The 72,089-nt window shown below is 42.4% G+C and overlaps 2 protein-coding genes across 9 annotated transcripts; one reads left to right on the plus strand and one right to left on the minus strand.

Moving 5' to 3' along the window:
* The first annotated feature begins 23,506 nt into the window (after window positions 1-23,506).
* Window positions 23,507-25,552, plus strand: LOC133889393 (triacylglycerol lipase 2-like). Its single transcript, XM_062329926.1, has 8 exons — window positions 23,507-23,683; window positions 23,825-23,941; window positions 24,012-24,266; window positions 24,356-24,499; window positions 24,591-24,631; window positions 24,754-24,833; window positions 24,919-25,014; window positions 25,108-25,552. Exons 1-8 carry the CDS (start codon window positions 23,507-23,509, stop codon window positions 25,431-25,433), a joined length of 1,236 nt encoding a protein of 411 aa, XP_062185910.1. The 3' UTR covers window positions 25,434-25,552.
* A 703-nt stretch (window positions 25,553-26,255) lies between these two features.
* LOC133887642 (inorganic pyrophosphatase TTM2) lies at window positions 26,256-51,972 on the minus strand. Of its 8 annotated transcripts, none has more exons than XR_009903630.1 (28): window positions 51,662-51,969; window positions 51,463-51,578; window positions 51,245-51,380; window positions 47,811-47,909; window positions 47,647-47,715; window positions 47,406-47,540; window positions 47,239-47,307; window positions 45,665-45,720; window positions 44,681-44,840; window positions 43,601-43,765; window positions 42,762-42,846; window positions 42,487-42,690; window positions 42,259-42,350; window positions 42,121-42,163; window positions 38,448-38,605; window positions 37,063-37,173; window positions 36,500-36,568; window positions 36,248-36,391; window positions 36,040-36,114; window positions 35,639-35,815; window positions 35,460-35,545; window positions 34,640-34,694; window positions 33,806-33,931; window positions 33,593-33,706; window positions 27,108-27,227; window positions 26,838-26,930; window positions 26,592-26,718; window positions 26,256-26,501 (listed from the first exon to the last, which is right to left on the minus strand). XR_009903630.1 is itself a non-coding variant. In XM_062327591.1 (27 exons), the coding sequence occupies exons 1-26, from the start codon at window positions 51,803-51,805 to the stop codon at window positions 26,865-26,867; spliced, it is 2,874 nt and encodes a 957-aa protein (XP_062183575.1). In that variant the 5' UTR covers window positions 51,806-51,969; the 3' UTR covers window positions 26,314-26,718; window positions 26,838-26,864. The 8 variants fall into 8 exon arrangements, 2 of the variants coding, with proteins under 2 accessions (XP_062183575.1, XP_062183577.1); XR_009903629.1 differs by having other exon boundaries at window positions 26,798-26,930; window positions 51,662-51,968; XR_009903631.1 differs by having other exon boundaries at window positions 26,314-26,718; window positions 26,798-26,930; window positions 44,681-44,819.
* Between the last annotated feature and the right edge of the window lie 20,117 nt (window positions 51,973-72,089).

Raw genomic sequence — 72,089 nt, forward strand, 5'->3', positions numbered from 1 at the left:
GAGACCTTGAGCACTTGGGGGTATCGCGTAGAAAAGTCCGGCAAGGGAAGGTGGTTCAAGTGTCTCGGTATGATTTGCTCCTCCGCTTGCAATGGCTGAAGGCTGAGTATATTGCGTAGGTACAGTGTAAAACCTCTACAAAGTGTAAATCTATTCGAATAGTTGCGTTTACGGTCATGGACATGCAAAAGCAATGACTGCAGCAATTAGACTTAGGGTATGTGTGTGTAACTTTGATGAGCGAGTGTGTAGACTAAATGTTTGTGTGATAAGGTTGCCAGCTCAATCTGTCAGAAGCTGTGTGATACTAGAGGTACACCAAACATAATGATATGGACTGTAGAGCAAGGTGTAGCCCCTCTCAGGACCAAAAAATTCCCATATATAACCTTTTTCGATCTATTTCAAAGTTGACAATAGAGAATACAATTGAACTGCATAAAACTGGTTTACACTTAAATTAAATCGTGAAGCCTTGTCCATGAGATATCCTTTATACATCTATCAATACCTTGAAGTAGTATAGGACTTGCTGAGTAACTTCTATACTCACTCTTACTATCATTCTGATCAGGAAGCAAATGCCAACTTTGCTGGAGACGAAGGCATGAATGAGGAGTAGATTTAGTAGTCACGTTCACACCCTAACTGCCTTTGGCTTTAGGTAGTCGTTCCGCTGTACTTTCAGCTTGCCGTTAGGCCAAAATTGTAATATACAGTATGGATTGAAGATCTTTTGTACTCTATAATCATAATAGTTTTATGTATGATGTATGACTGTGATGTCACAATTATTGTACTATACATATCAACTATTTGATCTAGGCACTGGTATAAGAGATATATGAGATCCCAGGTTAGGAGGTCTTAAAAAATTATAATGAAAGGGTAGTTTCATGATATTTATTATTAAAAGTGTGGTTCTGTGATACGTAAGGACTAAAAAAGGTGTAGTGGTGTGAAATAACTTTGTAAATGTGTAGTTTTGTGAAAGTTTTTACAATTGTAGTGTAGTTTTGTAAAATTTATTCAATTTACTATCATAATATATAATTATTTTCTTTTAAATAATGTATTTTTATAGATATTATTAGTCAAAGTGTCATATTGAAAATATTGTCGATATCCTAATGGACTTATAATTAGGATCAGAGGATAGTACTTTCATTTCGATGGTGTAATAAGTGTTTCGAACAAGGATTAAGTTTTTGAATGGTTCGATTATTTTTGTTAATAACTTATCAATTTGTGTTTCGCTTCCTAATTTAATTTGCCAGGATCATCAATTCATTCCCACTTTTTCTTTACAATTTTAAGATTCAATGGCATATAGCAAATTTCTCTAATTTTTATGCCCATTGCAAAACAAACACGACACTCTGTTATGATTAGTGCTTGTTGGTTTTATCGGAATTATTCCACTTAACCTAAATAACTAAGACCGCACCCAATGCAGATGTCTATAGCTATTTCCTAGAAGAGATAAGAAATAATATTCTAATACATAATGTCTATAGCTTGTATCTAAAGAGGTTTCTATGATCAATAGATAAATGCAAGTAACCATGAAATTTCTTCCGAAAGACACTAGTTTGTTCTCTTTCCTCATTTAATTACTTGCTATATTAGATTTTATCCTACGTAAATGTGCATTTAATGTATAAGACATAAGCCTAGATGAAGCATTGGGAGTGACCCAATGTCCTCTCATCAAAAAATAAAAAGGTCTGTTTAACCAGCACCCGAGTATTTTCTCGGATTCTGGCACCTGATATTTCTCTTCATAGCAGGAAGTCTCTAACTGTTTGATATGCGCTAGCTAGGAATCCCTATACTTCTGATACGGAAAAGCACATCCACTATTCATTCCCTCTTTAAAAAGAAAGAGACCAACCTCTTTGTGTTGACACCTATTTGATTGAAAGGGAGCCCTTCGCATATTCAGAATTGGTACAGTAAAAGCTCATGGGGCTCGCTCCTGCTGCTTGACTCCACCGGAGTCACTAGTAGAAGAGATCCACATGCAGAGACTGTTAGGAAGATGTAGATGGAGGGACATTTAGGTTGTTGCTAGAAGGGCTTATGACGATTAGATTGTTAGAAAGAAAATTAAGTATTTAAAAAGAAAAATATCTTCCTTCCAATTACATATATCAGAAGAGCCAACCAGAAAGCACTTACTTCAATAAAGAACTTGGGGAAAGGCTTCTGTTTAAATAGGACATACTTTCTTTAGGGATTGGATTCTTTTCACCTCAGAACTCTTATGCGACCCCCTCCATCCCTTTCTTCCTCTTCCCCGGCAACCACTCTGGCCAAAAACTGCCCCTCACCCTTCTTCCTCTCCTCGGGCAATCCCTCTCAAAATAGCCTCAACCCACCCTGCCCTCCTTCTTCATCTCCAACGGTTTCTCACCATCGGACCCGCTGTCGCCTTCCACTACCGCGCTCGCAGTGACACATGTGCCCTGGCACTGCCCAACCGATGTTCCTCCACCTCCCATGTTTGATGTCGCCCCACTACCTCACCACCTCGAGTCTGCCACCACCACCCTGACGTCATGGCCTTCCTCTAAGCCTGCTCATCTCTGGTGAAAACCCCACCCCCAAAGCTCCAAAACCCTAACCCTAATAATAATCTCACTGAAGCCTTGTAGGAGTTGAGGAAGACAAGTAGAGCGTGAATTGCAGCACGAATCCAACACTAAAAAGCTCGGGTGATTTTAGCTTTTCTGAAGAAAAAAAGACACCCCTAATGCCCCCACAAAGATTAGAGAGACAAAAAATAAACTCTGCATTGCTCTGGCATGTGAGACCCGCCATAAAGATCTTGCTAGGGAAAACTTGGTGCAAATGCAATTCATTTGCGTTGCGAGCGCCCCTACGTCTCTAGCTTCATCAGTTGCCCTATTCGTTTGCAGGTGCCCACTGGAGTAAATATATAGCACTCCATGCCAGTTAGGTCGTCTCTATCCATCAATAATATAATCTTCATTCCCATGCTGCTTAATGAGGACCCCAGTTAGATGGTTATCACGCTAGATCGAGCAATCAGAAGAAAGCGATGTTCGTAAATGGAATTGCATATGTATAAATTCTAGGCTATAGTTCCTACTAGAAAGCCCTAACAACATTAGCGGCTGATTGATGAGATGTGGTAGCAGTGTCATGCACCTTGGTGCAGTTGATGTACAGGTTTGGCATCTGCATCAGCGTGTAATGGCAGGCTTAAACGATGGAACGGAACGATCGATCCTAACCTATATCAATCAGACTTTGGCACTTGAATTCCCTACCACCTATGTTCTGAGAACGGGACCTTATCGTTGAGTTTCTTGTTTGGCTCCACCATGGGAATTTGATTATATAAATATCAAACAGTGGATCACGGAAAGGCTGTTGTTAGTTCCTTCACGTATTTACTTTTTTTTCAGCTTTCTCGAAAGTCAGGAAACCAAAACAACGAAAATTAAGTTTGCAAAACAAAAAACGACGGTAATTTGCACACCAAATTACCTCGTTTAAAACTGCATTTAGCTTTGGTTGGATGGTTACTACTTACTAGTTGCCTCCTGTACGGTGAGGGGGCCGGACTCGTTCTGGAATTTTTTGTGAATCAGTTCTAATTGAACTAAATCCTAAGGAATTTTATCCAAATCCGATTATCCTTAGGCCCTTTTCGTAGGCGTTCTCGAATTGGACCGGGGGGTGGGGGGTTCTGAATCCAATAAAAGATTAAACTTGTACAGATTTGTATCATCATAAATAATGAAAAAGGTTGGATCACACGGTGCAAAAGTGGAGAAGTTGTCATATGTCACACCATAGCCCCTGGCATCTGAAATTGCTTTCTACCTGTTTTCAGGGAATTCCCTGTGCACACGGCCTCCACCGTGTCCAGCTCCCAAAACCTTGTCTGTTGTTTGCATCAGCGTATCGCTCAAGATGTTCGTCATGAAAGAAGTGCTTGCTCAGACACAAGTACCAGAGGTTCCAATCTATCTTTTCGTCATGATATCAAAAGGCCATAACTGAACCTTTGTCACGTTGTAAACTTTGATAGTCAAGGTGGTTAAGCAGATCGCGTTCCAATGGACAGAATGAAGGAACAACTATATACATGAGGAATACATGAGCTTTAGAATGAACTAGAAAAATAATGCGCCGTTAGCGCGTCGTATGACTCGTCACCAACAACATAAAGTGCTGATAATATCTACCAAGAAATACTTGCTGTGACGGGGGCACGGCAGGAAGCTGACGTGCCTCTATAACGAATCAGCTAATGGAATGTGAATTCTTGGGAAGGATAAGATACAAACAAAACAAAATAAAGTAAAGATCAGTGGAGTTACTGTAAGTCATGATAATTTAACTCAGGAAATATCACTTCTGAGATGGCCGCAACATCCAAACATTGTGCGATACTATGGATCTGAAACGGTATAAACTGCTGCCATAAATTGTAATATGCTTCTAACAGACTACCAGTTTTCATACGCTTGTTATCATTTCTTACACTATTTTACCGTTGTATCCGTGGTTGAACAATTTATGTTTCCTACTCTCTTCCTTTAGGGAAATGCAGCAAAAAGGAAAAGAAATAAAGATCATTAAGGCTGCAGAATTTTACATACTTTTTTCAGCGCCTCTTGCGATTCTTCTAGAAGCAACTCCATATCATCTATAATATCCAAAACAGGTTGATGATAAGCTTTACATATACCTGGTTTTCTGTGGATCTATCCATAAGCTTCTCCAAGAGTATGGGCAGTTTGCTGAACAAGCAATTCGAGGTTGCAGATGAAAAAGCAATATACACCACGATGAACACAAGTTAAGAATCCTTCCCCAAATCCAACGACTTAAGCATACAGATAGGCAAACAGTATCGATCGGTACCTTGTGGGTCTTTTCGTTGAGGGGGGGGGGGGGGGAGGGGGGATGGGGAGCTTGATCTCGGGGGCAACCAAGGGGTAGGCAACAGGGAACTCGTAGCGACGGAGGTTGTGGACATATCAGCAGATTTCTCATGCAAAACATAACCCAATGCAGAAAACAGGAAAAATGCAGTGTTACTTTAAGGTGTATGTAGTTTAGGCTGGTTCAGTTATATGCAGCAGCAAGATAGACAACAGCGGATTGTTCATTTAGCAGTAGTTGATGCCTTGATGGATGCAGGTTTGTTAGTGCATTTTATTGATGTAATGCCGCAATGGTTGATAATGGCATAGGCTATAGATGCTCGGAAATTTCAGGGATATGAAAGGGTGTTAAAAGTGAAAACATTTTGTTGATGTGTTGTTGGCGTGAGCAATCTGAAAATGGATATGACTAAATGCAAGCTACAACAATGTAGAAAGAATAATCTCATCAGCTTGCCATCTACATATGAACAACATCATTAGTGCTGATATTGTCTATGAGTCAACGTATTACACATGACTGCTGGCCTACTTTCTCAATGTTCAAACCATAATCTGAGAAAGGGGAAATGTTCACATCTTAAAACAGATATAATTCATGACGGGATAAATTGACAAGGTAGGTAGTAGGATCCATATTCTTACCGCTGCTGTCTAATCTGTGGCTAAGCTGTTCAGCTAGTCAAACACATGCATACTTGCATCATCCAACAAGCTATCTACAGTGGGCAATAAATCGACTTCTGTCTTATGAAATCAATTGATGTAACATTGAGCTAATCGCTCTCGACTATGACAGCACATTAGCCCAATTCATAACCCCCAATCCCTCACCACCACCGTCATGAATAGCTCAACCTCTGCTAATCACCACATCACAGTCAGTCAGTCGAAAGCACGGCCACGAGGAGGTCTGATCCCAACCACCATCTCCCTGAATCAGACGAATCAGAAGAGATGAGGGAGATATTACCTTTCCACCGGGGATGCAGCAGCGAGGGGAGGAGAGGCATATGAACTGCCGGCTTCCCTCGCCTGTTCGTCCTCGGCGGCTGAGAAGTCCTCTACGTGCGAAAGCCTGGATGTGATCCTTGTCCTCGAGTAGTTGTGGCGGTATGCTGTTGTTTTTTTTGGCCGGTACAGATGGTTTTTAGATGGAGTAGTTTGTGATATTATGAACAAGGCAGACGGTGTATTCAGTTAACCATCTTTGATAGCTGGCATCATAGATGTTTTTACCGCCTTAGGTGACGTCAACGAGAGTCATCATAGACTGTGATATTGCATATCACATATAGTTTTCGAACGGTCAGTGTTTAGAGGAGTTATCACAGACACTTTGAGTGGATCCGTATAAGATTCGGCTTAAAAACCATCTGTCCTGTGTAGTGTGTAGCATTGCTCGTCTTCAGTGGAATAAAAAGAACGAGCTACATGGCTTCAAACGCAAATGCTTATTTAATATGTCATTAACTTCTAAAAAAATTCCACAAAGCATTGGGACGTGGATAGGTCACTTCTTTATAATTACAATACAAGTACCCTACGATCCTTTCACACCGTTTTACTCTGGAAAACAAACACATTTTCAGTTAATCCAAGCAAGCAGATCAGATCACAACAGGAGGCACATTTACGGTGATCGCGAACCAAACAGTCCGGTCTAAAGGAAAGCGACCGAGGCAGCCATGATACGTTCACACGACACTGTTTTGTAGTCCAGTGCGTGCGGCAGACGTCGCCGTGTACGTGTGAACCGCACGTTGCTGTCGTCCAACGTAAACACGGACCGGAGCTACGTACACATCACGACGCCGCAACTGGAGCGGCCGACGAACCAACCTGACCTTCACGTAAAACTACATCCACTCCTATACAAAATGTCACCATTGTTAGTTTAGAATTAATATCATTACTGATTTTTAAATTGATAGTGATAATTCATAATCATTACTGCCAGCTTATGAACTGACATTACCGGTTTATAGCTTGAACCGGCGTTGATAATATTCGACATATTCAAAAATACACTAATGCGAACTCTTCAGCAGGTAGAGTATTTTATACTTAATCTACAAATAGGAATAGATGTTGCAAAGCTGTTGTACAAGAAGTTTTTTAGACGTTCCATGTCTAAGAGCTCCTGATACACCAGCCTTGAGCCATCTATTATACTTCTTACGCTAGCCGAATGATAATACTATCCGAGTGCCAATAGGTAGATCTAAAGGATAGCAAAATCACTCTTTAACACTTAGCTTGAAACAAATATGCTTTTTGCTATTCCATTAGATCTATCTATTACCATAATTATCTTCACACAACATTCACGTGTAGTGGAAACGAAGAGAGGAGATGAGGAGACAGGGGAAGGCGCGCGGCCACGTGTTGGCTCGGGAGACGATGGGCTCGGCTAACACGAGTTGCCTACGGCCTAGGAGATGAGGACACGGCAGGCTCGACGCATGCAAGCTGGCTACAGCCGAGAAGATGACAGGCTTGACTACCGTGAGATGGATACGGCGAATGCGAGGTGATGAGGAGAGGAGGATATGCGTTGAAGCTGGACACAATGGGTAGAGGCGCTCGAAGTAGAGACAATGACAACCTCACCAGTTCGACCGTCTCTACCCCTCGGGAGCGGCCTCGGGAGAGCGAAATGAGATGGGGTGGCTGAGGAAGATGGTTCTATTTATAGAAGAATTATCATTACCGGTTTGATTAATAAGCCGATAGTGATAAATTATCACAGCTGGTTTGGTGTTGAGGTGTGTCTTTTTACGCATGTCCTTTTTGAACCATTAGTGATAATTTAACTATCACTGTCGGTTTATCTTCATCAATTATTATTCCATTAGTTTGAATTATTGAACCTACAATAATAAATATTATCACTACCGGTTTGGTATACGAACCGATTCAGCTAAATACTATCGTTGTTGGTTACTCAGGGTATATCTTTTTATGCACGTCTTTTTATAAATCAGCAATGATAGTTTGAATATCACTACCGATTCGTAATAAGAATCAACAGTGATAAGTACTATCATTATCCGTTCTTGTTGGTTTGGTTTTTAATGTACGTCTAGAGCTTATGAATTGGAAGTGAAAGTGTGGCAGAGATTATACTTTCTGTAGTAGTGCTGCTGCAACTGACCCTGCACGCACATACTAGCCTGGTGCCCGAGCCTGCCTAGCGCACGCCCCACCCCCGCGCACATGGCTGCGCCCAGCTGCGCCTGCCACGTATGTAGGCTGTTTTTTTAGTTAACGCTAATTACGATGGGAAGATTTGGTCTTCGAGGGTCATTGGGGTTGAGATTCTGAAGGCATTGTGGATAGCCATTGTAAGACGGTTTGTTTTGCATTTCTCTTTTTAATAGATCGCAGTGGCTTCTACTCACGATGAAAAACTCGCCACCACAGTTTGATCTATAGTGCTGAAATATAAATCAGATTGATATTTTCATCTGTACTAACAAAGTATTATAGTTATTTTTATTATTCAGATGTTTCAATATGTTAGTAGTTTAGTTTAGTAGTTATGTCAGTAGCTGTTCAGTAGTTTTAAATAATATAAAAAATATTTTAGTAGTATTAGTAGTTTAATATTCAGTAGTTATAAGTTATAGTAAAATTGTTCAGGAGTTCGTATGAGTAGTATTAGTAGTTGATAGTAGCTATAGTAGTTTAGTTTAGTAGCTGTCAGTAGTTTTTTATTAGTTCTAAGTTATAAAAAAATTATTTAATAGTTTATGTTAATAGTGTTACTATTTGTCAGTAATATCAATAGTTGTTCAGTAGTATTAGTAGTTGTTCAGTAATTTTAAGTCATAGTAAATTTATTCAGTAATGTTATTAGTTTTATTTGGTAGTTGTCAGTAATTATTCAGTACTTTTAAGTCATAATAAAATTGTTAAGTAGTTTTGTTTAATAGTATCAGTAGTTAAGTAGTTTTGTTTAATAGTATCAGTAGTTAAGTAGTTTAGTTTATTAGTTGTCAGAAGTTATTCAGTAGTTCTAAGTTATAGTAAAATTATTCAATAGTATCGATAGTCATCAGTATTCAGTGCCATTTCCAACCGCATGCCACAAGAACATCGGTAGCTATATATATTCTAGAACCTAACATCCATGGGATGGCAAAACATGCACAAGAGATGATGGCTAAAGAGTGTTTGATCGTTTGGTGATGCATTGAACCCTATTCACTATGTGAAAAACAGACAAATGAGACACTACATAAGTGATGAGTCGTAATATGACCCGTCACATATGATAAAAGTGATGGGTCGTAGTTGTGACCCATCACTAATACCAGTCATTGGTGACGGGTGAAAACTTGACCCATCACCAATGACGACTCATCACTCACAGGTCATCGTAGTCTAGTCATTGGCAATGGGTCAAGTTTTGACCCATCACCAATAACTAACTCATCGGTGACAGGTCTCATAGGCCTGTCATAAGTGACGCGTCAAATTATGACCCGTCACTAAGGATGTTATTCAGAAATACATAAAATGATCCAAACATTGCCAAAAAAATTATTTTTATTTTATTTTTCTCTTTTTTTCTCACTTCAGAAGCACTAGAATATGAACAATTATACATTTCTGTAAGGATGTAAGGGGTAACGGCTATGGACATAAACGCTCGTTCCGAAAAATGGTGCAAAAACTTTCGGAGACGAGAACTCAATCTTTCAAGCCGTTTTAGGCCTCAAAACATTCACCGAACCCGAAAAAGTGGGGGAGAAACGGATATAACTTTTTCAGTAGATGTCCATAGAGTCAAAAAAATGTCAAAATCGGAGTCCGTATGCAAAAGTTATGGCCATTTAACTGAAGGCACCCCGAGTCAACTGGTTTTTATGTCTATTGTAAAATTAACATTAGTGACGGGTCATAGTTGTGACCCGTCACTTATGACCTTTGGAAAAATAGTTAAAAGGATCTTTTATCCGAGTCCCTTCAGGACACACGCGAGGTTGAGGTGGTTAGGCAGCTACACGCGCGAGGGGCAGTCGCGAGTTCGATTCCCACAAAACGCACATTCTAAAAATAGCTTGAAAATAGGTAGAGACACGTGGCGAGTGGTGATAGGCCTGAGTTGGATTGACTTGGGTGAAAAATATTTTTTTTTGACTTTTTTCGCGTACAAAAAGCACGAAAACCATATATCAGTCATAAGTGACGGGTCACAAACAAGTCATAAGTGACATGTCACAATTGTGACCCGTCACCAATGACCTTAATAAGTGACAGGTCAAGTTTTGACCCGTCACCAATGACTTTATTGGTGACGGATCCTTACCCATCACTTACTAAATGTTATCAGTGACGCGTTCGGGGTAACGGGTGCGGAACCCGTCACCTATAACGGTTATGACCCGTCACCCTTGTCAATTTTTCACGTAGTGATTTTCATTCCTAGATCATTATTTTCTACCCCATGCTGGATTCAGAAACGTCTATCCTATTTTATTTCCTTTCTCATGTTGCCAATGGGTTTGCTTTGGGATAGAGAAACAGACAGGTAGAGAGCATCTCCTGAAAATTTTAGTACTAGGCAGGAACTGCGAATAAGGATGGGATCATGTGAGATACACAAAATAGTGACAACCATACCAAATCACAAATCATTGATGAATGAACTAGATATAGCTCACAAGTTCAATTCACATTGCAGTGACACCTGAAAGCATCTTTAGAAATCAGAAGGAAGACCAGCTTTTTGCTTGCTCAGTCGAAGATCATTGCTCTGACACAAAACACATCTAGTTGAGGTGTATGAACCACACATATGGTTGCCAGCATGATCAGGGGGAGGGACACCGGGTAGGGGGGCGTCGGGGCATGTTAGTGGGGAGGGGGAGGGGCGCTGGGTGGGGGGCGCCAGTGAGGAGGGTGAAGGTGCAGCAGCCAGGGGTGGCGTGAGGTGGCGGCGCGAGGGGGCAGCGATAGGTGGCATGACACGAGGGGTGATAGGAGGAGGCGCGACAGTCGGAGGTGGTGTGGTGGCTGGGGGCGGCACGGGGCAGGATACAGCAAAGGACTTGGGGCGGTGCAAGGAGGGGTCAGGGAGGTCATGCGGGGTGGGGGTGAGATTTAAGGCACACCAGGGTGGGGTTTAACGTATATAGAGGGGCCCTGGGTGTAGAATAACTAGTTATTATACATCCTAGGTGTAGAATAGCGCTCCCGTGTGTATATATATACACTATATATCTATTATGTGTTTAGGCGTAATATAGTTCACCTCTGCGTACACCTCCAGTTACGATCCCAAAAGTAGTATAGCTGTGATCTACAAAATATGTCAGTTACTATAAATATATATAGCCGTAACTCAGATACCTTCTCTAGTCGTAATTATGTCATTTTGGCTGATGATCATAACTTGTTCACCTCTGCGCACACCCCCCTAGTGACGTTCCCAAAAGTAGTATAGTTTCGATCCACAAGATATATCAGTTACTACAAATATATACGGTCATAGCTCGTATATCTTCTCTAGTCGTAATTATATACCTTTCGTCATGTGATCGTAACTCAACTATCTGTGTTGTCATAAAAGACAGTTTTTTGAGTTGTAACTGGAGGTGGTGCAATAGTGAACTACAGTCTATTCTACGTCTAGGCGCACTGTAGTTTACTATTGCGTCACCCCTAGTTACAACTCAAAAAACTGTTAGTTATGACTACAAAAATAATCAGTTACGATAGCACAGATAGTTGAGTTACAATCACATGACAAAAAGTTACGACTAGAGAAGGTATCCGAGTTACGACCACATACATTTGTAGTAACTAACCTATCTTGTAGATCACAACTATGCTGCTTTTGAGATCGTAACTGGGAGTGTGCATAGAGATGAACAAATTATGATCACATGACAAAAAATACATAATTACTACTAGAGAAAGTATCTGAGTTACAACTATATATATTTGTAGTAACTGACATATCTTGTGAATCCATCTATACTGCTTTTGAGATTGTAACTAGAAGTGTAAGCAGAAGTGAACTACGTTGTGTCTAGGAACATAGTAGATATACATTTTATATATAATATATATATAATATTATGTGCCTAGACTCAACTCTAATTACTGTTGCATTGCTCCTAGTTACAATCTAAAATATAGTAGAGTTACAGTCCACAAGATAGGAAGTTATAACTAGATGTAAATAAAAAAAATTGAGTTGCAACTGTGTTATGGATGAACGTAACTTCTAACGAATTCCTTGCCTAATGATGTATAACCTAAGAAATACGATTGTAATCGTAGTACAATCTAAAACGTAGCTCGTTAGCTTCTCGTGTTGCAATCATGTATTTTTAGATGTGCGGTTGTAACTGGTCTATGTAGCGGATTGTAACTGATAGTTGATTGAGTTGTAACTGTAGAGTGGCGTAACAGTGAACTACAATGAGCCTAGGCGCAGAATATATATATATTCTATGCCTAGGAGTCCTACACCCACCACAACAGCCCATCGCGCCTGCCCGCCCAGTCGTGCCTACTGGCCAGTGCCCCTCATGAACATGCCCGCCCCTCGCCAGCCTAACAGCGTGCCTGCCTGTTCTAGGGTGCGCACCCCTGTGCCAGCGCGCATGGCCCCCGCAGCAGAGATGACCAAATGGACCACTCAGGCTGGCCCGGTATGGGCCTGGTACGGCACGACCTGATAGGCCCGGCTACTGTAACAGGTCGTGTTGTGCCGACCCACGTGCTATGCCCTTGGCCCACAGCACGACCCATCTTCTACCGTGCCATGTCGGGCCGGTCCGGGCACGATTCTTGACAAGCATGGTGGCATGGTGCGGCTCGGCCAGCACGGCGTGGCCCAGCAGGCACCGTGGCAGCCCGGCGCCACGGTAGCACACGGTCAGGCCAGCGAGCACGATCTTGGCATGCTCAGCCCGGTAGTACTCCGAAAATAGAAAAAATAAAAATAATAGCTCCAAAATTCCAAAAAAATATAGAAATAAATAAAAAAAGAGCTGTATTGATTGGTTGCCTCGTTAAAAACCTTTCTACTAAAAGTGAAAAAGAGTACAACCTATGACTATGCTCTAAAAATTATATGGTTTCATTAGAAACCCCAGAATTTTGCTTGCATTATTTTATATGCTTCATCAAGTATCTCGTTCCATTTGAAGATTTGGCACCTAATCATAGTTGTATATATTACACTTAGTAAATCTTACTTGTCCCCCATTAATTTCTCTAAAGATCTTTTTAAAATGTTACCACACTCATGACTATGCATGCGAGTTCTCGGGGTCTTTATCCATGAATAGAAATATGGAATTGATTTTTTGAAGTGGACAAGTGCCTACTGGCTAGTAAGTAGAAAAAGAGAGTTGGGTTGTCGATAGGACCACAGAGAGTTTGAGATGGTATTTATAGGCCAAGACAAGATGTGGGTGGTAGGTCATTTTCGAAAAAAAAATAAAGAAAAATCATTAATAAAATAAAAAACTTAGAAATAATAGGCATAATTAATTCTAAAAATGAGATTTGTTGATAGGTTGTCTCATTAAAAACCTTTCTAGCAAAGGAAAAAAGAGTCCAACCTAGCACAGAAAATTAGAAATTACACGTTCTCATCAACATCTATATACAAATTTTGGAATGAATCTTAAGCTCAGTGTTCTCTGTAGTGTGTTGCATTCGTGCTTTATCTTGTTCCCAATATTTTATTATGGTGAGTATTTCAACTATCTCACTTGATAGATTTGTTCTTCTCTCTTTAATTATCCTTCCAGTAAGATTAAAGGTAGCCTCAGAAGAAACAACAGATATGGGAACAATTAATAAATGTCGTGCTAACAGTGAAAACACTGGATAATTCGTCTTATGCTCATTCTACCATTGCAGTACGTTGAAGTTTTCTTATTCATGACTGATAACGTCGTTGTCGATGAAGGTAGTTAGCTCCCCTCTGGATGTTAGAATTCCGGCACTCGTAGATGATCATGACGAAGAGTCTTAACTTCTTGATGAAGAACCTATACCAAATATTTTCCCCTACATTGTCACATTCTTACTTGTTGTGGATGCTAGTGGAGGTCGTTGTAAGCGAACTCCGCCATACTTATTTCATATTTACTATAAACTTCGAATAACTTAGAACGAACATTAGTATAATAATTAGAATTATTATGGCTAAGAGCATCACCTAAAATTGTGAGAACTCTACAGAAAGCTGCAACTTTAGCTCTAGTATCTAAAATAAAGGCAAAGTCGTACAAGAAAGGAAATTATTTATAATACTTTAAGAATTTAGATTTCATAGAAACTACACAATCTTTTAAAAGATTGTCATTTTCATAAATATTTAAATGAGTAGCAATTTCAACAATATAATGCACTACTAAACAAGATATTTGATGAGCCCATGGCTCATTCATTACAATCAATACTATTAATATTTCTCAAATCATACAATATACAATTACAAGAGCACGTGCGTGACAACTAAACCACCAGGTGAACTCGTTTTTTACTGTTCATGCTTTCTTGGATGGATTACTATTAAATGCTTGTGATGTTTTATTGCTTAGGAACGTGAGAAAAGCACAACAACCTTACATGGACGTCACCCCTTGAAGGACAAGTCTACTTGGACTCGAGACTGAGCTATAGTTGTGGTCGTGGTTGGAGTCATAGTCGTGGTCGAGTCGCAGGACAACACGTCAGTAAAACGGGCATAACTCTCTCATACGAAGTCTGTTTTAGGAAATCTTGGACATTCTGGAAAGCTTACGATGAGCCCTTTCCAATGGATATGAGCTCGACCAAATATTCCTTATAGTTTAGTTAGAGTGGAATAAATAAGGTGTTGCACCACCGTTCGGGCCTAGTTGGGTCTTGTAATCGTGTCGGGGTCGGAGTCCAGGTTGTGTACACCTCTTTCCATGGCTGCACAACCCTAGGTCAACCTCATCACATCCCCCTTATGTATACACAGTAGTCATCATAGTTTAGGCTCGGGTTTTACTTATATTATTCTGTTTTATACAGTTTCATCGCTTGTCCGGTTTGTGGAACCCCAACTCGAGCACTTCATTGGTAATTTGTAATATTCATATTGCATCTACATGTTCTTTCTTGTGTTCTCATTCGCTTGCAGAAAAAGCCTTCTTGGCAAGGTCAACCGTGTCTTAGCACGGTTGATAACCACGGAGTAGGGTGTAGTGGTTGCGAGGGTTCTCGATCTGTTTTGGTCAAAGTCTTTGGATCATTAACATTGAAACTCCACCAATCAACTTATCATATTACTTTTGGAAGATCGGGCAAATGTGCATCAATATTGGATAATGAACTCCTGATAAACTCACAGTTGTATCATAAAAAATTCAAGAAACTCTAGTATCCTTTCAGCAGCATACCAATGTGCTTCCACGAGTAAAGTTTGACCCTCATGCTAATGATAATGTGTATGAATAAGCACACCCAGATGTGCTCTTAAATGGTATAATATTTTTGAGCATCAAGAAATTAGAGTTTCATCTTATTGGCATGTTCACAGCAAACTTACGTGGATGTACATTCATTGCAACACAATACTGTTTATATGCTGCAATATATTGGTTAGATGAGTTCACAAAAGATATTGCAGTACGAAAATTGTTTAGGTATTATGACAACCTATTCAAACCAAATTTTGCTATAAGATTGATAATATGACAAGCACATTCATGTAACAAGAAAGATTCAGCATAGGTACTAAACAATGAAGTACGAATATTCATTGCTCTAGAATTTACACCAGTATTATCTAAAGTGATAGAAAATATTTTATTCATGAGACCAAAGTCTTCAACTACTTGAGATATTTTTTTCAGCAATATTTTCACCGGTATGCGCGTTGTCAATCAACCGAAAACCTATTATTCTCTTTTCTAATTCCCAATCATTATTAACAAAATGAGCAACCACACTAAGATAATCCTCTCTACCCCAACCTACCCATATGTCTGAGGTCAAAAAATTGAAAATGTACATGTTTGCAATATTTCTTTAAGCTTGCTACGACATGCATTGTAGTATTTTACCATATCCTACTAGTTGTCTGTCTAGAAACATGCATAAGCCTAGGATTATGAGCTTGCCTAATGTAATCTTCAAATGCAATAGACTCACTGATATTGAGTGGTAGATCCGCTCTTGCAATGAAGTGGCATAACTCTTTTCGAGCATTAGCAGAGTCATACTCCCAATGACGAACATAGCCATTGGGGTTGTACTGCAACACCGTCTGCTTCATGACTACTCTACTCTTTCGCTTACAACTTGTGCCGTGCCTCTTCAAGTGCCTCATTCTACCTGAGGATTTTGTAGATAATTCATGTTTACAAATATAACACCTAGCATACCTGATACTTACCCCATCTTTCTCTTTGTAGAACCTTTCAAAGTCTTGCCAAACTTCAGAAGTACCGACTCTTGATCTTTTAGAGCTGGTGCTTGCTAATGTGTGAGTACTTGTAGAGCCTGACAATGGGTGTGCTACTGCATGTGAACCAACCGGAAGTTCACCTTCGGGTCCTTCACCTGCAGCACTGCTATCAAAGGGAACGTAGTCCCCTGTGATTCCTTGAAGAAAAAAAATCATGACCAATAGACGTATTATCATGACCATTAGAGTCCATAATTAATGTCAAAGGCACTAAAAAATTCAAATATTCCGAGTTAGAAATAATCAAATAATAAAACAGGATAGCGCAATGATGCAAAAATTCAACAAGATTTCTTCAAGATAGCAGGATGACAGTTTTGAATTTTCTCAGATTTTTGGCAATAATTCAAACTAATTTTGCCAAATTATCACAAATTCTAAAGAACTTTGAGACAAGAATGAGAGGAAGAAATAAGAGAACAAATGTTGTTGCTGGTGTGGAATGTAAGGGCAGGACGATCCTCTATATATAGGTGAAAATGGTGATTTTTGCAAAACAAATTCAATTTTTTTGGAGCACAAACGGTAACAAAACGGCGAGAAATTCAAAAATAACAGGTTAAATGGTACCCATCTAACGTATTAACTTGGGCGTGCCCCCGTGTGCCCTCTCGTGCCGCCCGTGCTACATGTGCCTAGCCAGGCCAGCCCCATATGCAATGGCTCTCAGCCGGGCCATGTCGTGTCATGCCTGGATAGGCTGGTCGAGCCATGCCTGGCCAGGCCGAGCCATGCCTAGCTAGGCCGAGGCGTGCCTAGCCGTGCCATGCCTGGCCGTGTCGTGCGCGTGCCGACCCATGTCAGCCAGGCAGTGTTGTGCCGACACGTCATGCCACACGCTTGGCCTCGTGCCATGCCGACTCAGTCTGGCTCGCGTCTGGCTAGGCCACGGGCCGACCCAGTAAGTACAGCCCATTTAGACATCTTTACCCTACAGCTTTAGGAAATGCATGCAGTAAATTAAGGATGTGACGGGTCAACAACGAGTAGAAGCTAGGCTACAAGCTATACCACCAACTGACACCAAACACTCTCCATCTGATTTTTTTTGCATGGTATTTTTTTTGCATGCAAGTCGGTGCACTCTTTGCATGCATACATGCAAGCTGATTTTTGTATGTATGCACTCGATCAAACCATGGGTGGGCTTGGTCATGTGGGCTAGGTGGGTTTGTACTCTATGGCGGCTAGTTTCAATCTATTCGGCTATGTCGAGTTCGGTCGTGATCTAGGTGCAATCTAATAGTGTTTAGTAGTTCAACAACAACCTTGTAGTTGCTCAGCAATGTTCAATAATTCTTCAGTAGTTATGTCAGTAGTTGTTCAGTAGTTTCAAGTCATACAAAATCATTCGGTAGTGTCAGTAGTTGTCTGTAGTTTTGTTCGGCAGTTATGTCAGTAGTTTCAAGTCATAGAAAAATTATTGAATAGTGTTAGTAGTCATCACTATTTCGTAGTTTCAGTAGTTCCAAGTCATAATAAAATTGTTTAGTAGTTTGTGTCAGTAGTTCTAATTCATAGTAAAATAATTCGGTAGTTTGTGCCACCAGCGTTAGTAGTTGACAATAGTTACCAGTAGTATCAGTAGTTTGTTTAGTACTATTGGTAGTTTTTGTTCAGTAGTATCAGCAGTTCTAAGTCATAGTAAAAATTTTTTGTAGTTTTGTTCAGTAGTGTTAGTAGTGTCATTAGTTTAGTTCAGTAGTTGTTCAGTAGTTCCAAGTTATAGTAAAATTATTCAGTAGTGTTAGTAATCATCAGTATTTAGTGTCAGTATTCAGTAGTAGTCAGTAATTTTGTTTTACGTTTTGAGCTCCTAAATAGTTCTCTTGGCCCCAAACCATACTAGAGTTGGATCTCTTTTATTGCCATACTAAGATAACATCCTGTCTCATGTATGCATACGTGCATATAGTTTAGCTAAAGATATTGAGAAGTACTAATCAATGTACTAAGTATGAATACTCAGTATTCAATGTCAATATTTAGGCTGAAAAGAAGCAGCTGGCACTACAGGTGGGGCTGAGCGTGGCAGGTGGGACGTTGGCATCCACGAGGCTCCCCGCTGCAGCGGCGGTGGCAGTGGTCAGCATCATCTACCCTTCCTGTTACGAGGTGGCACACGCTGATGGGAATGGAGCATCAGGAGGGGAGGGGTGCCATTGGGGGTTGGGTCTCACTGACAGGGAGGGGTGGTGCATCGAGCGGGGCGGGGAGGGGGAGATGTGTCGAGTGGGGTGAGGGTCAAAGACGGTGGTAGGGAGAGGGAGGCGTGCTGGGTAGGGTGGGGGTCGGTGCATGCAGGGGGAGGGGGAGGCGTGACGGGCGGGAGAGGGGCACGAGTCGGGGCACGTGCTGGAGGGGTGGGGGATATATAGAGTGTATTCTACACCCTGAGTGTAGAATAGTACTACCATGTGTGTGTGTGTATATTGAACTACTAAACCCAGTAGTTCAGTAGCTCCCTGGTATAGAATAACTAATAATCACAGGGGTCAAGGTCGATGTTGTGACCCGCAACCTCGTATTGAATGACCTTGATCGCGGGTCCATTTTGCCACCGGGACACAGTCGGGACGTGTCCTGTGGGGCTCCACTGCTATAGAGAGAGAGAGAGAGAGAGAGAGAGAGAGGTGGAGAAGGCTTACTGCGAAGTGGACCTTGATAGTGACGATGACTTGTTCCCTCCGCTTCATCATCGCTCACTGTGCCATGCCTACCACACTGCCGCCGTGCCTACAGCACTGCTCGCCCAGCCACCACGCCTCTCGCCAACTGCATCTCCCGCCCTACCGACTGCTCTGTTGAAAGGATTATGAGAGAGAGAGATAGAGCAGCCGGTTGGATAAGGGAGAGAGAGGAAAGTGAGACTGTGAGAGAGATGTGCTGTGTTAAGGAAAAAAGTCATATTATTTATGTTAATAAAAACAAAAAGAGTATATTAGCAAAATGATCTAGGTCATCGATCCAGATGAATTAGGGTCACATTACGCGTCGCTAATTTATCGTCTTAAAAAGGTATACCTCCTTTGAACCATATTTTTGTTAGATAGCGACCTGCGTCTCACGACCCGATCCTCTACCCGAGTTTCTAGTGACTATGTTCTACACCCTAGGTGTAGAATAGCACATGTATTATTCTACACCAGCTCAGCCCAGCCCAGCCCCATGCCACATCGCCACGTGCCCACCTAGCCTTGTGCCCGCCTGTCCAGCCGCAACCCCAACCCCCTGCCCGCCCCCCCAGTCGCGCTCGCCCACACGTTCCCTCTACCACGTGTCCGCTCATCCATATGCTCGCCTGCTCAGTAGTTGTCCAGTAATGTTCAGTAGTCATTTAGTAATTCAAGATTGTACTAAGTGTCAATAATTTACTATGACTTGATTTCTTTAGTAATTCAGTAATTTTGCAATTCTTCAATAGTTTTGTTTAGTAGTCGTCAGTAGTTCAGTATTCAGTAGTTTCAAGTTATAGTAAAATTATTCAGTAGTTTGTGTCAGTAGTGTTAATAGTTGTCAGTAGTACTAGTAGTTTGTTCAGTAGTGTCATTAGTTTTGTTCAATAAGTGTCAATAGTTGTCAATGATTGTTCAATAGTTCTAAGTCATAGTAAAATTATTCAGTAGTTCTTTTCGGTAGTGTTTAGTAGTTGTCAGTAGTTATGTTATAACTTGGAAGCTCCTAACAACTACTGTGTCAGTAATTGATTTCAATGTTTTGTTATGCTTACTCTTAGGCTTTTCAAAGTTGATTTCAAAGTTTGGTACAAATTTTGGAATGACCCTATCATCCTACATACAACATTTTTATATATTCAGTAGTCATTCAGTAGATTTAGAAACTTATATTTATTTGCAATAGCTTCTTCAGTATTTTTAGGGTTCTTCAGTAGTTTTAGTAGTTCAGTTAAAGACCAGTACATTAGTAGCAGTTCAGTAGCTTAGTAGCAATTTAGTATATAAAAACATAAGAGAGGTAAACATAACACATACAATTCATTACCTACTAAAGTCATAAGTATTTTTAGAAGGTATGTAGTTATTCAGTAGTTCTGCAACAATTTATCTAAGGAGTTGTAGTAGTTCTTTTGACTCCCTAGGCAAAGGTAGGCGACGGCGATGGAGGTAGGCTATGGAGGGACGTGGTGAAGGAGGCATCATGAAGGGGGTGAGGGGAGGAGGCATGGCGGCCGAGGGCACGTGGGAGGCACATCGGGGGAGGAGGAGGTATGCCGAGCTAGGGGGATCGGGGCACGCTGGGGGCCGCCGGGGAGGCACGTCAGGCTGGGGGTAGGGGTGTGCCGAGGGATGGTTATATGACACCTAATCCCACTTCTTCTCCATCCTCCATAGTGCCTCCTAGACACTGTATTGACTACCACCACTGTTGTATCCACCATCCTCAAGTTTGTCGTCCTCTCCCTCTCTGCCACTGAACTCACCCTCTTCGACCCCTTCGCCACCTGACCCAAACCTACCTGGTCCATGCTGTGCTCCGCCTCCACGACATCAGAGAGCTCGCGCTCATCGATGGCGAGAACACCTATTGACTTGAAGCTACTAAAGAACAACTATGACTTGAAACTACTAAAGAACTACTTATAACTATTGAACGAAACTACTGACAACTACTCACACTACTAAACAAAACTACTGAATAAAAACTACTAACATTACTGAGCAAACTACTAATACTACAGGCAACTAGTAACACTACTGACACAAAATACTAAACAAATTTACTATGACTTGAAACTACTGAATACTGACTACTACTGAACAATTTTTTTATGACTTGAAACTACTAAACCACTACTGACACTATTGAACAATAACTACTGATAAAACTACTAACACTACTGAACAACTACCGAACAACTATTGAATAACTACTAAACAAACTACTGAATAAGTACTAACACCTACTGGACAACTACCGAAAACATTGCGGAGCAGTGGGTGCATGCGCGAGTGGACGCGTGGCTGGGGCGAGCGTGGCTGGCCACAACCGCGTGACATAGGCACGCACTAGGCGAGTAGCACATGGCTGAGCGGGCACATGCGTGCAGGCTGGGCGATAGGAACGACTAGGCACGATCACGTGGCGTAGGGCGTGCGCTGGGCAGGTAGCACGCGGCTGGGCGAGCTGGTGCGCGGCTAGGTTGGACTGGGCTTGGCTGAGTTGGTATTCTACACCCTAGGTGGAAAGTAGCACATGAATACATACATACATACTCTCTCTCTAAAGACACTTTATAGCGAAAATGACCTTATTAGATCATGATTGTGATTTTGATGATTAATGACAACATAGTCATTTGGACTAACATGTTTGTCAAGAATATATGGTAGTAGGTCTCATAGATGTAGTAAATGAAGAAGCCACCGAAGTCGAGACAAAGCTTGGACTGAATTGGACAAGTCTCAGGAAAAATAACTATGTAGGATGGTCCGGTGCTTAGAACTTTGTACACACCGGAGTATTCCCCCGGGTGTGTTATATTCACTGGATGGTCCGATGCTCAGGGGGCTATACACACCAGAGCAATTTTATGTTCTGTGCAGAAACAAGAAGACTTTACCGAATGATCTTGTGATGGAAGCTAAAAGCACACCAGAGTATTTAACATAATGGTTGATTTTCGAAGAAAATTAAAGTTAAGTACACCTGATGGTCCAGTGTTAGAAGAGTAAGAACAAAGGAGCATTTAATAGAACATTGGATTTTCAGAGGAAATGAAGTTCAAGTCACTGGATGGTCTGGTGTTGAGGAGTTCAACACACCGGACTAAATGCACAGGGAAGAAGTGGCGCCGTCAGGCTCAAGACAACACACCAGATAATCCGGTGATGGAAGTGAATGATACACCGAATAATCTGGTGTTCAAAATATATTTGAGTGGGGTTATAACAGCTACTTACTGAAGTTGTACTCACCGGATGGTCCGGTGCTTGTACTACTGTTGTTACCAGATCATCAGATGTTCATAATGAAGTTGAGCCATTGAAGCAATGGCTAGTTCGCAGGGTTAAGACTATAAATATCAATCCACTCATTCATTTGAAGCTATTGAAGTCCAGAGGAAGCTCATACATACTTAAAAAAGACATTCAAACCACCAAATTGCTTAAAGTGATCATCCAAGACGATTAAGCACAAGCTTAGAGAGTGATTAATGCTTAGAGAGAAGTGTTGCTAGGTGCTGCAACCTATAGAGTGGATCAAGGAGTGATCTAACCTTGTACCGAGACGTACGTCGGTGTCTTGGAGTGTTGATGACTCGCTGGTAACTTGTTGACCCTTTGACTTGATGTGGAGCGGCGACAAAAAGATTGTACGGGAATGCGGAGACCCTTATCTTTGTGACTAAAGCTTCGAAATGAAGACGACGTACAAATGATTGGAAGAGAAGTTAGTGATGAGATCTTATCTTGGTGGCTTGGTGGCACATCATTCTTGAGATCTTATCTTGGTGACTTGGTGGCTCAAGAGCTATGACCGGAAGGGATTCAGTGACCGGAAGCATATACTTTGTAGAGCTCAAACGTAGACTAGGAGTGGTTTGTGTGTCATCGATACCACGGGATAAAAATCCCTTATGTTAAGTTTATCTCTCTATCTTATTTACGTTTTTCACATTTATATACTTACAATTTACCTTGTTAGAGTGAGTTACGTTCCTCTTAAATGGTATAATAGACATAATAAAAATTAAAATAAGTTTATCTTATGAAATTTTTAAAACCATTAATTTCTAATTACGTTAATTCGCCTTCTCTAAGGAAGTTACCGGCTCCTACACACTTATTGGCTCGCGTTCCTTCGTTGCAATCATCAACGCTAATTTTGTCTTATCCCTGTGACGACGAGAGGAGGTCATACGTTAAAAACATGTTCAAATTCGCACTGCAATAGTGCCGGTATTGCCCGGCCCATCCATCCACATCGTACGACACGCGCCGGCGGCGTAAATCCGAGCTGAAAACTACACGATCAGAATTTTTGATCAGCCGAAGCGGTATAAAATAGGAGCACAAGGAGACCAAATTTTTCATCCTTTATCCGTCGAAAGAATCGAAGAAAAATCAGTATGTTTGAACCGGCAATGACGTCGGGAGGAAGGAGAAGCAGCAGCAGCTCTGTGGTGAGCTTGGCGATCCTGCTCTGTTTGGGAGCAGTCGTTGTGACAGCGCGGCCGGCTCCGGAGGCGACACGTGCGGCCGCGAACGGCACGTGCCAGTCCAGGGTGGAGCCGTTCGAGTACAAATGCGAAGAGCACACCGTAAGAACCGATGAATGTTCAGTACATAGTCTCCATTTGTTCTTGTTTTGAAAAAAAGAAAACTATCAGAAGATATATTGATTGATTGTGTGTTACAAGATGGACTGAGAATTATGGTGATTAATGATTATGCGTGTTCAGGTGACGACTTCGGACGGGTACATTCTGAGCTTGCAGCGGATCCCGAGCGGCCGCGGCTCCGGCGGCTCGTCGGCCGGCGGCAAGATCCCGGTCCTGCTCCAGCACGGTCTCATGATGGTAAAATTCGACTATTTCTGTAAGGAAGTAATCGTGTGATCTCAATTACAAAATTATAATAATTTGTCAGGACGGCGTGACGTGGCTGATGAACTCACCGGACGAGTCCCTGGGTTACATCCTAGCGGACAACGGGTACGACGTGTGGATCGCCAACAGCCGCGGCACCGTCTTCAGCCGCGGCCACACCTCGCTCTCCTCCAACGACCCGGCGTACTGGGACTGGTCGTGGGACGAGCTCGCCAGCAACGACCTCTCGGCGGTCGTGCAGTACGTGTACCGCCAGGCGGGTCAGCAGAGGATGCACTACGTCGGCCACTCGCTGGTAAGAGCGGCGAAACGGCTCGACGGATGCAACAACATTTCCAAAGAAAATTGGAACCGTGTGATCTGATGAGCTGCCGACGCTTGCAGGGGACCCTGATCGCGTTCGCGGCGCTGAGCCAGCAGCAGCAGCTGGGGATGCTGCGGTCGGCGGGCCTGCTCAGCCCCATCGCGTACCTCGACAAGGTGTCGTCGCCGCTCGCTCTGGCGGCCGCCGACATCTTCCTCGGCGAGGTAAGGCGCCTCGCCGCCGCCGGTGCTCGCACCTCCGAGAGGTACACTGAATGGAGAATAGTAGTTGATGTGTTCTCGTGCTTGCATGCAGGCTCTGTACTGGCTGGGCCTTGACGAGTTCGACCCAACCGGGTAATCTCTTCATCTGCGAATAGTAGCTGCTAAAGCTTCATGGCAACTTTTTTTTTTGAGAGAGAGTTGAAGTGCTTTGCTGTTAAGGAGAACATCCAATTCACCTAAAAATTGGTATGCAGGGAAGCTGTTCACAGCCTGGTGACTGACATATGCAAGCAACCAGGGATCGATTGCTATAATCTGATGTCAGTCTTCACAGGTAAACGATATAAAAACCATCAGATGTTTTTTTCCTTTTGATTTTCCATATAACTTACACACTTGCTAAAAAAAATATGGGGCAGGTGACAACTGCTGCCTCGACAACTCCTCTGTCCAGGTCTTCCTCGCCCATGAGCCACAAGCTTCAGCAACCAAGAACATGGTTCATTTGGCTCAAAGTGAGTATACTAAAACCTAACAACACTGTCATCTCAAAAATATCACCCTTATAATTACCGAGACACTTATGAAATGTACTCTCAACCAAACAGTGATCAGAAGAGGGACGATCGCAAAGTACGACTACGGCAACGACGCGGACAATACGAAGCACTACGGCCAGGCGACGCCGCCGGCCTACGACGTCTCGGCGATCCCCGACGACTTCCCGCTCTTCCTCAGTTACGGCGGCAGGGACAGCCTCTCCGACGTGCAGGACGTGCGCCACCTCTTCCAGACGCTCAAGTCGCACGACGGCGACAAGCTCACCATCCAGTACCTCGACGACTACGCGCACGCCGACTTCGTCATGGCCGGCAACGCCAGGGAGAGGGTCTACGCGCCGCTCATGGCGTTCTTCAAGCTCCAGGAGAAATGACGACGGGCGTAGATGAATACGTGAAAGCCTCGTAAATTATGTGATAGGAAATGGACAAAAGTTGATGGTAATCTCTTGGAAACAATATGGATGCGTTTGAATGTTGATGTGGTTATATATACGCCATGCAGTTCTTTAGAACCTAGATTCAAATGATTACTTCAAGGGAAAAACATGGTATATCCCTTGTATTCCAAATGTTCCTCCTCCTTACGGCCTCCGCCTTCCCCTGACTCCCTCGTCGCAACCTCACCGGTGATCACTCTTTTCGCCGGTGCCCTTCACTGATGGAGGGGAATTGAGTTTTCTGCCCTCTTCCAGAGTGCCACGTTCCACAAGAGTTGGTTTAACTTTATGCCCCTTGGTCCTACAATATTTTGATCATTTGCAAGGCGTCTCCCCACTCATCGGATGGGAAGGCAGGAAAGCCAAGAAGAGACCCGAAATAAATGACTTTGATACCCTTTGGTAAGTGGTGAAAGTGGCAGACAATCAAAATAGAGATTTCATCATCAAAATACTATGGGGACCAGGTTGCAAAAATTCAACCAACTCAATACGACGGCTTTGGGCATGGAAGAGGACTCCGTGAAGGAACAAACATACCACTTGATCACGGGAAGAGTGAAAACACTATGATACTGAAAGTAATAATCAAATCACTACACATTAACGATGTACTCTTGATCCCTGTGAAATAAATACCTTACGTGCACACTATTCAAATGGACCCATGATTGTACGTAACAGTTCATTTACAGCAGGAAGTGAGAAAAATTCACGGGTTCCATATGAGACCGACAAATGCATAAGAGAAGAATATTTGAAAAAAACAAACCACTGAAACAAACAACTGAAGCAAACAATGAACATGAAAGAGTGCCACTCAAATCTCCAGCTATTATTTTGCAGGCATTGAGGGATCAGAACATCGTAACAAAGACATCATTTGGGATAGCACGCAGGATGGCCATCTCACATGTCTCATATTTGTTTCTACTGCTAGCTAACCATGAGCATAATCAAAATCCACAGACCTCCATGTTTCAGAAAGACCCCCTCTTTTTCCTATAGAATTAGTGGCAGTTCAGTTCCCCAGGGATGTTGAATGCATGCTATTTTTTTCTTATTAGCACTAGCAACTAAGCTACTGTATACCTGTGGTGTGCATGAATTTGTCAATTCTGCCAACACCATGAATGATGTACGTCCAACCTATCAGTCAAACTGGCAGAGGAATCATATCATCAGCACTGAAACATCACCTCCGCATTGGAAAAAAGCCCTGCAAATTTATAGAAGACAATATCAAATATGCAAATTTACTGAAACCGTGATTGCAAACATTGTGTCTTTTTTCAAACCTTAAGATCACTGCTCAAAGCATAATTAATCTGTCCATACTTGTTCAGTTGAGGTTAGCGGTATTACTTAGTGCCGCCTTTTTTGGTATAGCGAATATCCAACAAGAGCAGACAGTAATATAGTCCACAAAACCTGCATAAGAAAACAAGGGGTTCAACAGTTGAAACACGGCCTCGGGTAATATTCAATTATTTAACCAATCATTTCACCAATGAAGCTACATGTAAACTGAACTAAACCCAAGTCAGCTGATTAGATGGAGCTAAATTCTAACATATGAACACCGGCACTGACAATATAGAAAATCACCATATTTATTGTATTCCATCTCTCAAGCTTCCTTATCCTGGATTGCATATCATCAAGCATGCTATCTGTAGAAGAAATTTCTCGCATCGGTGAAGATGAATCTGAATTGAAGTTCCCTCCCTGCATTAGGGATGATTTCAGCATACGAGGAAAAAGTTGATAAAGAACAGTAGCCATAACTCTTAGTCTTATCACACAAACGGTCAAACACATCCAGAACCATATTACTGTTACACGGGAGAAAACAGATTCTGCCTGGCAGCACCACTAGCATGAATACAACTGAGGGTTTGTTTGGTTGGGCTGAGGCTTTTGGCTTTTCTGGCTGATGGCTTTTTGCTATTAGCTTTTAAAATAAATTTTTAGCTTCTCAGCACATCAAAAACCAAAAAAGCTCATCTCAACCAGCTTTTTAGCTTTTAGTTCATTCCTTAGAAGCCAATTTTTCAGCCTTCCAAAAATCAACTCACAGTTGGACTGTTTGGTTCGGCTTCTGGCTTCTGAGAAGTAGAACCCAGAAAAGTTGAACCAAACAAGCCTGAGCACTACTCTGGATACTGTCCAAAGACAACCGCAGACACAACAACATAATTCAAGATTGTTGGCGCTAAGTATCGTAACATCTAGTAATCTAAATAGCCTTGTACATTTGTTTTTTGTTGGGTAATACCCCGCACATGTTAGGAGCCCATATGTCTTGTACATGTTAGAGGCTCCTGATATGAGGCCACCCATTTACCCTTGTGTACATACAATGATGATAATTTTTTTTTCTCGAACTGGCAGGAGAGCTACCCGTCATTATATTAAGGAGGAGAAAAAGCAAGGCACAAAAAGGACCCCTAGCCAAAGCTAAAAAGAAGAAAACCCACGCTAAACACAAGACAAAAAGGGAAAAGGGGGAAAACGAGAACGAAGGTTGGGGGTGCAAACACCAGTACAAGCGATCCAACACCAAACTAGAGGCTACGACACCAAAGAAGACAACCCTCTTGCTCATGCAGCACACCACACTGAGGCCTCGTCCCAAAGAGCATGCTCCAACCTAGGAAGGCTTGGGGTAAGGCCATCAAAGACACAAGAATTTCTATGCTTCCAAATCCACCAGGCGACTAGCATAACAAGGGAATTGAAACCCAGACGGCTGGCAGCCGACACTCGAGCGAAGGCAGCTCTCCACCAATCCGCAAAGGAAACTTCATGCAATTGAGGAGTTACGTGTGACAGCCCCACTTGGTTTAACATGGAGAACCAATCCTGACGAGAGAAGACACTCCAAAAGAAGATGGTGCATCATTTCCTCTACCTGATCACAAAGAAGACACCGCTGCGGGTGTGGAAGGTTACGAATCTAACTGCCGTCCAACATCGATTGAGCACCACAAGCCATAGAAAGAATTTGCATCGAGGAGGGGCCCAGGACTTCCAAATACTCTTCCAAGGCTCGAATCCCATGCATCCCGTAAAGAACCTTTTGTAGGCCGAAGAAGCCGAGTAAGCACCTGAGGATGAGGGAGTCCAAAGATGCGAGTCTTGAACACTTGGCTGAAGGGCAACTCCTTGCAGCAGGTCCCAAAGCTTGAGATACTCGGTAATCGCCAGAATGTTAAGAGGTCCCTTGATATCTTTCAGCCAACGCATGTCACTGAGAACCTCAGCTATAGTCTGCCGAGATAAAAGACGTTTACCAACCAGCTTTACAATATTGGGCACCAAAACTAACAATGATGGACTATGGAGCCAACGATCATGCCAAAAAAGGGTTTGCTGCCCGTCTCCCACCATAGAAATGGAGATGGAGAACATAGCCTTGACATTGTGATGTACATATAGGTCAGAGCATGCCCAAGGCCTCGTCGAATCCGTCTTCTTGAGCCACAACCATCTCATACGGAGAGCCCAGCCGAAAATTTCAAGATCATGAATACCAAGACCTCCACAATCAATAGGACGACACACTTTTGCCCATGCAACAATACAATGACCACCCTTAACATCATACCTTCCTTTTTAGAGAAAATCCCTTAGAATCTTGTCAATTGCTTTGATTACCCATTTTGGGATATCGAGAGCCATAAGCTGATAAATAGGGATGGCAGTCAACACAACTTTGACTAAAACCATTCTCCCTGCTGGGTGTAAGAGGCCAGCTAGCCAACCCGGCAATCTATCCGCCACCTTATCAATCAGAGGTTGCAGCTGTGCTTTGGTGAGTTTTTTGACTGAAATGGGCGGTCCTAAGTGCACGGCAATTCCATAATAGCACTAGGCAGGGCAGCAAACAGCATATCGATATCCCCCCGTTGACACTGAATGGGAGAGACTAAACTCTTTGTAATATTCATCCTCAATCCCGACGCATCCCAAAAAGCTCCAAAATGGATTTAATCATGTGCAAATCAGAATCAATAGGCTGAATGAAAAGTGCAACATCGTCCGCAAATAGAGAAGCTCTATGGCCAAGACATCGCCGAGAGAGAGGGTGCAAAAGGCCATCTTCGTAAGCCCGGTTGACCAGAGCATTCAAACAGTTCATAACCAAAATAAAAAGCATTGGAGAGAGGGGATCTCCTTGCCGAAGCCCTCATTGATGATTAATGGAGGCACTTGGTTCACCATTAACTAGCACCCAAGTAGAAGCTGAAGCAAGCAATCCACATATCATGTTCTTCCACTTTGGCCCGAAACCCATATGAGAAAGAATATCCAAGAGAAAAGGCCAAGCAACCGAATCAAAAGCCTTGGATATATCTAATTTGAGCAACAGTCTCGGCTCCTTTTGTTGGTGGAGGTGACGCACCATTTGTTGCACAAGGAGGAAATTATCCTGAATGCATCTTCTTCGGACGAAAGCACTTTGTTTTTGAGAGACCAAAGAAGTGAGTCTTAGGGCCAGCCGGTTAGCCAAAAGCTTTGCTAGCAACTTAGCAAAGCTATGGATAAGGCTAATAGGATGATAATCACAGACCTGAACCGCGCCAAGCTTCTTAGGAAGCAAGGTAATAAAGGCCGAGTTGAGGGACCCCAATTTTCTAAAATCACCTCTATGGACAACCGAAAGTGCAGCATGCGGGCCATCTTTAATTATGGACCACCAAACCTCATAAAATCTCCCTGTGAACCCATCGGGTCCGGGAGCTTTGTCGGATGGTAGATGTCTCACCGTCTTCCAAACTTCCTCCTCCGAGACTAGAGCATCGAGGGCAACGAGATCATGGGACGGTAGCTGCAACTCATGAAGATCAAGGGCGTGCATACGGTCCTTTGAAGAGCCAATCAGCTAGTCGTAGAAATCAAACACCACCTGTTGCTTGTCGGCCTGGCTTGTAACCATCTTATCCTCCACTTGAAGCGTACCAATGAAGATTTTTTGCTTGCGGTGTCGGGCATGCAGGTGAAAGAAAGAGGTGTTAGCATCACCCTCTTTCATCCAATCAATCCTAGAGCGAAGCCTGCCGATGGTGCACTCAAGAGAGGTTAACCCAAGACATCTTTGCTTAAGGCTTATTCGCAGCCAGGCCTCATCATCTGAGAGAGGCCGATCTCCAAACAGTGGATGATTTGCCTTGCCATAAAGAGTTGCTGCTTTATGTTCCCAACTCTCCGGCAACCCCAGCTTTGTAATTTCCTGCTCAGCCGACTGAGTTTGATGGCCAAAACTTCGAGTGGAAAAAGAGACACCACAGGCTCAGACCATGACTGTTGTACCGTATCAAGAAACCCGTCGAATCGGGTCCAAAAACTCTCAAAATGAAACCAATGTTTCCCTTTAGGAGCATCACGCAGTCCAAGGTGTAGAGGACAATGATTTGAAAAACCAGATGCCATACTCTGCAAAATGCAATCAGGAAACAACAACTCCCAATCGAGTGAACAGAAGACACGGTCCAATCCGAACAATGTTGGCGAAGATCTCTATTAGACCAAGTAAATTTGCGACCAACCAAACAAATTTCCTTGAGCTCCAACTCATTTATCAACCATCGAAATCGACCCATCGTCGCTCGATCAATATTGGCATTGTTTTATCCTTTGATCTATAGATAAGATTGAAATCTCCAACAATAGCCCAAGGACCGGCACATTGAGAACAGATTGAACGTAGCTCAGCCAAGAAGAGGACCTTCTCCGCATCCGGTTGGGAGCCATACACCCCAGTGAGCCACCAACTACGTCACTCAGGATCCTGAAACTGAACAGAGATTGAGAAGGTATCGGTGCGAGTAGCAACAGCACGACAAATCCTTCCTTTCCAAGCAATTAGAATGCCACCTCTAGAGCCATCCACCGGAAGAAGATGCCATACATCGAACTCCTTCCCTAGAAATGGTAATATCATGGGTCCAGTTAAATTCGCCACCTTTGTTTTCTGAAAACATACAATATCCACCTTCATCGCTCCCACAAACTCCCTAACCGAGTCCCTCCTTGCGGCCTAGTTAAGACCACGTACATTCCATTTGAGGATGTTTGATACATACAACTAAGTTTTCTGCTATGTTCACAGTTGGGAGACCAAGGTTTCATCTTCCAAGAACAGGCAGAAAATACTTGATCCATACGTGGGATACTGCATCCTAATCAATTTTGTCCCTTATTTACAATGGGAATACTCGAAGTAACATGAGTAATGGGAAAGTCCAGCTGATTCTTAAAGACTCCAACCAAAATGCTTTCCAAGGATATTCCATAAACGTGCAACTTTCAACAAACCAGTGGGGGGCAGGGAACCAAGTCCAATCTAGGCCCTGTTTGGCAGCAGCTTAATTTTGTGAGCTTTTTTGAGAAGCCTGAAGCTGAAACAAACGTTTGGCTTATTTGTTGGCTCATGGCTATTTTGATAAGCAGCTTCTAGTGAAATAAACTAAAAGTTGATAAAACGGTTGAAGGCAGCTTTTCTGAAAAGCTGGTGTGCTGAGAAGCTAAAAATTAAGCCCATAAGCCAACTGCTTTTCTCAGAAGCCATAAACAGCTTTTTAGATAAGCAGTTTTTTCAGAAAAAAAACATAAGTTTCAGCTGTACCAAATAGGGCCCTAATATATCGGAAACCTGGATATTCCGTTAGTAACAAATGGATAGACATACTACATGCACTTAAAAAAAGAAAAAGGCATATTCAATAATCTAGGCTTTACCATATACCATTTGGTGGTAAGAGGATGGAAGGGCATACTTCCTGGATCTGTAAGACGCAAGAAGGGGCTTCTGGAGTGGAGGGTGTACTCCCACGGCGATGATACTTCAACAGGTCGACACGTGTTGAGAGAGAAGTTGTAAAGGCTTTGCAGTGGATTCCTAGCGCATATCTCGAAAGTGAGTAAAAGTCATCCGTCGGCCAACAGGTACTCGGCAAATCAGGAAGACACGTCTTGTGGGTAAAGTATACAACCTCTACAGAGTGAAAACTGATATATCAACCGTGTTCACAGTTATGAGCGGCATGAACCCTTACATGATTAGTCAGGTGGTTTCGGGTTGGTTTTTTATTTGGATCTGATGGATCACAGTGATGGGAACTATGATTCGAGTTCGGTTTTGGTTAGAGGTGGATGGAACCTTGGGTTGTGCACCAAGGTGGTTGGAACCTTGACTCGGGTTTTAGAGATCATTCACATAGTAAATAGGCTGCTTTCATAACTGTTTGATTACTAAATGGCATTTATACAAATAAACTCCTGAGTTAAGGCTATCTTGACTTTGACCCACATGTTATACTTTCTCACACTTGCTAAGTATTTCATATACTCACGCCTGCTCTCTCCCATCATGTTGTTCCTGCTCAGAAAGCTAAGATTTCGAGAAATTTCCGAAAGATGGAGCTGAGTTCTAAGCGTGCAGCTTTTCGGTCAATTGCTTGTGGAGCCGAGCGCCACGGTAAGTCTACCGTTGCTGTGTAATTTCTTTTTAGACTCTTAGGATCGTTGATGTAATAAGTTAACGCTATAATAAAGGATATTATTTCTATTATTCACTTATGACGTCACTATATGTATGCAACTTGATCCTAGCATACATATAGTTTACATTCGATTTGGTCTTAAAATCGAGTGTGATAATTTCAGAGGTAGTAATTGTGGTTGACGGGAGGGTGAGGCCTATACCTGTGCCTCCCCGTCATGATGCTGGAGAAGAAAGTCAAGAGAGGAGGTTCGGCCAGGGAGAGAGAGATAGGGAATTCTATTGCTTGCTTTATTATGAATAAGATCTCTCCTTATATAGGGAGGAGATTACAATCCTAATCTGACTCCAAATCTTAACTTCCCTTATTTATTTCTAGCTGAATTGGAAACTAAATCAAACTCTATCTCCTAATCCAAACAAATCTAATTCCTACCAAACTTATCTCTTAATAAAAGTAAACTTCTAATTTGCTGCTGCTGATGCTGCCGCCGCCCTTTCCTGTTGTGGCAGCCATAATGCCGGCCCACATAACAATAAGAGTGTATGCTAGCAAATAGACTGCACTATGCAACAACAAACATACCTGTGACTGGATGAACTCAACCAGTTCCTGCAGCCTCGCAGCTTGTTGATTGTGAATACCAGCAGAAACATTATCATCAGCTGGTAAACTCTCCAGAATAATTTGAAGATAGCTCTGCATAGCAGCAAGGAACCATGATACTGAAAATATATACAGAAAAAAAAAGTTATATGCCTATGCTTAACATGGATTGACTGAGGACTCGAAAGTAACCTTTGTTGTGTATGAACCATTCAAGCTGAGTGCAGAAGCAGCAGATGAAACTATTTCCTTATTTGTTCCTTTAATTTGAAGATATGGAGTCGCCACGCCTTGTAGATGGTCAACTTCTATTAGAATCTTCAATTGGGTGAAAAATGCATCAGAAAATACTGGTAGTTAAACCAATGCAATTTAAACAAATAAAGTTAATCTGCTGCCATCATAACATTAAACAATAATGCCATAAAACATTAAACAGCTTAAATGAGTATTGCTTTAAAGGAACATGTTAAGGTAACCATGAAGCAGTCTCAAATCAGAAAATGTGAGAAATTTGCTAATCCATATTTTCATCCATACTGCGTATGGTTGGACCAGGACTGTCCAAGTATCATACCAGCTTCTTGTACAAACCAGTAGGGTATTCAGTTCATATTTTTTAGTATAGTATTTGTTTTCTGTATAGATACAAATATGGATACAGGTCCATAAGAAAATACAATTAAAATTACTAAGAACCAAACATTGCTAACAGTAAGAAATTTTCAGTTGTTCATATTTTTCAAAATTATGAATTCTTGTCGAACTTATAATTCTAAATATCCAGGATTAATGTCATTAAACTTTGAGAAATCTTTCGTGTGAATATTGCTATTTATGACAATTGAGCAAATGTGTCATCAATATTTTACAGTTCCTAATTCATTTAATCCTTACTCATAATTAGCTCAACAATGACGCAAAAGGATAATTAATCACTGTACAAGCATGCCATTGTGACACAATTGCACTGAAGTTTGCGGATGAAGAAGAAGAAAAGAAACTAGTCTCAAGGACAATAACAACCTTTCCATCTTGGTAAATCACTGCAGAAGCTTCAATATATGCAACAGCTTGGTAACTACAAAACAGGAAAGGAAATAAATAAATACATCATAGACGTTGATGACACTTCGGAGAAACGTAAATAATTTAGGAAATAAATCCAGATGGCTTTTGTCATATCAACCGAATTTTGCTATAATACAATCCCAACTTATTGTCTCATATAGCTCAGCTTGTATAGCACAGTTCTCCAGTGGTTATAAGTTCCCCTGCACCATTAATTGAACATTTATACTGTTGCTTCTTAGTATGAACGTATAGGTAACTAGTTCGATCCCAATTGACACAACTACTTTGGAAGTATGGCATGTTTGATACAGAAGTATCTGATTAGAACGCGTTCAAAGAAGATGAAAAAAAAACTGAACAAGGATGGTTACAGAAATGTGACTACTGTAAACTTGACTTTGACCATATAGGTACCATATAGATCCCTATGATTCAGAATGGGTCCCAGTAGTCAAGCAATGTTGACTTTGACCATTTTTAGTGGATTTCATTATAGAATTTGGTGATGAGATGGAGCGGTTTAGTTATTGTATGTTGATGTGGAGACATCATGTCACATCTAACATGGCATCTCATCACTAAGCCCACAGTCGCATCTACTAAAATGGCAATTAAATCCAACAAGTGGCCTAAGTGGCACATTAGTCAAGCGCTTAGGATTTTGATGTTTACACCTTGTGGCACCAACACACTGGTGAAAGAATGCCCAGTGCGATTTTTCATCTTGAAATATGCGAAAAGATGGGCAACATCAAAATAATGCACCACTTACCCAAGCTTAAGAAGCCCTGCAACAGTGCTGGCACTAATATCAAAATCAACCTTTGGCTGGATAATAAAATTTCCCTCCCTAATAGGCTAGCATAAATTGAAGGGATGAGAAAGGGAAGCATGTCATGAACCAATGCCAAGAAAACAGAATGAAAAAGATAACACGTTAAGTATGCAAACCTCTCGTATTAACAATGCAAATCTTCCTTCACAAATTCTGACCCGGATACACTCGCTTTCTGTCAACTGTCCATTTGATGGTACGCCAGGAAGCCTTAGATAAACATCAGTAAAGTTCTGCACAGAACTGCAGACTTTAGTAGCATCCAGTACCTTCAGTATGTCTTGGTAGGACACCTAAAAAAGGGAGCAAAAAATCATCACCACCCAAAACATGGAATGTGAAGTGTTCCCCTTAGAGGCGGCCTAGGCACTAGGCTACACTACTCCTAGCCGATTTATTCTGCCTAGGCGACCGCCCAGACCTGTCTAGGCATGCCTAATTGACGATTAGGTACTCTGCCTCCCAACTAGCGCCCAGGGGAACACTAGAAATGTGGCATATAAAGCTGTATATTTACCTGTTTTTTACTTTTTAACACAAAAAGTGAGCTTTCAGGAGAGAGCACAGGATCAAAATCATTTTGAATCTTAAGCTGCCAAGCAAGTAAAGAAGGAACAATGCATAAGTACACATCACTTACTGAATACATATTAAGGACAAAACAACAGACAATTATGTATGAAAAAAAAAAAAACTAGGTCAACATTTATGTTTCTTGTACCAACATGAGCATGGACAAGATGTGGTTCAATGTATTGCTGAAAGAGCGGAAACACAGTGGTCATGATTTCAGTCTCGGAAATAGAAAAGCCAGCACGATTCTTGTCTCTTTGTATTCTTGCGATAAGATGCGAATGAACTCCACCAACCTAGTGCAAGGAAATATGTTAATCTCTAAACAAATATTTATGATGAAGTAGGAAAAAAGATGCAACTAGAATAAAAGTTATTGAAGTGTTCGAAAAGAAGAATCGTACCACTGCAATCCACAAATCCAGCAATTTCCTTATAGCAGGATGTAAAGTATAGACACCTTCAAAAATTACCTGGTATCCAAATGTAAGTCAAGAAAGGATCACTCCCTATCCATAAAGTTTAAGAATTGTAGAAGGTAATAAATACCAAAAAAAAGAGTAAATATCAATGTTTGGAAGATAATATTATCGAATTCAACCATATTCGACTCTAGTGTATCCGCTCATTCAAATACAAATATTTCAATTTTCTGTCAGACTTTCATTTCATCAATTTATACTGGTTTTGTACCGTTAGTAACTCATACTTTTGTAGAACTCTATAGACAACATATCATGAAACTAAACAGACACACAGCCATTTAAGAAGAGGTTTAGACATTACATATTCAGAATAAATTACAATGCACCAAAAGATTTAATTCTCCAGAGATGATCATCCTATACTTCTAAGATAGTTATTGAGAAATTCCAAAAAAAAAAATAGCATATCAGAGTAAAAACGAGTCCAGCTGAGCCATAGAAAAATGTACTCAGATGAGAGGTTGGGTGGGTATATACTTTACCACTCCACTTTCCTCGGAGACTTGAACCTCCTTGAACCCATCTCTGCTGAAATTTTCAAAGTCGAAGCAAGGAACTTTCGCCTTATGACTATTTCTGATCTCCATAATGTTCTGTATTACAACAAGAGATGTTCCCATTTTACAGAGAGTAAGGAACTAACTACATGCCCAATGAGACCATGAACCAACAATTGTACAGAACTACAGCCCAAACAAAATTGTGAGCAACTAATTGTGTTTAAATGATAAAGCTGCTAACAGGATTATGTTGCATTACAATAATTCTTATCTTATTACATACAGATCTTTTTGTACCATTCACCTTAGACAATTACAAATAGTTCAGCTAAGCATTTCTTTTAAACAGTATAGGTCTGGATCCTTTATAAAAGGCTACACCACAGCATTCAAAGGGTTATCTTTGGACGCTATAAAAGAGGTTTAAGGGTGTGCACCATTATTAGCAACCCATACAGACCTTGTCTCTTGGCCAATTTATCACACGCATCCTGGAACCATGATGTAAAAAGCACTGTAACTAGGGGATTACCGAAAATTATACAGGCCTAGAATTGACTTGGACTTTCATAATGAACAAGAGAATCTGAGGCATCCCCTCTTGAGGTTCATCATATTTAAAGGAACAGTGAAGACTGAACCACTGGCTGGACCAGTGAACTGATGAACCAACTGCATTACTAGTATGATTGATGATCCGGTTCCGATACTATGGTCAATGATAGAAGATGAATAAATACTGCTGATCACTTTTGAATGAATTAACCAACCTTGTTACACTTGTCATTAAGCTGCAAAAGGGAAGGTGCCATGGATTTGATGGTATAATGGACCACATCATCTAAAGTTTATTAGGTTCAACCATAAAGATATGCCAAGGAAATTTAAGAAAAATAGAGGATGGAATAACTTGGACGTGATTATGATATATGGACAGCCAACAGGTATCAACCAGGGTTTTATTTACCCTTTTCTTAAAAAGAAAGAAAAAAAAGAAAAGGCAAGTCCATGGTCCTGGCGAGTAAGATGGAGATCAGCAGGTTTCTAATAATATTCTAGTCAACTAAGTTTCATCTCTTTGGTTGGCTTCATTTTTATATTTCCTCAAAACTCAGAAGCACGAAAATCATTAATATCAACATCTGTGCTTTTTATCTTGCATAATAATTAATGCCCACACCCTCAAGTACCATATAATCAACCATAATTATGCCAGCTGTGTAGATACCAGACGAGATGGGAATTTGGTGACTATCTTACCACCAGTTTTTGGAAAACTAGTTTCGACTATCCACACATGGACAGAAAATTGGAAGCATTTGCGATATGTAAGTTAGCCTAGGAAATGAAAAGGGGATATATATAACCTTAGTCAGCAAAGCGATATCCAATGAGCTATAATCATCATACTTATAATCTCTCACTTGCTCAGGTTTGTAATAACTTTCCAAGCTTACAACTTCACAGCCAATTATATCTGCCATCTTCTGAGCTAAACTTGTCTTTCCTGATCCGCTAGGACCACCTACAAATCACAACAGGAAAAATAGTACAAACTTAAGCACTTAATACCAAAAATACCAATGCAACTTGCTGATGACATGTGAAATGAAAGAGAAAGTGAGAGGTCTTTGTTGTGCAATTATAGCAGAAAGATTATCAAGACATAGAATCGATATAAAAAATGCAACAAGGTAGACTGGCACCACAGAGAATGTAACAGTAAATGCCTCTCTAGATCTCAAGCCTTAGATAATTCTCTGATTATTTTAAACAATCAAAATACATGGAACTTGTTAGGAATAGCAACTTGTATTCCCTGGAGGCCCTGAGCCAGTATATACGCATGTATAAGTGACAATATGCAAGGAACCCCTTATAGTCTAGGAATATTACATAGCGCAATATATATATATATCTAACACCCCCTCTCAAACTCATGGGTGATCAACCACATTGAGTTTGGAGAGATAGAATATGTGTTGAACTGTACTATGTGCCTTCGTGAAGAAATCATCCAACTGAAGCTCGGAAGGAACATAGTGTGTGTAAGAAGCATCAACACCAACATGCTTGGTGAGCTCATGCTTCACCGGATCTTGAGCAATACTGGCAGCACATGTACTGTCTAAGTAAAGAGGAGTAGGTGCAGCGGAAGAAACACCAAAATCCTCAAGTAACCACCGTAACCAACTGAGCTCAACTATCAACAATGCCATGGCTCGCAACTCAGCCTCTGCACTAAAACGAGAAATTGCGGTTTGCTTTTTAGTCTTCCAAGCAATAAGAGAACCACCAAGGAAAACACAGTAGACAGAAATAGACCGACGATTAGAAGGATCACTAGCCCAAGTAGCATTAGAATAAACCGTTCGTGTCCAAATCGGGAGATTGACGGAGCAAATCGAGCCGAACACGAAGGGGCGAGAAAGGGAGAAAGCCAGCAAGGGAGTGCCGATGAGTAGATCGAGAAGGGTGGGTGGACTAGATGGGACCAGTTGTTGCGTCCTTAGGTAAAACCTAGCTCTAATACTATGCTAGGAATAGCAACTTGTATACCCTAGAGGCATGGGCCAATAATATACACATGTACAAGTGACAATATGTAAAGAACCCCTATAGGAAGCATGTTTGGTACTCCTGAGAGTATGTACTCCTATATACGTATCTTATAATATAGGGAGTATCTCATGTGATAAATAGTATGTACATGGAGCATGTGAGTATATAAGATTATTCAAGTAGTATGTATACTTTTTTAGGTGATTTGCACATATTTTTTTTGAGTATATTACATTTTATGTACAAATATAAAGGTATTATCAAAATCTATTAAAATTGATGGGACTTCTTTTTAATTTTTCATGTAATTCACATTGGAGTATCTTAGATGACTATATATGTATACTCATAGTGATAAAGGAGTATATCCAGTTCATTTATGTGGTATATCATAGTAGGGAGTATGTATTCCTAGGAGTACAAACTAGTTTTCCTATATATATATAACAAAACATATAGAAAATTATATGGAGGCAAATATTGTTGCATGCCTCAGTAGTAAACTACTATATCTTATTCTCTTTTATGTCAGTAAAGTATTAGATCTTGTGTGGTTTAGCGGACATTTTTCCCAATATGTTGCCTAATCAGTTACCGCCATTGACCATAACCAATGGATATATTGGGTCTAGATTTAGATTTAAATCAATAATACGATGGCATGATATGTAACCAGTACATGAACAAAAAAACCAACAAAGATTGTAACACCATTGTTTTTAAGTCATCCAACTAATCGCAATTAGTCAACGATTAGTCATCCAGTCGGTGCCTGACCTCCGACTCAGCGCCAGTGACTTGACTAGCTCCTAGTCGGCCGGTTGTCCGACTAGTCGCGAGTAGTCGTCCAAACTAGACACCAGCGACTTAACTGGGCTAAGAATTCAGCTTTCAGGTTTCAGCCCCCAAATTTTTACTTCTGCCGCCTGTAGCATACGCCCACAAGCAGGAGGGGAAAAATTCTCCCGCCTAGAGGCCGGGTCGGCGCTCGCCGCCGCCCTTGTCTCCAGCTCTGGTCGCTGGCCCGCCGCATCCCTTTTCTCTACCGCTGCCACCACCTCCGTATTCTCTAAAGCAATCGCCGCCTCCCTGTCTAGATGGGTCGATCTTCCTCCTCTTCTGGCAGTGAGTGTACCACTACTAATTGCTCTAATAGTCTGCTTGTGTATGTTTAGTACTTCAATTTATTCATTACTCGTATGTGCTATTGCCTATTGTATTTTTTTTTTTTTTTAGGGGAACAACAGTAAGGGAAGCCCCTACCGTTTTGCTCGTATGTGCTATTGCCTATTGTATTGTGCTACTTGCTCTGCTTCTTCTAGAGTTCTAGTGCAGTAGTGCTGCACTGCTTTGCTCTGCGTCAGTGATGTGATGTGCTATTGTGCTCTGCCAGACTGCTACTTGCTAGTGCTTGGTTAATCTACATTTGTGCTCTGCCTAGTGCCTCTGCTACTTGATCTTCAATTCTTGATGCCATGTACTCATGTGCATGTGCTCTGCTCTTCACTATTTTGATGTCATGTACTCATGTCTGTGTGATGTAATTGTGCAATTGTGCTCTGTTCTGAGCTTCTAGCAGTAGTGCAGGACTGCAGCACTTGTTGATGTGTTCTCAATTTTGAGCTGTAGGTACTCATACTCCAAGAGGTACCATGGTGGAAGTGGAAGTGGAACAACAACAAGATCTAGCTGCAGTTGATTGCTGCCCCAGCTGCGGTTGCCGCACCAGCTGCTGCTCCATCCCTAGTTGTTGCAGCCCTAGATGCTCTGCCGCCAAAGGTTGCTTATTTATTTGTCATCTTTCTTCACATTTTTCCTTTGCTCTTTAGTCTTTACATGTTGTCAACTTGTCCAGCTGCAGCTAATTACTTTTTCGTTCTTCATGTTACAGGTTGTTGCTTCCCAATTTCAAGCAAAGACTTACATGCTGGGCGCAAAACAAGTAACCAACTCCTGATTCCTGAATCATTTAATCTACTTGTGTTCTTCTCTTTATTCCATGTTTTACAAGATGATATGGGTTAGATATGCCCTGGATATATGCTCTAAACTCTGAATATATGGGTTAGATGTACCATGTAGCCCTGTAGGCAGCCTGGGGCCAACTACCCGACTTGGTCGACTAGCCATCGACTAGTCAGCCAGCTAGTCGGCCAAGTAGACTAGTCGGTCCCCAGGCGACTCAACTCGACTTTACGACTTGAAAACCTTGTGTAACACTTGAACAACCAGAGGCTCCAAATATTATACAATGATGAAATGTGATTCTGGCGACTCTAAGAATCCATTCAATTAGAATCCTCCAAGATCTGAAGGAAAGGGGGTCGCAGGCCGGGGGGGCTATAATTCTAAAATACTTCCGGGTGAACTTATAATGTGAAATTGCTACTAGGAATATTTGGATGTTTGGTCAACAACTTTCAGTCTAAGTGCTAAAACAATTCCACTTTGTAGAAAAAGGAAAGGTGGAACCATTACCAATCCCAACAATGACAGGAAATCCTTTGTTCTCCAGCAACGCCTGACAGATAACATAACACAACAATTAATGGAATATTTCTTAAATATATGTATATATAAATAGCAGACATACATAAATAATATGGTTCCATTTACCTGGATCGCTTGAATTGATAGGAGAAGACCCCTATCCAAGTCATAAGAATCTGGCAGGGGAGCTAGCTGGATGTTATTTCTTGAAGAAGAATCTGAAAATATGTTCAAGATAATATTATATATCATACATTGGACTCTGTAATCCTAAGCCTCTTCTCTTTATCTTTCCATGTAAATAGTCCATGGAAACAGCATCACATAATTCTATGAAAAGTTAAAATTGAAAACCTGGGATAAACTGCCATTTTGCCAGAACATGTTCCTGCTCCAACTTTTTGGGAGGAGACCTCGTCCACGGTTGCACCAAGTCATCAAGATTTGCTATGTTATCATTGGAAACACGAACTGGTTTAGGTGCAGCAATTTTCTTTTCTTGACTTTCAGTTAACAGTGTCCTAGAAACTGGTGGTGGTGTATTAAGTCGTGGAACCCCTAAGATCAATAAGGAACGTATTAGCACATAGCTTTTGATGGAAACTAAAGGAAATATAAGATAATTCTACCTTTGCTCTCCAAGATCATTTCCAAGTATGACTTTGTGATCCATGGTCCCTTTATACCAAGCTTAGAAGCTTCTGCTGCAACAATCTAAATTATGTAAGTCAGTTACATTTACAAACTTTATCTAAGGTTGAATAATAACAGACAAAGAAACCTAAAGCTTCCAAAATGGACTTTGTGGATATCAGAAATCAGGACGTGATCATTCAGAATTCATAATCATAAACTTTTTTCCTTCTCTTAGAAAAGCAATTAGATAGCACAATGACATAGCAGTATCAATTAAGAACATCGATATTGCAATTTCAGTCCTCTATAAATTCACGGCATACAAGTCCCGATAGCCTAACAAGAAGGAAATGGACAGGTACCTGAATAGTTACAATTTCATGAGCTTCCTTTAAGTAAACAAGTATAGCAAATAGCTGCTGTATGTTAATGACATTTCTTATCAATGATCTTGAGGAAAATTTAATGTAGAAGAGTAGAACTCAGTCCTCTAACAAGCTTTAGATGAAAAGGTGAATAATGAATGAGCATTACAGGAAATATTGACCATTTAGAAGACCACATGCAACAGAAGCCATCCTAATTATTTTAAGCAAAAACTAGGCATACTCAGAAATCGACAATTATGAATCTCCAAGACAAAATATGCCAATTCTAGCACAACTTCAAGGATGAGCATAAGAATGGTAAGTGACAGGAACCAACGGAGAATGGATGTCATGTTTGATTAGTTTAGATATTCCTAAGATTCCAGACAAAACCAAGAGAGTAATGCAGAGCACAACTGAGTCATGACAACAGTTTCTGACACAAAGCATTGAAGAATGCATACCTTCCTACTTGGGCCCTTTAACACCAAAAAGGTCTCGTTTAGGGTGTCAATAGTCTCTGCTGCTATCAGTAATTGATCTCTATTGACAGATGTGCATGTACGTTTAAAGCTAACAACAACACTGTATCCCAAGGCCAACAATCCTCCAAGAGTTGTCCGTCCAACCTGAGATAGTTTCAGAAACATGAAGCAGGATCAGAATGTCTGACTCCATTGTTGTAATTTTATGTGGTACCAGGTGCTCCCATGAAACAATTTAACACTTTATTTACGGAGAGGGTTTCGCCCAGATAAACGATAAAATGGCTTGTTAGTTGTGACATAGACTTGAATCCAATAATGTTATATAACATATTTAACATCTTAAGGTGTGTGATACTGTGGAAGCTACATAAGAAAGTGTGTGCATTAATGGTATTCCAAAAGAAATCAGATCATTTGCAACCATTATGTCGCTGCCGAAACAAAACATAATTACACAGATTCCTAAGATAATATGTAGCCTCCACTGTTTGAGACTTACAGATTCCACCGCTTTAGATTTTCCGCATTTGCCTGCTGGTGGAAATATTTTGCTGGTTCAGCTACTAGTGCAAACAAATTATTTGATCTTACTTCATAGTATCCTAAACATAATCAGTCGTAGTAGATACACAGAGCGTAGATCAGAAACAAATAGAACCGGGACAGCAATTATCAAACATTCCTGAATATCAATACCAATTTCAAATTCAATTTTTCAAACACAAAACATCTAAGATATTTACTTCTTCTGTCATAATGAGGATAAGATCATTAAAGAACAAAAATGTTTCTCTTTTTCCTCTGCTTTTAAGCTTGATGCCAACATTGCTAATGAAACTGCAACTGCATATAAAAAAATGGTACTTAGTCCGAACACATGAAGCATGCCATTATTTTCTCTCATGTGCTCTAAACACTGGCAAACACATACTATTTCACGTTAGTAAATCAACACTGATTCTCTTCCCAGAATGACAAATCGATGTAGGTATTCAGTTATAGTTCAACAACTCAAGGAAAAAAACAGAACTTTAACTTTTTAAGATTAGCACATACCTCAAACTCAGCTTTTGGACGGATTATGAAATACTTATCAACAATCCTCTGGTCCCCAAGAGATAGGTAGTATCTTATTCCACACTGTCTAACTTTAATCCAATCATCAATTTTCATTTCTTCCGAAGCAAAAGGTGGCCTAAGGTACATCTCAATAAAGCTGAAATAGTTGACAAGTTGACAAACCAATTTTCATGAACTGAAATGAACAAACATAAGCTTGATCAAGGTATAATGGAACTCTACCAAGATTGTCAGGATCCTGACCTAGGTAGTAGCTTTTCTGTTTGACAGGATCAGATCATAAAATCACGATCCTACCAGATATAAATCACAGATATTTCAAATGAAAACTGACGACATGGATACTGTGCACATGGGTGCACATGCACCCTTTGTCTACAGTCTACAGCATTGCTTAAAAATGGGATGCGTGCTACCCCATGTATTTACTCAAAATTCAAATGGTGTACACAGCATCATGTACGGCAAATGTTGCCGGATACAGGGTGCATATGTTACCTTTGTTCACCTTTTTCCAGAGGATATAAATTTCTACTGATATATATATATATATATATATATATTGGTCTATAATGCAATCTTTTTAAGTACTCAATTATACTTACTGTTTAATTTTATTTAAATCATTTTTTCTATAAATTGTATGATGGGTGATATTTCTCACACATGCAGAGTGCAAATGAAAGCAAATTAAACTAATGAACTAAAAGTAATGAAAGTATCAACAAATGTTATAATACACTGATTTAGTTTGTAGTCAGGATGATGTTAAAACCCAATCCTGAGCACGAATCATTTGCGATCCTATGAAATCCTGATCCATGGATTGATCTATGTTATGTCAACGCTGTAGGATTTTAGGATCGCACGATACTACAATCCATATCACAATCTTGACAAACTTCCACATAATTTTGCATATGAATTAGAGATAGGGGTGCAGAGGATACATGCACTCACTTTTCAGTTTCTGCTTTATTTTGATCAAAAGAATAGAACTTCCGGCCATCCGGTGACTACATATAAATGAGCAAAGTTAATATATATATTATGTATGTATGTATATATATAAGAGTAAGCATAACAACAAGCAAGCAATTAGTAAGCACATTGTGATTGTGTAACACATCAATAAACACACAGAAGCTCATTTAACTGGATACTACAAAGTGAGGATAAAAAACAGCTCACTTCAAATGCGAAAACTGTAGGTTGCTATTCATATATAATAATGTTGGAAGATGAACATGCATCAAAACCCCATTTCAAACAAGAACTTCAAATTTAAAATTCAGATGTATATAGATCCATATCAATAGCATGTTTGAGACAGCATTAGCCACATATAGAATCTTATGCAAGCATTGTTCTTTATGAGGCCAACCTTTTGTATATTTAATGATCAGTAAGGATGTTAATTGGTTTGTACATAGACTAAACAATACAAAACTGAAATGTGTCTGTCTGAAACAGCAGCCCGGTCAAATTAACAGCTTGATATAAACATCAGGTCAGTTTTCCACAGAATAGTACCAAGTCAAACAACTTTTTTGTTTTTGATATGCAGTGTCACACTGTCACGCTTGGGTCATGCAAAACTAACAAGAAAGGGAGTAGACAGGACAAACGATACATAAGCACAATTGAATTGTCAAGGTGAACATAATAGCCATCAATTTCAATTTATGTACCCACAAGCAAGTTAGAGTATCATTCTTGAGTTGATAATAACGAAGGGTTTTCCACCTAAGATCTTCATATTGAAGGAATCTTAGGTGGAATCCTTTAAAGTGCAAGCTAATTTTTGATTGACCAGTTGTCATGGGCTACATCGAACTAGATCAGAAAGTACAAATGGGAGGCGGAAGGGTGTGGCCCTGGAGCTTCCGGCGGCTAGCCATGGCGAGGCACAGAGAGAAGTGTGGCTAGGGTGGGGTGGGGGGCTAGGAAGAAGATACTTCTTAAAATATAACTGCTTAATCTCAATTGATAGACCTCGTCTCCTTAAATCGAGATAAGGCCCTAACAAAATGTAGCTAATTACAGCAGTCCCTAAAGAATGGGATATACAAATCTCAATACATATAATAATCTTAGCTAACTTGGAAAGCAAGCAAATTCCTAGTTATCCCTGCATTGTCATGATCATGTTAAGATGGGGCTGGCTGGTTGGTACTTGCAACTGGCATAGGTGTGGCCCCACGTAACACAGTATGGCCACTTGTTATACTACACTAACGAAAGCTAGTAGCCTAGTACTATGTGTTCAGAACTAACTCTACTAACCTTCTATCAGGAAATGTTTATCAAAATTTACTTGTGAAGGGACTAACAAAAGAGGATGCTGACACTATTATTGTTCTCGAATAACAGAACAATATGATTATCTATCACATCAAAAGAAAACTATCAGCACAGAAATACTTCAACTTTGCATGAAATAAACAGAATGTACTTCCTTCATCTAAAAAAATGAAATAAACAGAAACATTGATAACAACAATATTATTCATCAACGGTAATCCTCTACTGACCTCATTTTTGCACTTAAGCTTGTAGTAAGGTTCGCGGAATGAGCAGACAAAGCTGTTATCAATCCTAATCTGCGCTAGCAATTCAACTAGGAAACATCATGTCCAAAGAACCAAATGATAGTTAGGAAACAAAAGAAATAAACAGCTATGGATGGCAAGGTGTGTACTTGTGCATGATGCAGGTCTGGCTCAATGTGCTTTCTAAACAATGGAAATATGCTGTCGATCAGATAGTCCAATGAGCAAGAATCTCCAATATCATGCTGAACTTTAGAAAGCAGGCTAAAATGAACACCACCAACCTGAAACTCATTTGCAAGGTTACTCAACAGGTATGATTACTATTCTGTAAAACTGTAAGTCTTAACAAAAAGGATTTTATAGAAAGTAAGCAACTATCATGCTTACCACAGCAACCCGGATATCAAGCAATGATCTTAGTGTTGAATGCAGAGCATAAGCACCATCGACAATCACCTGGAACGAAAACTTGTATCAGAAAAGGAAAAGATCTTATCACAAGATGTTAGAGATTTTATAGCAGTATAGCATGTATTGCTGAGATATTGCACCACTCCAGATGTAGAAATCTTCAGTTGCCTCCATCCTGTGCGTTTCTTCTCTTGAAAATCAACCAGTGGCATCATTGTATCTTTACCCTTTACAAGATCCTGCTCAGTAGACATGACTGTAAGGGTACTAGTCATATACCAAAATAACCAGAAAGTTATCAATATGGCGAGCAAACGGTATACAATTAAAATTGCGCAATTAACATCTGGAACATTGATTTAACCAAGTATACTAAGTTCCGATAACAAAAGCAAGCATTAATTTTACAAACTCAAATTGACAATACAAAAATGCCAAACTTGTGCATGAAAAGGTCCAGCAGTAAATCATTATTCATTACCGTGCAAGATAAAAACCACGGGGTGCCGGATATTAGCTAAAGCCGAAACATTACACCAGAGGACTTGGTCGGGTTAGGAATGCCAAATCTTGCAAAACCTGCACATTTCTTTGTTTCACTATACTAACTGAGAGATCTAAACAATTATAAATTCACAAATGAATAGATCAGAACCAAGGAAAATTGGAATGTTGGGCCTCTAAGAAGACCAAATACTTGAACTATATTCGACATCTCTATTTATTTCTTCACGACGGACATGTGCATGAGTGCCTAGCACAAACTGTTGGAATATCTTCCTACCAGGCCCAGCCGATAGGCCCAGGTCCAGCGACCGGCCCTATCACCCCAACCGCCAACCAACCCTATTAGGGTTGTGTTTGTATAGAAAGGATTTGTATGTATAGAAAGGATAGTTGTAGTTTCCTAGTTTAGAGAGATTGATCACTTACCTTGTATAGCTCATCTCTTACCTAGTTTAGCACCATGTACATCTAAATAAGACAGCCGGCTCCAATGGGAATAATCAAGCCGAGTATTCCCCATCTCCATACTCTTTCATGGCATCAAACTAGGAGCTTCCCCCCCCCCCCCCCTCTTGCGACTGTTCCGTTTTGCGTCGCCCCCCTTGCGCCGACCCCCCCCCCACCCCTGCGCAACTCCCCTACGCACAAATCAGCGCGGCAGCATCCCCCACCCCCAGCGCCGATCCACTTCACCATGGCCAACACCCAAGCTTCTGCTATTTCCACCATAAATGTGCATACACACATCCCCTTCTCACTCGAGCTTCACCCACCGAATTACTCCCGCTGGCGCGAATTATTCCAAGTCCTCATCGGCAAGTTCGGTGCCAAGGGCCACATCGATGGCTCATCCCCCAAGCTGGACACCAAGACAGGGACCAGCGACGCCATCTCCGCTTGGGAGTCAACAGACTACGTCGTACTCTCTCTGCTCTACGCATCAATCTCCAAGGAGATCCTCTCCATCGTCATCGTGTCCGGTGCTTCCGCGCACGCTGTCTAGACCAATCTAGAGGGATTGTTCCGCGACATGGCTCAGGGCGATCAAACCATCTTGGTCTACTCCCAGCGGCTCAAATCCTTCACCGACTCCCTCGCCGACCTCTACCAGAAGGTGTCCGAAGACACTCGTCCTCACCATATTACGCGACCTGTTCGACCCCTTCTGCAACATCACCACCATCATCAAGACAAAGACGTCGTTCACAACATTCCTCAAGGCTCGCTCTCTCCTTGATGAGGCGGACCTCAAGATTGATGCACCCGCCGGTTCCTACACAGCTCTAGTGGCCACCACCAACGCCAAACCCGCTGAACATAGCTCCTCCAACCACTCAACTGGCTACGGTGCTGGCACCAGAAATTCCACCTCTAGCAAGGGCAACAACGGCAAGGGTAACAAGAACAAGAACAATCGTTGCGGCGGCAATAGCAACAACGGTAATGGCGCCCGCGGCACCCCCCCCCCCCCCCTTTCTCCCTCCCTCCCTAGCCTTGGGGTGCCATGTGGCCTAGGGCTGGCCAAGGCATCCTCGGCCCACGACCCCAAGCTCCCGGCGTGCAGCACGCTTTTGTTGCACTTGACGCGTATAGCATCCCGCCTGTTGCACCACTCTCATGGGATCAAGCCTCCCTCATCCAGACCATGAACGCCATGTCCATGCAGCAGCAAGCACCTTGGTTCATGGACTCAGGTGCCTCCTCCCACATGTCCGCCGATCCGGGTAACCTCTCCCATCTCTCTCCACCCTCGAAAACCAAAACACAGGTCGTTGTCTGTAACGGTTTTGTCCTTCTCGTAAATTCACCACTGACAATTTTTGTTCTATAGAGTTTGACCCATTTGGTCTCTCTGTGAAGGATCTCCGCACCAAGAACGTGATTCTTAGGTGCAATAGCTCCGGCGACCTGTACCCATTTTTCGCGCCGCCTATCCATCGTCATCACGCCTACATCAGATCTGCACTTTATTTATCTCTTCTAACAATTCTAATGTTTATGAAAACTAATACATAGGTGTTCAAAAATAGTATTCAGGCCTAAATGTTCCCAGTAGCATTAAGTGTGCAGTCAGACCACCGTTCAGCAATTATGCGATATGTGGCCTCGAGTCCAGCCTTACATGCAGGTTCAGATCATAAATACTATAAAACACAGACATTTTATGTATATAATGGAAATAATATGTGCTGAATTTCTCCCAAAAAAATTGTGCTAAATATAGGCAATCATGCATAAGGATAACAAAAGGAAGGCTCTAAGCACTAAAAAAGAAGAAGTACCTACATACAAATGTATCGAATAGGAAAAATGAGCTAGCAGGATGTGATAATTGTCATTTGTCAATTGGGGAAACCAACATGATAGGGCTAGGGGTGACAAAGCAGAGCACCTGACCTACCAGACGCTTATACGGGTGTATATGTGGCTTGAGCGACATTGATTTAGAAAATGCAACGATCTAATACGAGAATAAGGCATAAACTTTTAATTCAGTTGCATCTTGCATGTCTTTTAGTCACTATGATCAACAGCTCAACTATTGAAAAGTAAAGGTTCCATTTGTTCATGCATTCACATGTGCACCGTGTACAATAAACTCAGTGACCAGATGGTCATTTTTCACTTCTTCCTTTTTTCAGATGAAAGGTAGAGGATTATCTGTATTCTGATGTTAGACGACCACCAACAGAAAGCTGTTAAATTTCAAATTAGTTGGCATATAGCCATATTTTTTGGCCCAAATTCAAGGAGTGTGCGCCTATGCGGATTCTGATCTATCGTTCGCATTTATAGAGGACTAGAACACAAATTGACACCATAAAAGGGAATTGAACATTTCTCTTTCTGAAAACAACTCCTACTACCCTATGCGCCCCCCATCAATTCAATTCTCCTTCAACCACAACCATTAGTGTAGCCCTACCAAACGGTACAATCGACAAGGGCATTCAAGGCCACCATTTCTCGCCACACTCAGACCCGTCATTAAAGCAAGCACCTTGTGCGCATCGAACCAATCCCACCCAAAATCAAACGGCTCGAGAGGAGGCACGCAGAGCGAGACCTGGAGGTTGCGCGCGAGGGCGTCGAAGTCGATGGCGTCGACGTCGCTGCCGTCGTCGGCCCCGGCCCCCGTCCGGTAGTCCTCCATGGAGACGATCACGACGCACCCCAGAACCGACGCTACCTTCTCCGCCAAGCTGCAGAAGCACAACGACACCCCCGAGATCATTTACCCCGATCCACCAAATGGCGCGATCTAGGGGGACGGTGCCGCTGTACCTGGTCTTGCCGGAGCCGGTGGGTCCGCCGATGCCGACGGTGACGACGAGGCCGTCCTTGCGCTCGCGCAGCTCCTGGATCGCCTTGACGAGGAGGTAGAAGCCGCGGTCGAAGGACTGGGAGAACGGCGACGGAACGGATTAGGACGACGAATGGATGAGGAGAGGGAGGGGGAAGGGAGAAGGGGGAGAGGGTTTACCACGTGGAGGGGGAGGGACTGGAGGATGGACGAGGTGGAGGAGGCGGCGGCGGCGGATGCGGAGGTGGGGGAGGGAGGAGAGGAGGGGTGGAGGAGGTCACGGCCGCCGGCCTCGAGGCAGCGCTGCACGAGGTCGGCGTCCATGGCGACGCCGGGGAAGTGGAGGTGGAGTGCGGGGGAAGGAAGGGAGAAGTGTTTGTTGCTTGTAAGTAGTTGGAACTGCCGCCGCCGCCGCCGCCGCTGCTTGGCGTCGTGTGGGACGCTTCCGGTCCGACGCTCCGAGGGGCCCGGGGGTCGGGGCAGGGGTTGGACTGCACCGGAATGAGGAACCGGCGGACCGGCCGATGCAGGTGGCCAAATTCTTACCACGGCCAATGGTGTGGCAGAAAAATTTCAGTTTTCACTATTTAGTAGCCAAGGGCTTATTTTTGAAATATTAATTGAATTTCCAAGTTTAATTACATTTTGTTCCCCAAGAAAAAATATTTTTAAAAAAAAAGGTATGGCTTGATACCTATAGTTTGGCTGACCTAGTTAAAAGTTGACTAGTTGTTCATGCGTTGCTGTGAATGTATTAAGCGTGCCACAATGTTGGATATGCCTTATATACTCTCTGTGTTTGGTCTTTCACGCTAACGGTAGTCGGGAGCTTGTTGAAGATCGCTAGAATGAGAACCTGGATTGCTATGACTCTCATCATGTCGAGGATTTGTACTCGATTGGCCTATTGTTATGATATGAAAATTAGAGATACCTGCAAAGCTGGTGAAGTGACGTGTCCTACTTGGATTGTTAGACTTCCGTAGATCTAAGAATCCTTCTCGAATAGAGGATAACTTCCATATTCGGGATAAGTAGCTTCCAAGCATATCGTTTCTATACCTTACTCTATATCGGTCACAATTAGACCCATATCGAGTAAGATGTATTCGATCCCCATATACCCTTTTATAGATATATGAAATATAAATAATATTAATTATATATCACCATCAGTTAGCCCCCAACTCTGCTCAGAAAAGGGTCGCTAGTTCTTCATGTTGACTGGGAACTCCTTCGAGACTCGTCCTCCTAGTCAGGGAATTTTCCAACTGCATGGATCGAGTTCCCCAAAAACATTTTTCAACCAACTCGAGTTGTAGCATTGGAAATCCCAAAAAGATTTTAGGCTTTTCCATCCTTATCCACTGTATTAGATCGGATCCATGCAACTTTTGAGGGGAGTTGATATGATATCACCCCGGACAGACAACTTTGGAAATCGAGAATCTTGACTCATCAAAACCTATCATATAGCACCGAGAAATAAAGGGTTGCGACTATTGTTAGTTTTCTAACGGTTCTGTCACTCTTCACGAGGCGCACTCATGCGACTCGCAAGTCTTTATAAACAGAGAGACATGAACATTATCACATAAATCCTTAGTCTTCATTTGAGACAAGAAACCTTTCTTCTTCCTTCAAACTTACCGCAATGATCATGACGTTCTTGTCCTCTTCCAGTTCTAGAGACTTGAGAGCGCCATTACTGGGACCACCGTCGGCTTCACCGCTGGGACTCTTGCCTCTATCGCCAAAGTCGCCCCCACGCATCCCACCTCCTTCACCAACACAATCAAACTCCTGCGTCAAGCTCATCATTGTTTCCTCCGATGAGGAGACAATGGAAAAGCAGGTGGTTGGCGGGCCTACCGATGTTGAGTTCAAGCATTCGACTGAGCCTACCATCATCGATCCCTTGACACCTTGCCAAGAAGAGATCGATTGGGATCTTCTTGAGGAGGAGATACACTAGGAAGAGGCTGAGGAGGCCGAGGAGAAGAAGAAGGAGGAAGCCATCAGTTCCTCATCACCTTCTCCCTTCCCCGCTGATGACGACAACGATGGCAGAGTGGCCAACTTCTATATCGATTGCTCCAAACGAAGGAATTTGAAGCGTGGACTCTTCTATTAGATTCTCACTTCTTTTTTTCTTTTACTTTCTTCTCCCAGGTTGTCCGAATAACTAGAACTCGGGATGATGCTAGCGAGCACCACTTTGAATGTAAAGTCTTTTTAGCTTACTTTTAATGAAAAAAATCTTTTGCTAAAAAAATTCTCGTTGAGTTCTTCATAGAACACATGTTCTCTTTCCTTACCCGAGCACTAGTGCTTCTTCCCAAGTCGGGTCCTTCCTGATCGAGAAGAAAATGTTCGATCGAATAGGATCCTAGGACTTGGTCAGATTTTCCTCCAGGCAGGAGAAAGTTGTCAGAGCCCATGTGATTGGGACCTACCAGAGTCACATAAGCACTTGAGTAATGGTTTAGACGTCATGCTTTCCATCCTCAAGTCATGCACATTTAATGTGCACTACCGCCCCCAAGGAACTCGGGACGTGAGGTCGAGGCCCAAAAAGGAAGACGAATCACGACCACATCCCCACGATCCTTTCATGTTTTCAAAATTGCGACAATCACAGTGACGTGGAGTGAACCGTTACCCCTCACTTCCCTTATAATCGGAAGTGGTAAATGACTGTTTGATTTTACGTCCAAAAAACCTTTTATGCCAAAAATCTTCTCCCTCAAGCTCTTAGACTTCAATCGCCTTCCATGGCTTCCACCGCTGATGGCTAGCTCAAATATGAAATGTCTCGAACCCTCCTAAACAAGCTCGTGGGTGAAGGTCTCATCCCTTCTCAAAGCTTGATTAAATGGAGGATGGCAAATGGGGAGGAAGTCCCCACCCTAAACACCAATGAGGTCATGATGTTCGAGGAGTTCGCCTATTGTGGTCTCCAGCTCTTGCCCTCCGATTTCTTCACCCACGCCTTGGATTTCGATGGTGTGAAGATGATCCACCTTAACCCCAAATCCATCACCATGATGAGTGTGTTCACTCACCTATGTGAGGCCTTCATCGAGGTAAGACCTTTGTTGAATGTCCTTCTGCCAATTCTACCACCTGAAGGGTTTCTCCAGCGGTGTCCCAGGTTCCGTTGGATTTGCTCTTCGACCCAGAGTGTCGGGTATGTGCATCCCATTCTCACCCATGACCTCCTGGTCAGGGTGGTGTTCACACTGGTTCTACTGCAAATGTGAGATCAAGAGAGCCTTAGAGTACTGAAATACTCTGGCAGTGAAGAACTCATGCTGGAACATGAAGGCCCAACGTACTTGAGAGTTTCAAGTTGTCCTTGATAAGACCAAGGATATGAGAGAGTGGGGGATGATCGCCTAGGACGTGACGCTCAACTTAGCTCCCTCAAGGACATAGATCATCGGCCTAGGAGTATCGTGGGTCTTTCGACCCAACTCAGGATACAACGAATGATAAGGCATCATTCGAGTATTCCTAGTCAATTTTTTTTGTTATAGTCATTGATGAAATTTGGATCGTAGGTGTAGTCCTTTCGGAAGAAGCAGCCTTCTAAAGGGCCAAATTCTTACTCGCAGATCAATACCCGGGGCGTCATGAGGACATCCTAAAAGTGTTGTGTAATGTAGCTCCAGACGTCAGGGAGAGGGAAACACTAGTAAGAAATACCCTCCTTTAATTGTCATCTTAAGCGGTGTCTTGAGTACTAATATCTTGTAACTGTCCTTGTAGACTCTGGCCCCACCTGGGGCGACTTCTCACACAGGTCCAAACGAGGCTACCTAGTCGGGTGCGTAAGTAGAGATCTTGCACTCATCCCCTAGTCTGGACACATAGTGTCTCATGAAGTGGATGAGGAAATGCTTCACCACTTCACGAGGGACAGCTTACCAGAAGTAACTCTGGAATTTCCTCTGGTGACCTTGTAGCCCCGAGTCCTTTAGGGGTCGCAGGGGATGATTTGATCAAACTGGTACAGCTTTCAGACATGCCCATCCCGCATGATCAGGCCGGTGGAACTCCTATGGACCAGTCGGAGGATCAGGGAGCACTGGCCTCGCTAGATAGTTTGGTGGTATAGATCTCTGAGTCGAGGGAGCCGATGTCTTCTCCGACAGATAGTTCTATAGCTAAGTCATCGAGTTCACCCTCCATTCATGGGGATGATCATGCACCCGTTCCTTGTACAGAGGATAGCAGGTTGGTTAGCATTTTGGGTGGGACACCTTTGTGCTCAAAATCACAGCCCTGACTTCCCTTGACTGGCTTTAGGTACATGTATTATTAATTAACCCCTTGTATGCAACATTTTTTACCTCTTGTATGAGCGTTGCCAGTCTTCCAATCTTCAGCTGGAGGTCGGGGACTTTGGGACACCGCTTTCCTTAGTGTGGGCCACCAACCCTGTGGAGGGGAATCTCCAAGGGGTCCCATTGGGAGACTCCTTGCCCCCTTTTGATAGCTGGAGGTCGGGGAGTGTGGGACACCACTTTCCTTAGTGTGGGCCACCAACGCCACGGAGGGGAATCTCCAAGGGGTTACATTTGGATAATAGCCTTATATCCTATCTTGCCTTGATTATTTTTTGATCACAGAGTACAATATAGGTGTGGATGAGTCTAATCCTAATAACTAGGCAAATTTTGGTGTATCTAAGTGTGAGGAACCAACCAAATAGTATTCCAATTAATCATTAAGATGATTATTTGCTTAATCATGACCACAATGATTAATTAGAATAACATCTCGGTAGTTCGGACACGTGTTTTGTGCCCAAAATCGAAACACATGCCTTTGCAACATATAGCATCACAACAAAGCTTAAGAAAGAATGAGTAATTAAATTATATTACAAGTTCTTAATCATTTACAACAATTTATATCAAAAGGGAGCTAGGAGGATAAAGAACAGATTACCTCCTAACCAAAATAGAAACTACGTAGCGGAAGATTAACACCTATCAACACCAAAAACTAGGTGAAGAAATTCCCTTAGGCTCCACTCAAAAACACGTCACACGAGTAGTTTGCACTATTCATTCCCACCACCTATATCGGTGGGCGTGAAGTAGCCAAACACGAGCTCTTTCTCACCGATAGAACCTGAAAAAGCAGCGTGAGTGCGAGAGTACTTGCAAAACTTAATCCATAATAGGTACATATAATAACCCGACTCCAAGGATTATATATTTAAGTCATTAGCAAGGAGTAGGTCACAAGGTTAAGTAAATTCATATGTGTAAGCGATCTAGATTTCTATGTGTGAGCATCTATATATGTGAGCATCTATACTTAACCACATATACCTTTCTATTATGTAACCATCAACTTGTATATAAACTTAAATGGAACCATCTCATGAACATAAATGTAAAACAAACCATCTCAAACCCATCTCATCCAACCATACCACACATCCCACATTTGTAACTCTACGACTATTGCAACTAAATAGAAGCATGCTCATGACTAAGAGCGCGGTAATTTGAATTGTTCTTACACCCTTTAAGGGGGTACAACTTTACCCACATGACTCAAGAACCATACGACTTGAGTGAACACACAGGCCCACCCAAGGGGATACTCGTACCGACCTTTCCAAATTAGCACCAACCATTTGAATTGGGTATCGCTCGGTGCGGAGCTCACTTAGGTTCACTCCCAGAGCAACCACAAGTGTCTCTACAAGCTTACCCACTCACACCGTCGATGTGCAAGCCCAAATGATCACAGCTACAGAGGTATTCGGCTTATCTTACTATTAAATCAATATGTGGTTAGTACGGAAAGTGTTAGAGCCAACTACAACAATAGACGATGCTTAAATGATACAAGCGGTATATGGCATTCAGGTTCCTTTCCCGAACTACACCGAGGAACTCCTTTGGTGCAGAAGATACCCAAAGCACCACCCACATCTCACTTCATTCTCACATCTCATACAACCCACATCATTGTTATTGTGTTTGTAAACAACAAATAAGCCCTAAGCTCGCAAATAATGGTTGCACCATCGCTCGACTTCTACCAGGGACCTATGCATTGCTAAGCATTTCAAATAACTCTTGAGTTAGTTATCAACAATATTATCAAGGCTACAAGGATGTGGATAATTAATAACTAAAAGTAGATATAATGCAATTCAATATAGGTTCTACCCATATAAACCCAATATCGACTCGCTAACCATGCACTGGTACATAAGCGACAACTTATCAATTTAGACCCCATTGAATTCAAACAAAGGTTTAATATGTTTAGATGCTTGACTTGCTGCTCTGACAGTTGTCTGATACTGCCCACACAACACTCACAGAACTCAGGTGGATGGGTGTCGCCTTTGCTCACTTCGACCGTCGGCACAACGCTGTCTAAAGGAATCTAGAATGCATTGCATAAATAATCAAACAATGAAAAAGTGTTCATATGATGCATACTTGAATATTAATAAAGCGTCTTATTTTAAAAACATTTACAAAAGACCGTCAAAAGATTAGGGTTTCAAAGTTTGAAACCCCGGACAAGGTAACTTAAGTACATACAGCCTTGAATGGCTGGTAGTCAGACCGACATGAAAGTGGCGATTTGACCGATGGCCAGTAGAGAGTTTTGGCGTCTGGCGGTTAGACCGACGGTATGTCGATGGTCGGACCACCTTCTAGTAGTTAGACCGGCCCTAGTGGTGGTCAGACTGTGAGACCCTACCGGCGCCACTTTGCGAGGCCGCCGACGAAGGCTCTAGCGAAACTGTTGACCACGAAGGGTACCAAAATGCTCTATGGGACTAGTGGAGTACTTCTAAAGTAATTTGGACAATATTCACCAAGCTAAACTCAAAAACCCCATGGATAAGTCCTAGGCTAGCGTTAAGCTTGGGTCTAAATGGCATGGGGATTGATTAGAGCTTAAGAACGATGGAAAAATGGTAGGGGACGTCTCACCTTAGTGTTAGGAAGCCTTGTATTGGATGGGATCACTCCGGGAAGCTCCGATTTGTAGATTGGGCTCCGAGGTGGTGTAGGGGCTTGAGGTGGAAGAACACGTGTACAAACTCCCCCGATAAAGAGGATGAAGGGGATGAGCTCAAGGAAGCCTTCGACGAGCTTGAGGAAGTTCCCTCCGTCGATCTCCAAGCGTCGTGGATGTCGAGGTGATCTCTCACTCTATCTTGGTGTGGGTGAAGAAGTGAGTGAGAGTGTGTGAGAGAGTGAGTGTGTGAGAGTTGGCCGATTTTCTTAAGTGGAGTCTTTGCTGTGGCGGTCAAACTGTGGAAAGGGTTGGCTAGACCATGGGAAGCCCACGTGGAAAACCTACATGGCTGTCCACCTGGCGGTCAGACCATGGTTGAGCCCGGTCAGAAAGTGAGAAGGGTTTTTGATGAATTTGTTCTAATTCCCTCCCTCTCTTTCTTTTTTCTTTTCTTCTTTTCTCCAAGGTATTTAGGGCCTTCCTAAGGAGCTCTAAGCCATCTCTAGGTATTTTTAACACGTTTAAATTCAATTTATCAAATGATTACGTATAAACATAATGGTATGATAATTATAAATGCTTAATCATGTGATTAGTGTTTTGGGACGTGATAAATCTCCCCCCCCCTCCTAATAAGAATCTCATCTAAAGATTCGGCAAACTAAGGGAGAAAGTGACGGTGGTGGAACGAGACAACTGTTGGACTTTCACAAGAGCTAATGGTCAGACTACAGATAGGCTCAGTCAGATCGCGGCTCAATAAACTGCGGATATGGTGGTTAGACCAAAATCTATACAAAGAGTTTGGGGCTCTAAACAACTATGGCAGTCAGATCGCCAGACCAATAGCGATTAGACCACCAGGACTATAGTTCTCCTGATTGGATAGTTTTTATGTGCAATTCTTTGGGAACAAACTCTCCATTTAACATGGTGACGATTATAGATATGTGAGATGCTCCAATTATTTTAAATTACAATAACATTTATAAGTTCTTAAAAAGTTTGGGATATTCGGAGCGGATTTTATCCTCACGCTCCCAAGTTGCTTCATCCTTGGTGTGGTTGCTTCATTGGACTTTGATGAACTTAATAGAGTGTCATCGAGTCTTGCATTTCGCTTCATCCAAGATTCAAAATTGTCGCTCGCAATGTGAGAGATCCGGTTGCAATTCTTGATTTGCATCTTCAATGACTTCGGTTGGAACCCGAAGGCATTTCTTCAGTTGCAAGACGTGAAATACATTATGAATAGCGGAGAGGGACGGAGCTAAGTCCAATTCGTAGGCCACCTCTCCATACCGAGAAATGACTTGGAAAGGCCCTACATAGTTGTGGGGAACCGTCCAAATAATATTCTAATTAATCACCAGGAGGATCATTATTCATAATCACAACCTCGATGATTAACCAGAATATCATCCCGGTAGTCCCGGCATATGTTTTGTGCTCAAGGATCAGAACACATGCCTTCCAACATATACATCACAACATAACTTAATAAAGAGCGGGTAATAAATATTTATATTACAAGTATTAAGCATGCAACCGATTTGAACAATTTACAACAAAAACAAGCTAGGAGGAGACAAAACCCCTCAACTCTTAACCACAAAAGAACTACGTAGGGGAAAGATAAACTTATGAACAACAAAAGAGGACGACGCCGCATGCTCTTAGGCACTATCTCAGAGTGCCACATTCAGAGTAGGATGCACTACTCTTGCCCGCCACCCCGATCGGCAGGCACGAAGTAGCCAAAAACAGCTTCTTCTCCAGCAAAAGGAGTACCTGAAAGCACAGACACGAGTACGAAGATACTTGCAAGACTTAAACCATATAGAAAACATATACATAGCTCGACTCCAAGGATTATGCATTGATCATTAGCAAGGATGATCCACAGGTTAAGTAAAACATAAGCACTAAGCATCCTGGACATATGTGTGAGCGACTGAAACTTTGCCAAAACATAAGAAAACTGCCCTGCAACTAACAACTGAACAAAAGTAACTATAAGCAACATGTATATCAATAAGTAACAAGTATCAACATCACCAACTCCCACATACTGAACCATAAACCATACTCGAAACTCTACGACCGATGCAGATGGACAGAAGCATGCTCATGACCAAGAGTGCGGCAGTTCAAACTATTTATACACCCTGCAGAGGGATACTCCTGGACCCACACGACATGAGAATCATATGACTTGTACCACTGTCCAAAGTGCACACAAGGGGGTACTCGTGACAACCTTTCCCAACTAGCCCTAACCGTTTGGATCATGCATCGCTCGATGCGACGGTACTAGAACTACTCTCGGAGCAAACTAGTACCGCTACAAGCCCGCCTACTCACACCGTCTATGTCCAAGCCCAAAAAGCCACAGCTGCGAAGGTATTCGGCTTGCCTTACCATTAGATCGATATGTGGTAAGTAAGGTAAGTGCTAAAGCCAACAACACCGACGATTGGTGCTTAACCGGCGCAAAGCGGTTTACGGTGTCCGATTTTCCTCTACCGACCTACCCAGGGGAACTCCACATCCGGGTAGGACAAAACACCATCCTAGCACCGTCCACACCTCTTCTCATACTCATCACTCATACAACCATCTCAACCTCAACAAGTGTATGTAATCATAAGAAGGTTCTATGCTCGCAAACAACGTGATGCGCCGTCGTTCGACTTCTACCGAATGACCTAAGCATGGCTAAGCATATAAGTCAGATTCATATCTAGACATTGACAACATCTCAAGGCTACAAGGAATGTAAATACACAAGTATTCAAGGTAGAATAATGCAATCAGCATAGGTTCTATCCATTGTTACCCGACACTGACTCACTAAACATGCATACATACATAAGCATATGTCATCAATTTTAAACTTATCCAATTACACAAGAGGGATCAATATGCTAAGTTGCTTGCCTGGATGCACTGGCTCAAACAGGTGGGATGCCTCGGGATCGCCCTCGGCCTCCGAGATCGATGGATCGGTAATTTCTAAAAAGGATCAATGCGTGCAATGCAAATGAGTATGAATGAAGTGCAAAAAGGTATGCCATAAAACTTAACACATGCTAGAAGTATAAGATATGCGAATCAACGCAATACTAAATGATCTAAATGAAATCCAAAAATTAACAGCCATCTGGAGTATCTGGAATGGTTCGGAGTATCCGGGCTCGGACCTTCCAGAAGAGGCGCTCGGTTACTGCTTTTTATTTGACTGGCCCGGAGTATCCAGGTGAATCCGGAATGTCCGAGTTTCGGAGTATCCGGGCCATCCTCCGGGGAAGATTCTCAGTTAGCATTATTCTAACTTGACTTGGAACCTCCGGGTTGGTCCGGACTATCCAGGATATATCGGACACTCCGAGTGAGGTTCCGAATGAAGCTCTCGGCTACACTATCACATAACTACCCGGAGTCTCCGGGTTTATCCGGATAATCCGAGTGATACAGACTTGGGTTCTTCATGATTTTTCCCTCGGGTGATTTGACTCATTTTACAAATCTGTGCTACACAAATGTGCATATGCCCTATCCAAAAGGTTCTAAACCAATCACGCACCCTAAACCCTAACCAATTTTGACCACAATTCAACGGACAAATTATGCTGAACCCGCAGTATCCGGGTGAGTCCAGAGTATCCTAGCCAGCCCAGAAAAGTTGTTCTCAATTGGATTTTTGGTTGATTCGAGTTGTCTTTTCCAAACCTAAAGGGGGCATGTTAGGGATAGTCCAAGAGTACTAGAACTCACTCATCAACTACCAACACAACTTTAGAGCTCAAATTTGACCAAAACTCCATTTTGCTCCAAAAAGCTCAAGAACGCTAAGAACTTCAAGAACTATATGATTCTTCCATGAAAATAAAAATGGATTGGATAGATGAGTAGCTCAAGAGCTAGGGAATGAAAATGTACCGCATGCATACCTTGAATCCTCCACTTGAGCTCGGATTTTGGAAGAAAAGAGAGAGTGCTTGAGTGGGAGAGGGAGAGATGGAGGGGCTGCAGCTGTGTGCTGCACTTGGTGGGGACGTGGTGGAGTGAGGGGGGAGAGAGGGAGGGTAGGTGGGGTGCTGCCCACTTGAGAGAGGGAGTGGGTGAGGTGTGGGGCCATATATTAGAGAAATGGGTATTTCCCATGCAACTTCAATTATTTTCTCCCCTAATTTTCTTTCTTTTATCCAAATGATTTTTAACGGAGTGCATTAGCACCTCAGATTACCATTACGCAAAAGTTAAGCATAATTATTAAGAAGCATAGTTTTGCTTAAATGCATGATTAAGAATTTGGGACGTGACAAACCTCCCCCCTTAAGAAGAATCTCGTCCTGAGATTCAGCATGAGTCGGGGAGAGGACGATGAGGTTAGGAACCGTGCTGTGAGAGATACCACGCTGTGAGAAACTATCACGTGGTGAGTTATGGAACCTAATGCAATACTTTTATTTAACATAGTGATGAGCATAGACATGCAAGAGGTCCCAATTGTTCAAAATTTACACAATGCTTACAAGCTCGCAAAGAGCTCGGGATACTCAGAGCGGATTTTATCCTCACGCTCCCAAGTTACCTCATCTTCCAAGTGGTTGCTACATTGGACTTTGATGAATTTGATGGAAGCTCGCCCCGTCTTGCGCTCGGCTTCACCCAAAATCATTATTGGCTGCTCGCAATACGACAAATCCGGCTGCAACTCCTGAGGTGCAACATCAATGACCTCGGTTGGAATTCGGATGCATTTCTTCAGTTGCGACACGTGGAAGACGTTATGCATGTCGGAGAGAGACGGAGGCAAGTCTAGTTGATATGCCACCTCTCCACATCGAGCAACAATCTGGAATGGTCCCACATATCGAGGCGCTAACTTGCATCGAACTTGGAATCGGCGAACACCCTTGAGCGGTGAAACATTGAGGTACACATGATCTCCAATTGCGAACTTGAGGTCTCAGGAGCGACGATCCGCATAGCTCTTTTGCTAGGATTGAGCCGTGAGAAGGCTCTTGCGGATATTCAGGACATGATCTTCCACCTCCTTGACCAAATCCGGACCTAGGAAAGCCTGTTCGCCAGATTCGAACCAATTCAATGGTGTTCGGCACCTTCGGCCATATAGAGCTTCAAACGATGACATCTCAATACTCGCTTGGAAGCTATTGTTATATGAGAACTGTGCGAAGGGCAAGCATATGTCCCACCTCTTCCCATAAGTGAGAACACAAGCTCGAAGCATGTCTTCCAAAATCTGATTTACCCTCTCGGTTTGGCCGTCGGTCTGAGGATGGTAAGCCATGCTATGAAAGAGCTCGGTTTGCATAGCCTCTTGGAAGCTCCTCTAGAAGTGAGATGTGAATTGTATGCCTCGATCAGAAATGATCTTCTTCGGAATCCCATGGAGGCAAACAATCCTGGTGAGATACAACTCTGCATATTGTTTGGCCGAGAATGTGGTCTTGACAGGCAAGAAATGAGCGGACTTCGTCAATCGGTCCACAATCACCCATATAGAGTAGTACCCATTCGAGGTCTTTGGCAAGCCAGTAATGAAATCCATTCCAATTTCCTCCCACTTCCAGGAAGGAATGGACAAAGGCTGAAGTGTACCGGCTGGCTTGAGGTGCTCTGCCTTCACCCTTCGGCAGACATCACACTCAGCTACATATCGAGCGATCTCTCGTTTCATGCGAGTCCACCAAAATTGTGGCTTGAGGTATTGATACATTTTCGTGCTCCCTGGATGAATGGATAGCAAGGAGTCATGAGCCTCATCAAGAGTCTTCTTCCTTAGTGCTTCTACCCTTGGAACCACTAGTCGGTTCCAAAACCACAGAATACCCTGATCATCTTCAGAAAAGCATATAGCCTTGCCGATCTTCATCTTCTCCCAGATTCGGGCCATGCTCTTATCCTCCCTTTGAGTTGCTTTGATATCATCCAAGAGAGTGGATTTGATATCTAAGTTGGCAAGGAAGCCATCCGAAACCATTTTGAGTCAAAGCTGGTGAAAATCATCACAAAGTGTGGCATTCCTGGGCTCGGCTCTAAGGCAATGACAATGCGCCTTCTAGCTTAGTGCATCGGCGACCACATTCGCTTTGCCTGGATGATAATGAACCTCCAGTTCGTAATCTTTGATCAACTCGAGCCATCTTCGCTGCCTCATGTTCAGATTGGCTTGAGTGAAAATGTACTTCAAACTCTTGTGATCCATATAGATACGGCACAAGTTCCCCATCAGATAATGATGCTAGATCTTTAGACTGTGCACAACTGCAGACAGCTCTAAGTCATGTGTCGGATAATTCTCCTCGCGGCGCTTCAACTATCATGAGGCATAAGCGACAACCCTGTGTTCTTGCATAAGGACGAATCTGAGGCCCATGCGAGAAGCATCGCAATAGACATCGAAACCCTTGCTCATATCTGGCTGAGCGAGAACTAGAGCGGTCATGAGCAACTTCTTCAAAGTTTGGAAAGCGGACTCACACTCACTTGACCACTCGAACTTGTTGTCTTGCTTTAACAACTCGGTCATTGGCTTAGCAACCTTAGAGAAATTCTCGATGAACTGGCGGGTAATAGCCCGCAAGTCCGAGAAAACTCCGGATGTCCGTGACATTCTTGGGTTGCACCCATTTAAACACATCTTGCACCTTGCTTGGGTCAACTGCAACACCATTTTTTGACAGAACATAATCCAGAAAAGTTACCTCCCTGAGCCAGAACTCACACTTGCTGAACTTAGCATAAAGCTGATGATCTATGAGTCGGCCAAGAATAATATGGAGGTGCACCTACATGCTCTGCATCAGTTTTGGAGTATATGAGAATGTCATCGATGAAAACCATGACAAACTTATCCAATTCCTCCATGAACACAGTATTCATCAAATACATGAAGAATGCCGGCGCATTTGTCAATCCGAAGGACATGACGGTGAATTCATATAGCCCGTAGCAGGTCGAGAAAGCCGTCTTTGGGATATCCTCCGGCCGGACCTTAATATGATGATAGCCCAGTCTCAAGTCGATCTTCAAGAAGACTCGGGCTCCGGTCAGTTGATCAAACAGAATATCAATCCTAGGGAGAGGATATTTGTTCTTGACAGTGAGCTCATTCAACGGACGGTAATCAACACACATCTGAAGAGATCCGTCTTTCTTCTTCACAAAGAGTGGCGAGCATCCCCAAGATGAGGAGCTCAGACGAATGAACCCCTTCTCTAGTAACTCCTTCAATTGTCTTCAGTTCCGCCAATTCATTTGGTGGCAACCTATAAGACCTTTTTGATATTGGGGCCGCTCCGGGCATGAGATCAATAGAGAACTCCACTGCTCGGTCAGGTGGTATTCTTGGCAATTCATCCGAAAAGACATCTGGGAATTCCCACACCACATGAATACTTAGCAGTTCTATGGTGGGGACAACCTTCACAGCAAAGAGACAAGACTCAACACCCTCAAGTTTCAATTGAATATGGGTGCCGGACGGACCACTTAGGGTAACCGTTCGTTGAGCATAATCTAAGACCACCATATTCTTGGTGAGCAAGTTCATCCCCAATATGATGTCTATCCCCTTCGAGTCCATCACTAACAAATCCACACAAAAACATCCCATTAATGATTACCGAGGCGTTGGGCACGCATTGCTTAATAAGGACCTTGGCTCCAGGTGCATCTATAGGATAGGGTGTAGGGGTGGTGCTGACTGTCAACCCATGACGTCGAGTATAACTTGCCGCTATGAAGCAGTGAGAATCTCCAGAATCGAAAAGAACAACTGTTGGAGCTATGACTGAATGTGAATGAACAGACAACCTACCCATTAGGACGGTGTCACTCTCATGAACATCCTCAGTGGTGGTGTGACGTGCTCGGCCACACATGGGGGTGTGGGTCGCCCGAGAGGACTGAGGTGCAGACTGAGCCGGTGGTGGCCTTGGAGTGATCACCACAGCTCCTGGCTTAGTATATTGGCAATCCTCGAGCATAGTGGTCAACACGGCCGTAGTAGTAGCACGGGCCACGCGCCACCGGTCACGCTCACTTGAGCTAGAGAATGAAAAGGTACCACATGCATACCTTGAATCCTCCACTTAAGCTCGGATTTTGGAAGAAAAGAGAGAGAGTTTGAGTGGGAGAGGGAGAGAGGGAGGGGCTGCAGCTGTGTGCTGCACTTGGTGGGGACGTGGTGGAGTGAGGGGGGAGAGAGAGAGGGCAAGTGGGGTGCTGCCCACTTGAGAGAGGGAGTGGGTGAGGTGTGGGGCCACATGTGGGGCCCATATGTTAGAGAAAATAGGTATTTTCAATGCAACTTGAATTATTTTCTCCCCCAATTTTCTTTCTCTTATCCAAATAATTTTTAACGAAGTGCATTAGTGCTTCGGATTACCATTACACAAAAAATAAGCATAATGCTTAAGAAGGATGGTTTTGCTTAAATACATGATTAAGAATTTGGGATGTGACAATAGTGAGGCGCCAACTTCCATCAAACTTGAAAGCGTCGAACCCCTTTGAGAGGTGATACCTTGAGATATACAAAGTCCTTAATATCAAACACAAGTTCTCATCAACGGCGGTCTGTATAGCTCTTCTGGCAGGACTGAGCCATGAGGAGACACTTGTGAATAGCCCGAACATGCTCTTCTCCTTCTTTGACTAAATTCGGGCCTAGAAAAGCCCTTTCGTTGGATTCAAACCAATTCAACGACGTTCGGCATCTTCGGCATAGAGAGCTTCAAATGACAACGTTTCAACTTTCAACTGACAAATGTTGTTCTAGGAGAACTTGGTGAATGACAAGCAAATTTCTCAATTCTTCCTATATGTGAGAGGACAAGCTTGTAACATATCTTCTAGAACCTTATTCACCCTCTTGGTTTGACCATCGGTTTGAGCATCATAGGTGGTGCTATGGAAGATCTTAGTTCCTATGGCTTCATGAAGGCTCTTCTAGAAATGAGAAGTAAACTGAGTGCCTCAATCGGAAATGATCTTCTTTGGAATCCCATGAAGGCAAACAATACATGTGAGATACAACTCGGTATAATCCTTGGCACTGTATCGAGTCTTCACTGGGAGGAAATGTGCTGACTTTGTGAGTCAGTCCACGATGACCCAAATCGAGTCATAACCTTAAGAGGTCTTCGACAACCCAGTAATGAAATCCATACCGATCTCCTCCCACTTCTAGGAGGGAATAGACAATGGTTGGAGTGTATCAGCCGGCTTGAGGTGCTTGGTCTTTACTCTTTGGTAGACATCACACTCAACAACATATCGAGCGATTTCTCGCTTTATGCGAGTCCACCAGAATCTTGGCTTGAGGTCTTGGTACATCTTGGTACTTCTCGGATGAATAGACAACAAAGTATCATGAGTTTCATCCAGAATCTTCTTCCTCGGTGCCTCAACCTTCGGAACAACTAGTCTCTTCTCAAATCACAGGGCACCCTGATCATCCTTAGAAAAATAGGTAGCCTTGCCTTCCTTCATTTTATCCTGAATTTGGGTCATACTCTTTTCATCCTTTTGAGCTTCTTTGATCTCATCTAGGAGGCTAGATTTGATCTCCAAGTTTGCAAAAAAATCCCTCTAGGACCATTTCAAGTCCAAGCCTTCAGAATTCATCACAAAGTGTGGCATTTCTAGGTTTGACCAAAAGACAATTGCATCGAGCCTTTCGACTCAATGCATCAGCGACCACATTTGCCTTACCGGGATGATAATGAACTTCTAGCTCATAGTCTTTTATTAATTCGAGCCATCTTCTCTATCTCATGTTCAGATCGGCTTGAGTGAAGATGTATTTGAGACTTTTGTGGTCCTTATAGATACAACACAGATTGCCTTGCAGATAGCGGTGCCAAATCTTCAAGGCATGCACAACTGCCACAAGCTCTAAATCATGGGTTAGGTAGTTCTCCTCATAGCATTTCAACTGGCGTGAGGCATAAGCAACAACCCGGCCATCTTACGTGAGGACACATCCAAGACCCACGCAGGAAGCATCGCAATAGGTGTCAAAACCCTTATCCACTTCCGACTAAGTAAGAACATGAGCTGTCGTGAGTAGTTCTTTTAAGGTCTGGAAAGCTGACTCACATTCACTTGACCACTCGAATATACTTCCTTGCTTCAATAGCTCAGTCATTGGCTTGATAATCTTGGAGAAGTTCTCGATGAACCGGCGGTAATAACCCGTAAGTCCGAGAAAACTCTTGATGTCGGTGACATTCTTGGATTGAACCTAATTGAGGATTTCTTGCACTTTTCTCGGATCAATGGCAACACCGTTCTAGGATAGAACATGCCCCAGAAAAGTGACTTCCTTAAGCCAGAACTTACACTTACTGAAATTGGCATTGAGTTGGTGATCTTGAAATCAGCCAAGAACAACACGGAGATGCTCAAAATATTCTTCTTCAGTCTTGGAGTATATGATAATGTCATCGATGAAAATCACAATGAACTTATCGAGTTCCTCCATGAAGACTGTGTTCATCAGATACAAGAAGAACACCGGTGCATTAGTCAATCCAAAGGATATGATGGTGAACTCATAAAGCTCGTAACAAGTAGAGAATGCCATCTTTGGAATATCCTCCAGCCGGATCTTGATTTGGTGATAGCCCAATCTCAAATTAATTTTAGAGAAAACCCGGGCAAAGCCGAAGTGAGCACTTCAGCTTCTCAGATGATGAGTCTTCTTGCCACTTGAATCATCATTGCAAGGGTTACGCGTGGAGGCAATATATTTTTTTTTTATTCTTGACATAAGTATTGGATGGCGTGTGGTAATGGTAGTGCGTCTGACGGGGTCATGCATAGTCTCGTTTGGGGTCTTGTGCCCATGATTCTTACATGCATTGAAAGGGGCTTGGCTCATAAAGGTGATGAGACAAGTGCGCAAAAACCTATGGAGCATTGGATCCTTCTTCATGGTGACCTCATTCAACGGAAGGTAATCAACACACATCCGAAGAATTTGGTCATTTTTCTTCACAAAGAATGTTGGACATCCCCAGGGTGAGGAGCTCGAACGAATGAAACCCTTCGAGAGCAACTCCTGAAGCTGCTTCTTCAATTCTACTAATTCATTGGAAACATCCGATAAGAGCTCTTCGAAACCGGGGCCGTATCGGGCAAGATATCAATAGAGAATTTCACTACTTTGTCGGGTGGTATTCATAGCAATTCTTTTGGGAAGATATCAGGAAACTCATACATGATGAGAATGTTCAGAAGACCCGTGACTGTGATAACCTTCTAGGCATAAAGACAAGGATCAACGTCCTTAAGCTTCAAATGATTTTGGGGGTCGGACAGACCATTAAGGGTGATGGTTCATTGATCACAATCAATAATAGCCTTATTCTTAGTGAGCCAATTCATCCCCAATATGACACCTATCCCTTTGGAGTCAATTACCAACAAATTTGCAAAGAGGGATATCTCGTTGACCACAATTGATGCTCTGAAAACATATTGATTAATAAGCATTTTGGCTCTGGGTGCTTCTATGAGATAAGGTGTAGTGGTAACACTAACTTTCAGCTTGTGGCGCTGAGTATAACTCCTTGTTATGAAAGAGTGAGAAGTCCCAGAATAAAACGATTGTAGGAATAATGACAGAATTAGGTTTCACAAGCAATGTAGCCATCAATACATTGACACCCTCGTGAGCTTTCTCGGTGGTGGTGTAGTTGATTCGATCGCACTTGGGGACTTGTGCAGCCTTCGAGACTTGATGAGAGGATAACACGGGTAGTGATGGCCTTGGAGCGGTCACCACAACTCCGGGTTTCGGGAAAAGACATTCAAAGGCAAAGTGCCGACACACCCACAATTGTAACACGGGCCACCGGGACCACCTGTCACACTTCCTTGAGAACCGACGGGTCTTGGAGGCTGCCCTTACGAAGCGGAGAAAGATGGGTGACGCACTATCCACATTGGCCGTGGAGCAATCAAATCCGACAGTGAGATGGAAGAGGTTGACTCTCCATCCATGTACGTTTAGAGCTCCTACCCATAGAAGACGACAAAACCCTCTTGTGCTTCTTCTTCTCCTTGTGGTTCTTCAGCTTGAACTCGATAGTGAGGGAAGTGCTCACCAACTTTTTAAAGTTGGCGACCTCATGAGCCGGCAAGAGATCTTGCATCTTGGAAGAGAGGTCGTTCACAAAGCAGTATTGCTTCCTCTCATCGGTGTTGACCTCTTCTAGCGCATACTGTGCAAGGTGATTGAATATCTGCACATACTCCATCACCAATCTGCCTCTCTGCTTGAGGTCCAGTAACTCCCGTCTTTTGATCCCCATAATCCCCTTGGGAATATGATAATCACATAAGTCTTGGTGGAACTCCACCCAAGACGCCTGGTGGTTGGCAGCGTGCATGGCCAGAAAGTTGGACCACAACCCACCAGCAGCACCATGAAGCTAATGGGTAGTGAAGAGAGCCTTCTCGTGGTCCTCACACTGGAGAAGCGCGAGCTTATGCTTGATGGGCTGAGTCCTAAGGAAATCAAAGAAGTCGTCCCGGCGTCCGACTCCACCTCCTCCATGAGGGGTCGTGTTACACATGATAGCTTCGAGGGGAGCTATCTGAGCTTGACGGTTTTGCTCAATCTGCATTAAAACATTCGCCATACTCGGCAATGGAGGCGGTACAAGATTATTTTCATTGGAACCCTCAAGAAGATCTCCTAGACTTTGGTGGGTTCTCATCCTATTAGAGATGACAGAAAGAAAAATTGTGAAAGGTTAAATTCTGACTTGATAAAAATGGCACCGATCAAACTAAGGCAAATGATGCATACTAGAGCATTGTAATATAAGAAGAATGCATGATCAAAATTGTAGTGCAACATATGCGAGAATGTAGCCTAACTCACAACTCACAACGCATTTTATTCAAGTGTCAACAGTCATACTGCTGCCTAGCAGTCAGATTGCTGGGAGTCTGGCGCGAGCAGCAGTCTGTGCCACCGCTTTCCACACACGATGAACCCTTCCACTATAAAAGTGATTCGATTCGTCAACCACGATCTTCACTTCGATATATTTCCGAATACAATACACTTAGGGATATAATATAGCAAATTTAGGCATATTAGAAAGAGGAGGTACAAAATAAACTTTAGTGGGTTGCTTTAGTGGATTTGACACCTTATTAACCCATGTCATAAGCGTTTTTAGGCTACATCATTAAACTAAGCTCTGATACCACGCTATGAGGAACCGACCAAATAGTATTATAATTAATTATTAGGACAATTATTTGCTTAATCACGACCACGATGATTAACTGGAATATGATCCTGATAGTTTCAGCACGTGTTTTGTGTCTAAGATCAAAACACATGCCTTTCTAACATATAACATCACAGTAAAGCTTAAGAAAGAGCGAGTAATTAAATCATATTACAAGTTCTTAAGCATTTAACTATTTACAATAATTTACAAAAAAAGGAGCTAGGAGGATAAAGAACAGATTACCTCCTAACCAAACTAGAAACTACGCATAGAAAGATTAACAATTATCAACACAAAAAGCTAGGTAA

The sequence above is a fragment of the Phragmites australis genome, chromosome 13 (assembly GCF_958298935.1).
Source record: "Phragmites australis chromosome 13, lpPhrAust1.1, whole genome shotgun sequence".
Classification (NCBI taxonomy): domain Eukaryota; kingdom Viridiplantae; phylum Streptophyta; class Magnoliopsida; order Poales; family Poaceae; genus Phragmites; species Phragmites australis.

Coding starts and splice junctions, on each gene's coding strand:
- LOC133889393 (XM_062329926.1), top strand. CDS start 23,507: ATGACGTCGGGAGGAAGGAGAAGCAGCAGCAGCTCTGTGGTGAGCTTG. Junction 23,942..24,011: donor TCCAGCACGGTCTCATGATG/GTAAAATTCGAC, acceptor ATAATTTGTCAG/GACGGCGTGACGTGGCTGAT. Junction 24,632..24,753: donor GACGAGTTCGACCCAACCGG/GTAATCTCTTCA, acceptor ATTGGTATGCAG/GGAAGCTGTTCACAGCCTGG.
- LOC133887642 (XM_062327591.1), bottom strand. CDS start 51,805: ATGGACGCCGACCTCGTGCAGCGCTGCCTCGAGGCCGGCGGCCGTGAC. Junction 36,115..36,247: donor CACATCTTGTCCATGCTCAT/GTTGGTACAAGA, acceptor CTTGCTTGGCAG/CTTAAGATTCAAAATGATTT. Junction 26,931..27,107: donor GATGGAATACAATAAATATG/GTGATTTTCTAT, acceptor TTTCTTATGCAG/GTTTTGTGGACTATATTACT.